General features: G+C 41.5%; 2 protein-coding genes across 12 annotated transcripts; both read right to left on the bottom strand.

Moving 5' to 3' along the window:
* Window positions 1–1,202: 1,202 nt before the first annotated feature.
* On the bottom strand, window positions 1,203–26,987 carry ntmt1 (N-terminal Xaa-Pro-Lys N-methyltransferase 1). 9 transcript variants are annotated; one of them, XR_011351955.1, is made up of 8 exons: window positions 26,843–26,986; window positions 22,541–22,753; window positions 20,986–21,238; window positions 20,182–20,241; window positions 17,535–17,787; window positions 12,479–12,558; window positions 10,745–10,975; window positions 1,203–5,251 (listed from the first exon to the last, which is right to left on the bottom strand). XR_011351955.1 is itself a non-coding variant. In XM_069919895.1 (6 exons), the coding sequence occupies exons 2-6, from the start codon at window positions 22,700–22,702 to the stop codon at window positions 16,066–16,068; spliced, it is 813 nt and encodes a 270-aa protein (XP_069775996.1). In that variant the 5' UTR covers window positions 22,703–22,753; window positions 26,843–26,987; the 3' UTR covers window positions 16,046–16,065. The 9 variants fall into 9 exon arrangements, 6 of the variants coding, with proteins under 6 accessions (XP_069775996.1, XP_069776005.1, XP_069776014.1 ...); XR_011351956.1 differs by having other exon boundaries at window positions 1,693–3,745; XR_011351957.1 differs by lacking the exons at window positions 1,203–5,251; window positions 10,745–10,975 and adding an exon at window positions 15,902–16,039 and having other exon boundaries at window positions 12,494–12,558.
* A 4,742-nt stretch (window positions 26,988–31,729) lies between these two features.
* Window positions 31,730–53,050, bottom strand: asb6 (ankyrin repeat and SOCS box containing 6). Of its 3 annotated transcripts, none has more exons than XM_069919627.1 (7): window positions 52,547–53,050; window positions 41,388–41,589; window positions 40,480–40,655; window positions 38,694–38,800; window positions 37,416–37,524; window positions 37,249–37,335; window positions 31,730–35,034 (listed from the first exon to the last, which is right to left on the bottom strand). In XM_069919627.1, exons 2-7 carry the CDS (start codon window positions 41,507–41,509, stop codon window positions 34,349–34,351), a joined length of 1,287 nt encoding a protein of 428 aa, XP_069775728.1. In that variant the 5' UTR covers window positions 41,510–41,589; window positions 52,547–53,050; the 3' UTR covers window positions 31,730–34,348. The 3 variants fall into 3 exon arrangements, with proteins under 3 accessions (XP_069775728.1, XP_069775738.1, XP_069775747.1); XM_069919637.1 differs by lacking the exon at window positions 52,547–53,050 and adding an exon at window positions 52,307–52,493; XM_069919646.1 differs by lacking the exon at window positions 52,547–53,050 and adding an exon at window positions 52,350–52,493.
* Window positions 53,051–72,089: the final 19,039 nt, after the last annotated feature.

Below are 72,089 nucleotides of genomic sequence, written 5' to 3'. Positions count from 1 at the left end.
CACTCTATTCCTGCTGTTGTTTCTGTTATATATTCGCTGACATCCCTCCAACTGTTGCTCTGCTCAGAATTTAAAAGAAACCTTCAAAGAAGTGCCCAGTACTGTTCTTAACACAAAAAAAAATCTATAGAGGCAATAATGAAGGCATCAAAAGGGTTCACAAGGAAACCAGAACTCTCAGAACAGATTAAAAAGTCCGAGGCTCCATTCTGTTAAAAAAAAAATCCTTGAATGGTGATCCAAAAAAAATTTAAAAAAAGCACTTAATAACAACTAGGAGTGGTTTCCATTTTGGAGGGTTCTAGAACCATACAGCAGAAGCACAATTATGCTGCAGGTCGCGCTGCTGTCTCACAACTCCAGTGAGTTCCAATGATGTCTGCAGAGTTTGCATGTTCTCCCTGTGACTCTGGGTGCTGTGGCTTCCTCCCACAAACCAAAGAAACACTAGGTTAATTTAAAAAAAAACTACAAATAATCTCATGGCAGACTTGGGGTGGGGGGTGAGGTGGGAGTGTGAGAGGTCACTGGAAAATTAGTGGGAGAATGGGATTGCTTTGAGACTTGACATCGACTCAATGGACTAAATAGCTTCCTTGAACAATATCAATAATAAATCCTGCAGCCAATCACGAGACACTTCCTTAATATAAGGCGTGGCAAGAATGTGCAACCTGCTACCTCATAGATGGTTGAGGCAAATGGTGTGGATGGGTCTGAGAGAAAAGAATGAAAGGATACCCAGGTGAAAGGGGATGGGAGGAGAGGTATAGGGACCAAAAGTCCAGTTGTACTGAGTATGAAAGTTTATTATTATGTTCATAAGTACTATGACAGATGCACTGAAATTCTTACTTGCTGCCACCACACAGGTTTGTGAGATACATTACAATAGTATAAATGACCACAAATCACCAGATAATAATATAACAGGTGGAAAAATATGTGATGTTTCAACAGCACAGACAGACTTTGGTCCCAGATTAGTTTTTGTTTAGAGTAGTTTGAGGAGGTTGTTAAAAAAAAAATTGCTTTTGAAATTCACAATTGGTGTAGCGGTTGGTGCAACGCCTTTACAGCGTCAGCGATCGGGACTGGACTGGGGTTTGAATCCCGCGCTGATTGTAAGGAGTTTGTATGTTCTCCCTGTGTCTGCATGGGGCTCCAGTTTCCTCCCACCCTTCAAAAACGTACAGGGGTGTAGGTTAATTGAGTGTAAAATGGGCGGAAAGGACTCATAGGGCCAAATTGGCTGGTTACAGTGCTGTATGTCTAATTTAAATGTAAACATTTAAATCAAGGTGCTGCATTTCAGGCTTCTGTACCTTCTGCTTGAAGGTAACGGAAAGTTGAGATTGTGAATACGGTGGTGGAGATCCTTTATGATGTTGGCTGTTTTCTTCAGGAGGTCAGTGCCCTTGATGGACTTGGCTAGGTTGGCCACTTTCTGTGACCTTCCACATCCTGGGCACTCGAGATTCCAAACCAGGCTGTGATGCAACCAGGCAGTATACTTTCCACAGATCACATGGAGAATTTGAATGGGATATTGTAGAACATGACAAATCTCATCAGATTGCTTCGAAAGAAGAGATGTTTATGCCTTGTTCACAATGGTCTGTAGACTGCAAGAAACTTGAAGGATCTACCACCACCCCACCAATGAAGACACAGGTGCGTGGTCTCTTGTTATTGTAAACATTTTATAATTCCACACAAAATATAGCTTTGTTCTCCTAACTGATTCTTCTGTGTAGTAAAACTGAATGAGCTCCTAAAGGAACCTTTCTTTTCTATCCCTTAATTTTGATTTAAAACATTCAAAACTCATTTGACTAAAATTAATTCAGAACAATTATGAAAATCTTAACAGCTTTGTCCTTTATAGTTCTTGGCTTTAACTGGCAATTGGTCCCATTGAATAGGAATTGGATTAGTGTTCACATTTGCACCTTTTAACCACGTTAACAAACTATGCAAGAATCAGTTCATATTAATACATTCCCTTTTGTAGTTGGCATTTGAGAATCTTTATTTAATTCTCACCACTAACATATTCACAACTCATAAGCTCCAAGGCAGATTACACCAACCCACATTCCCTCTGCTGGGATCAATGAACTCAGCAGAGATTGAGGGTTGTAGCCTTAGATCCACCTGTCACACTCTGTGCTGTGGGACTATACTCTGATAAGTAAAATGATAATTTGCTGTACTTATAAAGGATCCCCTGGAATACATCAGTAATTATAGGCAGACTTCTTAATAGTAAAAAGTAGAAAAACACTGGTATAGGAACCACTATAAAGCCAGCTACAGCTTACTGACATCAAAAGTTAGGATTTAAGATCAACTCCTTAACCTATGTGACTTTTCCCATGCTGTATCATGGGAATGCTGTAGTGTTTGGAGGTAAGCACTCTAGTCCTTAAATAAGTAGATCTAAAAAGCTATGCAAAGGAATATCTTTATGCTGAGTATAGTGAGAATGTGGCTCTTGCTATTACATGGCATGATTGAAGAGAATAGCAGATGTATCTCAGGTCAAACTAGAAAGGATGAGAGGGAGGGGTAGGCTTGCATTTAACATTAAACTGTGTGGATCAGTTGGGCAGAATTGTCTGTCTCTATGTGCTTTCCCTCTGATAATCAGGCTGGAACATGATCCCTTACAAGGGGTCTGCTGACACTGCTTTGGTTTGTCCATCTGGAAGGGTAGCAGAGGGTTGTCTGGCATCCTTTGATTCTCTCATGTTTCAGGCAGAGCTCTGGGTCAGAGAGGCAATCAGTGCAAGAATAAAATCAACAATCAGCGGGAAAATCCCAAGGGAACCCTTTGGTGGCTGAATTTATGCAGGATTGAGGACCCCAGAGGAAATTTGATTTACTAAGCGTGCAGGGAGATTGGTGCAGGAACTGGAAAAGTACACTTAATTCATACAGATGTGTGAAGCACACTGTGTGAAAGAGCAGTATAAGCAAATGCAATAACAATTTTCAAAGGATATGCACTTGAAGGGGGAAAGGTGCACTCTGGGGGAAGAGCATGGAAGTAGGATTATTAAATACCACTTCAATGGACCCATGAAAAGTGCAGAAAAATGGCTCAGGTCTGGTCATTTCCTTATTTTTTTCCCCAAATATAAACGTTATTCAGAATAAAAAAATATACACAAAGGAAAAGAGTGTATAGACTTTTCACGTTCCTGGTGTTATATTCCTATATACATTTCATTACTGTACACTGTAGTGTTAACCATTAATTTTACTACATAGCAGCATTGCCACTAATCTGGCCCTCTGGGGTTATTCCCCCTTCAGTTGTTTTGAGAGGCTTCCTCCTCGGTCTCAGCCCCTCAATGACGGTTAACGGAAATACTCGAGACTGTGGTCCCTTTCCACAAAGCCTTTGTGTTGGCTGCCCATGTTTGAGTCCCTCAGCATGTATTCCTGCAGCCTGGAATGTGCAAGTTAGTAGCATTCCCTCCCTGACACCTCCCTACACTTGAAGAGTAACAATTTCAGGCAGACCAAAGAGAGTCTTTCACTAAGTTGATGATATTCATTGAATGTCCATCTCTGCATGCATCCCTGGGAACATCCTATAAATCAACGAGTTCTCTGTTACATTACCGCTGGGGCTGAACCATGAAAGGGACTCGTGTCCTTCCCCACACCCTCTTATCAAATCCACAGTCTGCAAAGAGGTGGGCACCTGTCTCTTCTCCATCACATTCATCATATCCTGAAACACATTAACCAGAACTAAAGTCAATGATTGAGAGAGATCTTAGCTCTTCCCCTGCTGCACCTTTGAGCCAAGCTCTTCACCCAGAGCCTCAATCCAAGCTTTGAGACTTTAAATGCACAGAACTGTAACTCAGTTGTAAAACTTTTTATTCAGTCCACCATGTACTCCTTGATCAATGTCAATGAAGATACTCTCAGATTGCTCCCAGGAATGGGGAAAATGAATAAAGTGTTGGTTTACATTGTGGCTATGAAGGGGTTAAGTACAAAAAGCCCAGATGCCTTCACCCCATCCCCCAAGCCCTTCCCATCAAGTTTTATTAGTACCGACAGTCAAACCATATCTAGTACCTGCAAAACATTAAGACCTCGAGCACAGAGTCTAGGAAACAGTCCAAATGCCCTGAGGTGCGGATATTGATAGTCTGATGCAGTCACCAGGTCCTGCCACATGAAAGACCTCCAGCCTTGAGAGAAATGGATTAACTGAGGCAGCTATTAAACCCAACTAAATCCCCAAATCATTGCTTGTTGAGAGGAGACCCAGGGATTTAGCGACAGACAGACTCTACCTTCCCCTAATCTTTCCACAATTTACTCTCAGGGATGGGAGAAATGTTAATGTGAGTATTATCGCATAAATTGATGCACTAAAATTCATACTAGCTGCAACCAAATAGGCACAAAAGATACACCAACCACAATAGCATAAATTAAATTACTACAATGTGCCAAGACAGAGAAATTAGATAATAAATATTCACAGTGGCAATGAATGCAAGACCAAAAAAAAGTGACATTTCTGCAGTGCAAAGTTCTCTTGGTGATCCCAGAGTAGTTTATGGTTATGGTCAGGGTAATATAAAGAAGTTCATGAACCTCATAATTGTTGGATAAAAACTGTTCTTGAATCTGGAGGTGTGGGCTTCAAGCTCTGTACCCTCTGCCTGAAGGGAGCAGCGAGATTGCTGGTGATGGGATCTTTTATGATGTTGGCTGCCCCCTTGAGGCAGCATCACATAGAGATGTTTCAATGGATGGGAGGTCAATTCCCCTGATAGATCCTTGGTTGATCCTTTTGGTAGCCTTCTATGTTTCTGGGCTCTTGAGATTCCAAACCAGGCTTGATGCAACCAGTCAGTATACTTTCCATAGTACACTTGAAGAACTTTGATAGCATATTTGACAACATGCCAAATATCCTCAAACTTCTTTGACAGCAGAGCCATTGGTGTGCCTTCTTCATGTTTGCCTTGATAGGTTGTCTCCAGGAGAGGTCCTCTCACATATGAACTCACTGGAAGGCATTTATCCTCTCCATCCCAGTCCTAGCAATGAAAACAGTTATGTGGTTCCTCAGCATCCCCTTCCTGAAGTCCACAATAATCTCCTTGGTTTTGTTAATGTTGAGAACAAGATTGCTGCTCTGGCACCACGCATCTCCAACTGATATTCTGATTCATCAGTTTCTGTTATTTGGCCAGCGATGGTGGTGTTGTCACTGCATGTATAAACCACATTAGAAGTGAATTTGGCTACGCAATCAATGGGCTGCAGGGTTAACACAGCAGTTAGTGCAATGCTGTTACAGCACCAGTAAACAGGACCGGGCTTCGAATCCCATGCTGTAAGGAGTCTGCGTAGGTTTTCCCTGGGGGCTCCAGTTTCCTCCCACCCTTCAAAATCGTACGAGGGGTTGTAGGTTAATTAGGTGTAATTGGGCTGAAAGGGTCTGTTACCATGCTGTATGTCTAAATTAAAAGTAGAGTGATTAGAGCAGGGGACTAAATAGAAGTCAAGGAAAGGTCTATACTCCTTCTGACCTGATAGGATCCAAATCCTCATGCAGATCCAAATTTCACCAATTAGAATGTCACAGATTTAATATAGTCCATTTCCTTCTTCCCTCTCTCCTGCCACTCTGCTCTCAACAAAATGCAGTGACAAAGAGGTGCCAATGAAGATCCTCTGTTGTCAATATAATTTTTTTTTGGGGGGGGGGGGAAAAGGATAGAAACTGCATGAGGAATTAAAGGGTCAGTCATCATCTGAGGAGTTGGTGATATCTTGGATGAAGACCCAGATTCAGGATTAAGAGTGTAGAGGGAAGATAGCCAGTATAAAATATATTCCAGGATACATTTGTTTTAGATGTGATAGATCAGGGGGTAAAAAAGGAGGAGGAGTTGCTCTGCTTGTTAAGGAGGACATTACTGCCGTGAGGTGGCAGGATGGTATGGAGGGATCGACCAGTGAGGCTGCTTGGGTGGAATTGAGGGGTGGAGGAGGCAAGAGGGTGCTAATAGGGGTGTATTACAGACCACCAAATGGGCCAAGAAAATTGGAGGAACAAATTTGTAGGGTGATAACGTATATGTGTGAAAAACATAAGGTAGTGATCATGGGAGATTTTAACTTCCCACACATTGATTGGGATACCCATACGGTTAGAGGGCTGGATGGGCTGGAGTTTGTTAAATGTGTTCAGGATAGTTTTCTAAATCAGTTAGTAGAAGAACCGACTCGGGATGGTGTAATACTGGATCTCCTGTTAGGGAACGAGCTAGGTCAGGTAGCGGACATTAATGTTGGAGAACCAATTGGGTCTAGTGATCATAATTCTGTTAGTTTTAGGGTAGTTTTAGGGAAGAGCAAGGAGAGGCCTAAAGTTGAGGTTCTGGATTGGAAAAGAGCAAATTTCGAAGGAATAAGAAGGGATTTTGGGAGTATTGAGTGGGACAGGATATTTTCAGGTTGGATGTTAATGAAAAATGGAGGATATTCAAAAAAGAAATTTTGAGGGTACAGAATAGTTATGTCCCAGTGTGGATCAAAGGAAAGGCTGGAAGTCATAGGGAGGCTTAGTTTTCGAGGAATATTGGAAATTTGGTTAGGAGAAAAAAGGAGGTGTACAAGAGGTATAAAGAGCAGGGAGCTGAGAAGTTGAAGGAGGACTACAAGGAGTGTAGAAGGAATCTTAAGAAAGAAATTAGAAAGGCCAAAAAAAGGCATGAAGAGGCTTTGGCTGACAGAGTAGAAATAAATCCAAAGGGTTTCTATAAGTACATTAAAAGTAAAAGATTAGTGAGAGATAAAATTGGACCCCTTGTAGATAGCGAGGGTAGGCTGAGTGAGAAGTCTGAGGAAATGGGGGAAATTTTGAATGATTTCTTTGCCTCGGTATTCACTAGGGAAAAAAAATGTTGAACCACTTGAAGTAAAGAAAAATAGTGGAGAGGTCATGAAGCATATAAGGATAACCGAGGAGGTAGTGATGGCTGTGTTAAAAAAGATAAAGGTGGATAAATCTCCCAGACCGGACAAAATATTCCCTAGGACATTCAGGGAGGCTAGTGGACAGTTAGTGGGGCCATTAACAGAGATATTTAGGATGTTACTGGCCACGGGGGTGGTACCAAAGGATTGGAGGGTGGCGCATGTGGTTCCTCTGTTTAAGAAAGGGTCCAAATGCAAACCTGGGAATTATAGGCCTGTAAGTCTGACATCTGTGGTGGGCAAGTTGATGGAAAGTGTTCTGAGGGATGCTATTTACAAATTTTTGGAGGTACAGGGATTGATAGGGAGTAATCAGCATGGTTTTGACAGGGGTAGATCATGCTTGACAAACCTGATTGAGTTCTTCAAGGGGGTTACAAAAAAGGTTGATGAAGGGAAAGCTGTGGATGTTGTCTATTTGGACTTTAGTAAAGCTTTTGACAAAGTTCCCCACAGGAGGTTAGGAAAAATGGTGGAGGCATTAGGTATAAATAAGGAGGTAGTGAAATGGATTCAGCAGTGGTTGGATGGGAGGTGTCAGAGAGTAGTGGTAGAAAATTGTTTGTCCAATTGGAGGCCGGTGACTAGTGGAGTTCCTCAGGGTTCGGTCCTGGGTCCACTATTATTTGTTATATATATTAAAGATCTGGATGTAGGGGTGGAGAATTGGATAAGCAAGTTTGCGGATGACACAAAGATTGGTGGTGTTGTGGACAGCGAGGTAGATTACCGTAGATTAAAAGGTGATTTAGGAAGGCTGGAGGTGTGGGCTGAGAAATGGCTGATGGAATTTAATACAGATAAATGTGAGGTGCTACATTTTGGAAAGGCAAATTTAAATAGGTCATATACATTGAATGGTAGACAATTGAGGAGTGCAGAGCAACAAAGGGATTTAGGAGTTATGGTAAATAGTACCCTCAAGGCTGATACTCAGGTAGATGGTGTGGTGAAGAAGGCATTTGGAATGTTGGCCTTCATAAATCGGAGTATTGAATTCAAGAGTAGGGAGGTTATGATGAAATTGTACAAGGCATTGGTGAGGCCAAATTTGGAGTACTGTGTACAGTTTTGGTCACCAAATTATAGGAAAGATATAAACAAAATAGAGAGAGTGCAGAGAAGGTTCACGAGAATGTTGACAGGATTTCAGGGTCTGAGTTACAGGGAAAGGTTGTGCAGACTGGGGCTTTTTTCTCTGGAGCGTAGAAGATTGAGAGGGGACTTGATAGAGGAGTTTAAGATTTTAAAAGGGACAGACAGAGTAAATGTGGATAGGCTTTTTCAATTAAGAAAGGGGGAGATTCAAACTAGAGGACATGGTTTAAGATTGAAGGGGGAAAATTATAAGGGGAACATGAGGGGAAATTTCTTTACGCAGAGGGTGGTGGGGATGTGAAATGAGCTTTCGGCAGACGTGGTCAGGGCGGGATCATTGGTTACATGTAAGGAAAGACTGGATGGTTACATGGATAGGAGGGGACTAGAGGGGTATGGACCGGGTGCTGGTCAGTGGGACTAGAAGGGTGGGGATTTGCTACGGCATGGACTAGTAGGGCCGAACTGGTCTGTTCTGTGCTGTAAGTGGTTATATGGTTATAAAATGGTAAGAGAGATTTAAGAGGGGCTGATAGGTGATATGTAGAACCAAGTGAGAGAGGGGATGATAGGCAGATGGGGGAACAGGAGGTTTTAAGACAGGGGTTGGTGGGTGATGGTGGAAATGTCCGGTCCTTGTCTCAAGCCTCCTATTCTTTTACTATTGTCCTCTGCACTGATGGAGGTGAGCCATCTCCTTGAACCATTTGTGTGATAAAGGGACTCATGATGATGAATATTGTGTTTACATCATGGCTTTGTCTCCCTGTTCTGGGAAATATGAGCATACCCTTCAGATCTATGCATTGTTGATAAATGAAGGGTTATTGATACCACCCACCTTATCACTGCTTTATTTTTTTCCTTTATCAAAAAGCCTTTGTTGCTGCACATACTGTACAAACAACCAGTAGTACAACCAGAGCATTCCTCCACTTTAAATTAGATGGGGATAAATATGCATCCTTCTCTAGAAGCCAGTAATCTAAGCTGATGTTCGAAATGTAGTGTGACATTTGTAGAAATGTGTTAAAACTCAGGGTTGAATAATTTCTTGTATATTTCACAGAAAGCAAGAGAAATTGCCATGTGTAGTTATCTATCTCAGCATCATTACAAGTGTAAAGCAAATTGTTTAGTCTGAGGGATACTGCTAGAAGAGGAACAGATGCAACTTTCCTATATTCCAACTGTGACTCCAACAGTGCAAAATTAATACTTTCAGAAGTCCTGAAGTAATGAATGATGCTTTGTAAATGAAAGGCTCTTTCTCATATACGCTATTGATATTCAACAACCACTCTTACAATTTTGAAACACTTAATTTTTAACCTTATTTTTGCAAGCCATCCCTGACAGAAATCCTTCTAGCTGTGAGTTTCTGTTAGCTGTCCACACCCAATTTGTGGGTTCGTCATTCTGAAACTATTAAATTCTTTCCTGTCTCTCAACTAAATGTCCCCTCCTCACTGAGCTTTCTGATGGAGTGTTCAGTCGCACTTGTTCCTACTCTCTCCATTCATACTCTAATGAAGGGAGTAGAATAACTCACAGTGGTCTTCATGCATTTCAGAACAAGAAAGATATACCAATCTTGCCTGAAAACTCCTCGACTTCAAGTGAAAAGGATTGATTTTATACAAGATTTGTAACATATTAGCATTGTGCTAGGGAAAAAAAAGCACTCATCTTTATTGAAAGATATTCCTTTCATTTCTCTCATGAGCTTTGTTTGACGTAATTTATTGGTTTACTCCTACGGCAATATAGACTCTGTAGATTGCTTGTCCTTGTGCCCTGTTTAAAAAGATGTTGTTTGCCATAATTCTGGTCCTTCTTCCAATTCATTATCTGACCCCAAGGAGTCAACAGACTCTCTATTCCCCTGCATGTAACCAGGTAAAAGTAAAAGCTAATATTTACACTTCTAAGCATCTTTAGCAAATCTTCAAAATGTATCACAGGCATTTAGTATTTTTGAAAGGTAATCACTGTTACAATGTAGGAAATGTCGCATTCGATTGCAACAGTAATAAACTTATATGAACAGTAGAGTTAAAGATAGAGCACAGAAATAGGCTTTTTAGCCCACTGACTACATTGCTGAATATCAGATACCTATTTTATATCTATCCTACCCTAACCTATTTTATTCTATCTACTGCTCCTCATTTTACCTTTTGCACACATCACAGGGGTAATTTATAGCTGCCAATTAAGTTATGAATCCAGATGTCTTTGGGACTAGGTGAACAAAAGAAGACCAAAATGTAATCCATAGAGTCACAGTGAGAACACCCTAACTCCACATGGACACCATGGAGGTCAGGGTTGAATATGGGTCACCAGAGCATTGAGGCCATGACTATCAGGTGTGCCACCCTGCTGCCCAGTAGTTGGATACATTTATTACAGAGCTGGAGCTGTAAAGGTCGGCAGCTGCTGGAATCCAGAGCAAAATACAAATACAGTAAAACCCCTGGAATCTGGAATTCAAGCAACTGGCAAAAAAAGTTAATAAGGAAAATAAATTTTAAAAATTGAAATAAACAAGAATAAAATAATAGGTGAAAATATGCAAATTTAAAATAGTAAATGTTCTTGGAAGTAACACACATACCTTTGGAGAAGATGGGAGCAAATATTCAGCCAGTGGAGGGCCTTGGTCGTGCTTTGCTCATAGCAGCTGTTTGAATAAAGTTGTGTGAAACAGCAATGGCGTCACCCAGGATGAAGAGCTGGTTGATGCCACTCGCTGTTGCCACTCTCTGGAGGCCCCCTCCATGATGCCACTCTCTTAAATGTCTCCTTATCCCTTACTAAGAAGAGTAGCCCTGATCAGAGGTTTCATCTGTAAATTTAGGGAAGAGGGTTAATTATCTGTTATGTTATTGCATGTCTTTCAGGCACCTCCATAGTGGGGGAGGAACCTGCAAATGCAGCGACAGTTAAATGTTTTCAAAGAATGTGACTGAAAATAAAGCAAAATGCTTTAAGGTTCATATATTCATGCAAATGAAGCTTGTTCAGTCTTGTATTTTTGTCCTTTAAACTGTTTATTCTTAATGCAGGTGTATTAGTTAGACATTCTAAGAGTAAGTCTCAAGCAACCAGAAAATATACTTATCTGGCATCTACCAATCCCCATGAGTGCCAGAGACCAGGATTTTTACTGTACTGGACTCACTTTTCATCATCCTTCCTTGTTCCACCTATCACCAATTGACTCCAATATTACCCTTCTTCTCTCTCCAGCCATGAAGCAGGGTTTGGATTGAAAACACCAACTATCCATATCCCTCCATGGATGCTGCCTGACCCAATGAGCTCCTCCTACACTTGGTGATTTTTTAAAATTACAATTGCGTTGATTAGGAATTCCATTGCCCTAGTTAAATACCAAAGAACTCTTTATACCCACCCGAGAAAATAAGTGATGTCTCAGTCTAACATCTTATCTAAAAAAAAGAAACAGAACTAATTTACAGAGCAGCATTCTTTCAGTACTGTTTTGCTTCCTCAGCAGTGAACTGGATAGCATCAGGCTGGATTAAACAACTCAGGTTCCTGGTGTACGATTGTCCTGTAACCTTCTGACTGAGGTAAGAATACAGCTTTCTAAATCAGGACCAACCCTGCTGCATTTGTGAAGTCAGTGGTTAAATCTGGAAGGTCTCAAACACTGAGTTTACAGTTTTTTTTCTGTTATGGATTCTTGACGTATCCTAAAAGAATGAGTTGAAATCAAATAGCTTAAGGGTTCTAATAGTTTCAGTATGTGGCACATGTGAAGCCAGAGACTGGAGACTGGAGACACAGTCTGGGTGGGTTAAAGCCAATCATAAAATAAGCCCGTAAATTGTTTTAAATGTTCAGATTTACTTCCAATTCAAGAGGGATTTTGATAAACTCTTTCCACTAGTAGATAGATCAATAAAAGTGATTTACAGATAAAACATCAGTCAGAACCTCAAGAAAAAGATGGCTTAATGTCTGAAAATTGAAGTGGTACAATCTGGGAAGGAAGAAATGAAAAGCTCTTCCCCCTCCCCCATACAGAGTCATGTTCTAGAATAAGTTGCTGGAATGGGTGCTGAATGCTTTTCCTGTCACTATTGGATGAGCAATGTCAAGAACAGGGAAAAGGACATTCATTGTTTTTGTTCCAAAGGAAGGGCACAGATATGATAAGCTGAGTGGCCTCCTTTTCTGCTGCAAGTCTTCATCTCCTACTTAGTACACAACAGAAATAAATTACCTAGTCATTGATTGATCAAGTAATGTAACCAAATCCTTAACCTGTGAACTTGGAAAACCAAAAACTCTTGATTTACAGATTCATTTTTAAAAGTACCTTGAGAAGAACTTTCATTGCATGGATAGTCATTTGAAGCAGCCAAGTACATTCAGCATTCAAATAAAACTGTAATTGTCCTAAAGGGTTGTAACAAAAGCAGAAACACAGTTATACACAATCAAGTCTGCACACACATATTCTTGCTCCCTTTGTCACACTCAATATTATTCTTGAGACTGAAGCAAAGAATCTAAGATGACACACTCAGTGCAGGACTGAAGGAGTGTCCCATTATCAGTGCTTGAGATTGTGTTGCATGATTGGTGAACTAACCACTAGGGCGCACCAATTTTAAACTTTCGTTTTTTTTAAACCTATTTATTTTCAGTGATTTTTTTTGCAGTTGCTTGAATTCTGGCTAACGGGGATTTTACTGTGGTCACACTAGAACTGAAAAAAGACATTTGGTGAGAGCACATCCAAAGTATGGTGTAGTTTGATCTTATTTATGAAAGTATAACATGCATGGGAGACTGTTTGGAGAAGGTTCACAGGGTTGATTCCTGGGGTGAAGGGATTAGGATGAAAATTTCAAGGTTCCTTTTATTAACATGTAAATAATGAATTAAAATGTAACATACATAACATACATAATCCGCTTTGAGGCAGACAAAGAGTCGCCATTAGTATTGCACAATGCCAGTTTGAGCATTTAAAGTAATTTAGATGTTTTGAAAACATTTAAGACTGAGGAAGCTTGGTAAATGCCCCTTCATCAGCAAACCCAGAACAAGGGCAAATTTCTAAATAAGCTTTTTGCCTATTTAAAATGAAAATGAGAAGATTCTACTTTTAGCAGTTCATGAATTCTCTAAAGAATGGTAATGGTGGAGATTGAATCATTGAATTCAAGGCCAAGTTGGACAGATATCTTGGACTAAAGGAGATCAAGGGCATAAGAATATGCAGGGAAGTGCAGCTGAGACCAGTATGATGTTAATCAATCAATGGTTGAGTAGGTTTGAGGGGCCTCAGGGCCTATTCCTGATGTTACTATGTTGAGCAAAGGACTGCCAGAGACTGTCATACTGGTGAGCAATACTGTCCTCCTGTGGTAACATTAGTGGATTGCTGGAATTCTGCGCTATCTGAATTGAGGAATAAAGCAACAGGCTGAAGCACAGGTCTGAACGGCATTGGTGGAATTTACTCTTAGTCCCCTTATGGTGAGCTGCCTTAACTACTGTCCATGCAGTGAACGTGACCCCACTGTCAGATGCAGGAGGTAGGAGTTTCCATAATTTTAACCAAGCCACAATAAAGGAATGACAGGAATAAATCCTATTCAGGATGATTTGACTTGAAAAGGAGCCTGGAAATGATGATGGTTGAGACTCCTACCAATTCTAGAATCACCTCAGTAGGGCATTTACCCGGGTACGTCTGGTTGGAATAAAGACTCAATGAGTTATGCTAAGGTTGGATTTCACAATGCCAAACTGAATTGGCAAAAGACCAGAATTCTTTTGCAGATGTTACACATCTGTTTCCAATTAGTATCGCGTCCACCCCTATTCCCCACCAACTTAATCTATCCGAGAACTCTCCCTTGACACAAACTCTGTCCATTATCTTTTTCAAGTCATTGGCATGAACAGCTGGATTAAGTCACTTTAATTGTGCACATAAAATTACTTTCAACCATTTTCTTAATAGTTTGAATAGCACAAGGTAAAAATCAGATGAAAGTGCAGAGATGAATCACTTAAAATGCAGAAATGATTCACTTAAAATGAAAAACATTGCAATCTAAACAAAAATAGTTGTCCATCTCAACTCTGGGACAGAGAAGCATAATCTTCATCCTCAAAAACCACTCAATGGTGCTCTGGACCAGTCTCAGGTTTTAAAAATAGTCTATTGTTCAATCAACTAAAAATTCAGCCAGGAAATGAGAAACAGAACCAGTGAAATAGACCGCATTTTTTTCAAAGATTTCAAGCTTTTAAAAAAAAGTTGAGCCTGCCTATATATTTTAAAGGAGTTAACAATTATGGGTAGTGAGCATCTCAAAATAAATTGTATTTCCATAAGGCCTCTAAACATGATAAAAATTGTTTCAAGATTCTTCATGTGAGCATGATCACATTATGTAGATAAGACAGATAATTAGCACAGATACCAAAAATTTGGTCAATGCAATGGGCTTCAAGCAGGTCATAAATATGAATAGGGGTGTGGAATAGAATTCCAGAGCTGGCAGCAGGAGGGTCACCAATAGTAGAGATGATAATAAGAAAGGTACAAGAATCCAGTATTGGAGAACCATAAGGATGAGATAATAGAAGCATTTGAACATAAAGGTGTGACTAATAAAATAAAGATACTGCAAGAGTATTGGCCAATTTAAACCAGGAAATGCATTAGAAATTTTGGATAATTTAATTTTTGTTTATTACTGACTTTTATTGTTATTTCTATCACCAAAATAACACTGTGGCCCAACTAGTGCACCAACATTATAGAACCTTCATTAATCAATTGTTACAAAAGGACCTAGTTTGGACATACATCAATGCCTCTTCAACACTGGGCCAATACCATGGATTTTTCAGACCAATACACAGGCTGGTGGTACCAGAATTGGTTTGGAAAGATTCCATTAGTCAAGAAAGACCTACCAATACCTTCTCAAGAGATGTGGGCAATAAATGCAGCAAACTTCAAGCAACAAGAATGAGTAAATCACATAGAAGACATAGTAGGGCATTCAGCTACACAAGTCTCTTCTGTCAATTTATTAGCTCATAGTTTAATCTGTCCTTCAACTTTAATTGCTCCGTATTTCCTGGTAGTTTAACCCCCACCTCCCCCCAAAAATCTATCAATCTCAGGCATAAATGCCAGGATCCATTAATTTATGGAAGACTTGGATCAGTGCAGACTAGAAGGGCCAAAGTGGCCTGTTTCTGTGCTGTAATTGTTATATGGTTATAGAGATTTTCACTCCTGTCCCTCAAGATCAATTTGAGTTCAGTAGGTCCTGAGTGGCTGCCAAGTCCCACATCAGATCTTTGTCACACATAGTGCAGATGATACATGGGGAAGTGGCTTTTGTTATTGCACATCTCTATCAATGCCTTCTACTTGCTTTGGTGTCCCAAAATGCTCAATGCCTTCCTAAGTGCTTTCCTTCTAGTTTCATTAGACTTCAGACAGCAACTTGATGCATTTTTCCAGGAAATTTTGAGAAAGTCCTTGAAATGTTCTGTTTTTCTGGAGATCACTTGCCATGGCAGCACCATTAAGTACTGAATGCACACCAGATTCCTAACATCGGGCATACATAAAATATAGCTCAGCTAAATGGAATTGATCAATTTTTATCTATATCTCAATCCATGCCTGAAGAATGCATGACATTGGTTCACTTGTTTCCCAAAATATCAAGAATTTTCTGAAACACATTAAGGTATTTACCTTGTCCTCACCTCTGGGGTGGGTGGGAGCAGAGAACATCATTGCTCTTTGGTAATTTATGATCTTCATGTTGGCTTTACGGTCTTGGTCTTCATCCTCAGGCGCTGAGGACTGTGTTAGTGGTTCATCATGTTCTGCCTTCAATTAAAAATTAAGAAAATACGCTACTTTTTCCAAATTCTCATCACGGATCTTGATGGTTGGTGACATTTACTGCAATTTGGACAAAGTGCTTCATCTCTAAACAGCCTGTAATTTTAAGTGAAATACCATGTAGTGAAGGTACTTCCACAATATTGTTAGTTAAGCTCCAAGATCTCATACATTGTACAGATTTATTTTTTAGAATTTTCAACCCTCTTCAAGCACAATATAGTGTTCTACAATGAGAATCAGATTTCCCCTAGATCCACTTAACTGAACCACTCAATTTGAAGAATTAATTATCCAGGATACCACAGGAAACTCCTAAGAAATAAAAATAATGCTATAGGATTTTTGTGCAAGTTAGAATGCATTGATTTATAATTAATCTATTCATTTGTTTTGGCCCTGGAACAAACTTGAGAAAGGGAACCTTGACTCCATAAGATGCAGTATATGGGATAAACCTTTGACCAAAGTATCTGAGCATTATAATAGAGTCAATAGTGACCAAGGAATCTTCTAACAGTGTCTAAATGACAAAACAAATAAGTTCTTGGACTATATAATGCGTGTCTAAGAAAGCAGCACCCCTTCAGGACTGCTTTGGCACTGTGAAGTAAGGCTTAATGTCTCTGGTTAAAGTTGAGACAAGCTTGTTTAATACTTATGGAATTGGTGATGAGACGAAATACCAACAAGCTATACAGAAGAGAAAAATACCTAACTACAGGCAAGTACTGAAAAGAGAATTCTTGACATGCTGTCACCAATAGTGTTGTGCCAAAAAGGCAATTCTTCTCAACAACAAAATGCAAAGACTTCACACAAAAATAATTTATTCAATAAATTATGATATCTGATGATCTGCATTGTCTGAAAATGAAAAGACATTTCTTGCATCTCACTATGGGTCAATAGACCTTTCCTAATATGAAATACCACATGGTCAAGGCAGATGAAGGTGAAGGAGGGCTGTTTTGGGTGAGGTAAGGGAAGGAGCAAGTGAAAGTGAGAGAGAAAATATTAATTACTTTGAAGTTCAGTCATTATTACACAGTCAAATGTAGAAGCCGGATTTCAGGCTCTCATCCTGAAATAGATTGCTGCTCTCAAAACACAAGCAAAGCTTTCTTTCTCATTCCCACTCATTGTAGGTGCCAAATGGAATCCAATATTCTTTCTCTTCTTCTTTGGAAACTGTTTCGAAGAAACAATGTGTTATTTCTTGCAGCTATTCAGACTCCAGCTATGGTCAATATTCTTCTGAAGCTCTCAGCATCTTAGTTTATTGATCATCAGATTCATTCTCTTGGGTGATGCCTTTCAGAAATAAAGTCAAATTCAATCTGCAGTCTCCTTGCTGTGCTTTATTTCAATTAAACCTAAAGTCCCAGAGACGTGTGCCATTTTTACTTTTCCCCTCCCCATAACATGCTGTACCCCTTTACCAACCCATTCCCCTACCCATGGATAAGGTTAGCTTCACCTCAAAGCCAGACTGTACACCTGATAAATCTCATCAGGGAAGTCATCCTGCTTCTCCTCTGCTAACACCTGGAGTCCTGCCAGCTGCACAATGGTGTGCAGAGTGCCCAGGTCCCGGCAGACGCTACTGTCTACTTCATCCTCAATCACACCCTCCTGGCTCACGTTGTCCTTCACACAGATGATTCCATTTGGACGAAGACCTTTCTGGCATCTCTTGAGGAACTGGATAAGGTGGTCGTCAGTCAGGTGCCCTGCAACAAGCCCAAGAGATACTAGAAGTTACAGAGAAAGTTGCAAAGAGTGCATTGTAATGATTTATACCCTGGCCTATATTCACACAGTTATAATCATACTATATTCTTGCATGAATGAACATATTGCACTATGTTCTTGCTGCACCGTATCCTGCACCTTTTGTCCTGTTGCAAAACTACTCTATACACTTTTGTTCAATTACTTGTTTTTAGTGCACTATTTGCTGGATGAGTTGACTCACTTGGACAGCAGGCAAAACAAAGCTTTTTACTGTATCTTGGTACAAGAAAGAATAAACAATTCAATTTTGGCACAAAAAGTGGCCATTTGTCCCACCTCCTCATGCTCATTACCACAGGCCTGCAACTCTTGTATCATATCATTGATTAAATTCCATTTTGAAAGTTATTAAATTCTGTATTCCAAAATCATGGCAGTGTTCTTTTGGAAATTAAGCTGAATTTGTGCCTCTGATTAAAGGTATTTCTGCAACTACAATCTTCTTTTAAACTTTCTCCTTATCCTTTCCTACAGCAAGAACCACCTGTGCATCTCCATTTTTGCTACACAAATTAAAACTTTTCATCCTGGTACCATTCCAGCAAATCACTTTAGCACTTTCATCAGGATGTTGACATCCTTAAGGTGTGATGCATATAGTCAGACAATGTACACAAGTATCTTGCTTAGCTCCAACCTGCAGAGCAGTGAATTATTGCAGTATCCAGCATATATTTTTTTTTTTAAAAACATCCACACATGCTTCTCTGTGGGAGGAACCGACTGCGAACTCCCACCCTTCCCAATGTTGCACACTGCTTTGCCAGGCATCTGGCTTCCAGGAACATAGCACAAACTTCTCTCCCTCGGCTATTCATTTCTGTGCTAGGAACACGGTACGTAATCTCATCTGGTGCTCTTTAAGCAATGAAGTGCCCACAGCTTGATGTGAAGAGGCTGTGAGGGATGGTGCTGAGTGACCCAAGGCAAACAGCATGGTCACTCACCGAAATGAAGGGCTCAGGTCGTCATCTTGGCCAGAATGGATATAGTCAGCACCTGCTCCATGCGTTCACAAATCAGCTACATTCTACTCATCACCTCCTGCTGAATGTAAAAGAACTTGCTATCTCCACCTCTCCTCATTTAGCTGCAAATTTCTTGAACAAACTCCACACTGGCCAAGGGATCAGAAAAAAATAAGGTATTGTCTCTTAGTGAAGCTATTTTGATTGTCCTTAATTGCACTACAATTGCAAGTTAGTAAGTAAAAACAGCAGATCCTGGGAATACAAAATAAAAGCAAACTCCTGCAAATACAGCAGTTGCTATATGAAATAAACCACAAGCTTCAGATTGTTTGCAGAAATATCCAATGGCATTTGATGTTTGGAGGTTGTAAGCAACCTATCGTTTTAAATATGAATGTTTTAAATGCCAAGAACTGAACAGTTGCGGCTCAGATAAAAAAAACATCTAGTGTGATGAGACACAAATGCCTAGGTATACAGTGAAAGCTGCCGCTTTGTGGTCAGAGAAGTGCCAGGTTTTCTATATAGTATATTAAAAAGTCTATTTATAATACGCCTTTCACAATCTCAGGATATTACAAAGTTAACATCAAGGTTAACTGATACACAGACAGTTCCCAAAAATAGCACCAACATTAGCCAGGAAACCTGTATCTTAGCATAGATCAAGATACAATATTGGTGAGAAAAACAGTGATATAGCATCTTTAAATAGATTGGATTCTGGTTTATTATTTTATTTGCAAGACAGCATTTCTGATAATGGAATATTCCCATTTATGAATTGTCACAGTAAAATAAGTTGGTCTCTGGAGTGGGATACTGTCAAACTTCTGGTTCAGAAGCAATAGTGCTAACAATTGAATACGATCCCCATATTCATTAAAGAAATATTAGCATCTTAATCAGTATTGCAGAGAAATTCTCCCTTTACAGCCAATTATTTCTCTACTTTTCCAACTGCCCTACATGGTTACATTTCAATGGTGTTTTCATTAGTGAAGATACTGCAGTGCCACCACTGACATAAAACCACACAGGTGGTCCCCTACTTATGATCTATGTGACTTATGACCATCCATACATATGACCAAAAAAAAGTGTAAATTTTTTAAAAATAAAGAAAAATATATATAAATATAAAAATTTCCTGTGTCAGGTCCAGGGGCTGTTTATTTTGATGGACCAACATGGCGGTGCCACAAATGTGTTCTATTTCTGGGACACGAAGGAGGTGGCAGACCTGGTGTTTGAGGTGGAGGGGGAGGGGATAGGTGAGCGCAGGTTATCCCTCATATCTGTGCAGGACTAGGCAATTTTATTAACTCGCAGCCTTTGCTATCCATCCTTTAAATTTACCTGGACTTTTTCTGACACCTCCCTCCTTTCCTTGAGCTCTGTCTCCATCTGAGGGACAAACTATTCAGACATCTATTACAAACTTATCAACTCTCATAGCTACTTGAATTATATCTTTTGCCACCCTGTCTCTTGTAAGGATGCCACCCAATTCCTCCACTACATCTGTTCCCAGGTTGAGGGCTTCCACTCCAGGACATTCAAGTCTTTTTTTTGATGAATATGGATTCCCCTTTACTGCCACTGATAAAGCCAGTAGTCCTCTTATTTCTTGTATTTCTGCCCTTGTCCACCTCCTTCCAAGCAGAACAAGGACAAAGAGCCTTTAGTCTTTGCATCTGATACATTATTCTCCAATACTTCTTCCAATTTCAGCTTGATCCCCTGCCAGGGGCATCTTATTCCTCCCCACCACTATCCTTTTTTTGGTAGAAACAACTCTTGGCAAGTTTCTCTAGTCCACTCATCCCTCCCCACCCACCTTTCCACCCCCTTAGACAATTCCCACTGTAATTGTAGAAAGTGCAAAACCTGAACCTACATTACCCCCACCTCCCCAGGGCCACAAATAAACCTGCCAGGCAACAAATTGGTGACTGCTTCGTCGAAGGACTATCCTCTGTTTGTGGATCTGCACTTGAGCTTCCTGTAGCATGTCATTTCAATCCGCCCAACCATTCCTACACAGATGTGCTTGCCCTCTGCTTCAACCATTATCAGGGGGGAGGCCAACTGTAAACTTAAAATGGGATACCAACTCTGGGTTCAATTTTCCTCCTATAACACCATCCCTAAATAACATACCAATCACCCACTGGATCCAGATGACGTCGTATCGTTGGGGTTGTGGGATGAAGTCTTGTAGACCACAGCAGAAGTAGTTGTCTACACGCTTTCCCTCCTCCCCCAGGTGAGTCTTGGCCTTGGCTAGGAAATCCTCGGTCACGTCCACCATGTCAACAACTTTAAACAAGGGCAGCAGCAGTCGCTTGGTGATCCTGCCGATTCCAGCACCACAGTCCAGCGCACAGCTTGTTCCTGCCTTCCCAGATCCTTCCTTTTGAGAAGGAAAAACAGCTTGAACTAGCAGCAGAACTGCAGGACATTTTACATTCCAGAAGCATGGTATCCATGGCTCTCTACTGATTTTGGGGTTGCAGCAAGCAATGTTCACAGCATTGAACAAAAAAATGTTGGAAGCACACAGCAGAAGCATAGTCAATGCTGAAATTTTGGAAACCAGGTTACATTTTTGCATATAAATTTACTAAGTAGGCAATCTTTCTTTTTAAATAAAATGGTTAAATGATTGGTTCTGTCACATCAAAGTTCACAATGGGTTCTCCTCGACATCATTTCCCATAATCACGTTTATGTTCCTTTCTCACTTTGTATTTTTAAAATGTTTTGCTAATGGTCAATATTCATGCTCCCTATAAACTGTAAACTCTTTGCTCTGCCCCAGTAAAGGAAGGTACTGACTTAAAACATTGACTGGTTTCTCCCTCTACAGACACTGCTTGGTTGATCTAGTTCTTCCAGCTTTTATCTTCCTTGCAATATTTTGGTGATAAATATACTGATTCATAGAAGATATTAAATTGTAATTTGTGCATCTGAAACTTCAAAAGAAGTTTCAAGTCTATAAACATTGACCACAATTATTTTGATGATGTCCAAAGTAAAAACTCTATTCAGTTGTGATGAGATTTTATTATCATATTCAGTAGTATAGATGCACTGAAATTCTTACTTGGTGCAGCACATAAGTACGAAAGATACACCAGCGATAATATAAATTACCAAAATATGCCAAGACAGAAAAAAAGATAATAAATCTCAAAGGATATATAAATAAATAGCTGCAGTTGTAGTTGAAGATAGAAAAAAGTGATATTTCAATAGTGCACACAGATCTTTTGGTGGTCCCAGAGTAATTTATGGTTAGAGTTAGGATCGTATGTGGATGCTCAAGATCCTGATAGCTGTTGGGGGAAAAAAAACTGTTCTTAAACCAAGAGGTCCTAGACTTCAGGGTTCTCCATCTTCTTCCTGAAGGCAGCAACAAGAGATTGTGACCTGGGTGATAAGGATCCATTATGATGTTGGCTGTGTTTGAGACAAATGATTATATCATTTCCATTACTATGAGGACTGATATTTTCCCAGGGGCAATTTAAATCTACCATGTTGTCAAAATGATTTGTCAAAATTAGACATATTGAGGCTGGTCTGTAATCATGAAAGTCAAAAGTTAATTTAATTTTTGTTTGTGTGGGAAGATTGTTGTGGAATAGGTTAAAAAGTGGGAAATGGTGATTGACAGGTATAAATTTTTGAAAAAAGTATGGAGACTCACCTCAATAAACTGCAGTAGAAATTTCTTGGAGGAATTGATGTCAATGCTGGAGATATGCCCATAACCTCCCAACATGCCATCCACTGTTGGTGGGATATTCTTCCAGTATTTCTTAGCTCTAGAGTAGAATCCATCATCATCACCAATGACTTCGGCTGTCATAATGCAGAGTTCCAACTCAAATCAGGTGGAAATTGAAGTAAAACTAGATGCCTGTTAGTGGGGAAGGGAAATGACAAATAAATCTCTCATGTATAAACTGTAGCAAAGTAAAGTGTGGTATTATTTTGGACAGAAACCTCAACAAACTACCCAAAGTTCAATATACTTTAAAGTAGAAAAGGTGGGATAACCTTGCACCATAGGATATTGCTAGTAAAACAATAAGCCATTTTATGAAATAAATCAAGGGACATAGGAATAGGATTCAAAGGTTAAACTGATGTAGAAGATTTGCCACAATCTTATTCAATGACAGCACAGACTTAAGAGGCCATAGATGACGAAAGAGAAAAACAAGACTAAAATAAATGGCAGATAAAATTGCAAATGGTTGCACAGATTTTGACAACTCAGAGACATATAAAGAACAGCAAAAACAGATTGCAGGAGCTACAACAGAATATAAAAACAAATTGCACAAGTCACCAAAAACAATGTTTTAACATTAGATTAAAAAAAAGATGGTCAGGAGTAATGTGTGTCTAGTGAAAACTGAGACTTTTAATGAAAAGGAGATAGAGGACACAATGAATAATTATTGTCAGTATTTGCAGTAGAGAGTAGCATGCATAACATCCTGCAACAGGAATGCAAATTCATCAAAACTACTGGAACCAAAACCACAGAAATTACAAAATTTTATTCACTATAGATCATCTCCACTACCAGACAGCTTCCTTCCCAGAAATATTTGGAGATGAAAAATGAAGAAAAGAGCAAAGTTCTTTCAATTCAGGAATCACTCTTAAATTTGAAAATTGCACAGATCATTATTTAAAAGTGGTAGATAATAGAACATAAGGCATTAGCCTAACAGGTCAGCTAATGAGAGACAGCCAAAATACATTTATAAAGAGTAGAATATACCTGATGAAACTGATTTTTTTTTGATGTGATTAAAACAGTGGACAGGCATAAGTCTAAGTGTATTATTTATGAATTCCAAAAGGCATTAGGATCTGGAGGCTTTCCACTGGACCATAATCTCAGCCAGCTGACCTTTCCAGTTCTCTTCGACTCATCCAATATCCTCTTAAACCATCAGCCTTAGAGATCTTGATCAATGGCAGTACTTCTAGTTATCCTTATCAATGACCAGCATCATCTTTATCTCATTTAAAGGTTGACTTGCATTGAAATCCAGTGGATTACAACCTAAAGTCCAGTTCATTACACAGAATAATCTGTTGCTGGATAATAGATAACTATTCAAGTTTTTTGAACTACCACCCTACAGGAATCTGAAATAAAATCAAGAATTTATAGAAATACTCAACAGATGAACAAACAAAACTGAAAATGTTGCAGGTAGACCTTGTATTAGAACACAAAATAGAAAACATTGATTATTTTAAATTATTTATTCAATATCAAGTCCCAAAGGCTGCCATTTGCCTCAATGAAGGATAGGATGCTGATACTCAAGCTTATGATGCCCTTTATTACAATAGTGTAGAGACCAAAGACAGATCAAAATGAGAATGAAATGAATAATGAAGGCCATATGCAGTGAGAAACTCAGGATCGTTATTGCAGAATAAAAGAGATGCTCTGCAAATGGTCACCTAATGTAATACACTATATCGGCAGTGAATTTCTTTTTTAACTGCGTGGACAGTTGGGGTCCCTGGATGATGGGAAAGCAATGAAGCAGAGGAGCAGGTATTGCATGGGAAAGTGATTGCATCATGACCTGGTTCTGAAGCGCAAATGCCCAGGGATGCAAAAGGCTGCAGTAAGTGGCAGACATAATCAAGTTCATCAAGGGCATCAATCTCTATAACCGCTAAACATATCTACATGAAGCACTGCCTTAAGGTGGCAACCAACATCATAAAAAACCTGGCCTTGCTTGCTGCTAACTTCAGGCAGAAGGTACAGAAGCTTCTAGATTCAAGAACAGTGTTTCCCCCAAAAGCTAACAGGCTCTTGACTTTCCCGTACGACCCAGCCATAACATTAAGATTACCAAAGAGGGATCCACACTGACAGTACATTGTTTCGTACAATTGGCCAACTACGAATCTATATTTATTTATTCCTTTTTTTGTGCTAGTTATACAGCTATTTAAATTGTTCTTAGTGTGTTCTATGTATCTGGGAAGCTGATGCAAGTTAGATATTTTATTTGTACAGCACTTATGTATATGGCAATAGACTTTTCGTTCATTCAAGTGGCATGAAAAGGGGAATAGAAATGAATCTGGTGGTGGAAGCATCAAATGTGGTGGAAATTCCTATTGAATGATGTGGAGGCTGAGATCAGATGAGATGAAAAAAGTGGAAAAATGAAATAGAAGCCTTAAAAGACTGGGTGGATGGAAATTAGTCAAGGGGGTTGGGGAAGTCTGTGGTTTTATAACAGATGTTGGGATTTTTTTAATTTTTGAGAACACCTTCATTCAGTCCACAAGGGTGGTGCTTGCCACTTTTGTTCTCAATCATCTCAGCCTTGCACCATTCCAATAAAGCCTAATGTAATCTTAAGGAATAGAACCTCATTATCCTGCTGGGCACACTGCAAACCTTTTGAATCAATATTGAATTCAACAATATCAGATTATCTGTCTTTGTTATGTGCAAGTACTCCCCAATCTTGATGCAAGCTCATCCACCAGTAACATTAACTCAGTTTTGCTCTCTCCACACATGCCTTTCTGAATCATATTGCATAGTTTCAACATATTTTTGTCTCTATTACTGTCACTCATCACCAGCAATTACTTTCCTCCAAAAGACAGCTATGATTATTCTTTTTCCTTTCTTAGCACTGATGGAATGAGGTCACCTGCACAGCCTTGGTCTATATCCTAGCACAGACCTTCCCTTTGTTTGCTTCATCTCTCTGCAATTTAAAGATATTAAAGATAGCTTTCATTTGGAGCTCTGATCAACCTGAAACATCAACTATTTCTTTCTCGAAGATGTTACCCAACTTGCTAGTATCCCAAGCATTTTGTTTCCTATTACCACCATACTAGAACAGATATTATGTTCCAGATAGCATGCACAAGTGCAGCTGACAGCCTGATTGTGAAGGTGACATTCGAACAGTTGATGAGCTGGTTTATTGTCGATTCATCAGACTTTGGGAAAATGTTTTCACCTAGAGGAAGCAGAGGTAGAAGGGTGTGAGATGGGCAGAACAGACCTGAGAGGGGAGTAGAGTCTACAAATGGCGAGGATAGGTAAAAGTAATGGATTAATGTTTAAATATACAAGGATTTTTCCACAAAAAAAAAATGGAAGAAATGACAGTCTTAATCAGTACATAATCAGTATTTTTGATGGGTCATAAGAGATGAAATTTTCTGACAGATTATGTTAAATAGTTAAAACATTTCACAGATGTTTACAAAAGTATTTTTCCACCAAATGGTTATTTTAAATGATCTGCCGTAAATTATTAATAAAGAAATGTTAACTATTTTAAAAATAAACTGTGAAGTTGCTACAGGGAGAGAACAAGTCAGTTATTGATTGCATTTCATGGAACACAGATTATAGAATTAAAAGAACACCAAGTCTGAGCATTGCACGGTTGCAGTGGAGCGTTAAATCTCAAGGAAAACACATTGCTTTTGTACGGCGAGCAAGGATTCACTGGATGACGGGATCTGCAGCCACCAGTGTCCTGGGACACGTCCATTGCCAGAATATTCTGGGTGCCTCAGCAACTGTGGGTGACAAATGGCGCGCAGCCTGCTGTCGACACTGGAGCCCAGGACATTGCAGGCTACGCTGGGCAAGTTCTCAACTCGGAGATGAATCACCCGGGGTCCCCGAAAGAGAGTAGATAGTGTATGTGCCAAAAAAGGGAGGAAGTAAGGAATGGCAGCATGAGGGTGAACGGAGCGGCTGGTGGCGAGGGCAGTCTGTTGGGGAAGGTGGGAAGGGGGGACGCAGGGGACCGGGGGAAACCAAGGAGGCCTCCGAGGAGAGGGAGCCGGAGGAGAGGGAGGCCTCGGAGGGGACAGTCTCGCCGCTCTTACCGCCGGGGATCTACCTCCTAGCTCGCAGACCCCCGACACCCTCCCCCACATGCCACACCGGGAGGGACTCCTGCGCTGCCGCACACACCTGGTGCTGGGGCGCCGGAGTGCTCCACGAGGCCGCAGGCTCCGCGACTCCTTCCCTTTGAGCCAACGGCCGCTCCACGCGGGGCACCACGGTTCCCGTCCCAATAGCGAGGCCGTCTCCTCGTGACGTCACCGCGCTCCCGCCCCGGTTGCTAATGGCGACGCGTCCTTGTGACATCATACTTTGCCTGGATGTCGCAATGGTCAAGCGACTTTAACCATGGTATCTAGATTTCCTCCTGACTATTACAACAATTTGTATTTGGTTGCGCAGATGCCACGACGTTTTCCTGGAAGGGGGTGGTTAACGTGAAACACAGACTAAGACCTCGCAATGGTCCCAAAAGCCATAATAGCCAATGATGCGTCCCCTCCATTGACATATTGTGAATATAAGAAACGTCAACGCTAATTTATTGACACTAGGATCCCATCAACATTCAATAGGTAGAAGCAAAACACTTGGCGTGTCGAGCAGCATCAGTGGCTAGAACCTTCAAGGCTGAGAGTGCAGACAAAGTTAGGCAATATATTGAGGACGGTGTGGTAGACTGGGTGACATCACTCCTCCCTGGTTCACCAACCCCCTCCTATTCCCTGTCCAACCCACCCAGCTATGCCTGCCTGTTTGTGGGCTTTGTGCAGTAATCCATACTGCAAGCTAACACAGGCAAGTGATGACTACATTGGGGGTGCCTCACGTACCCATGATGAGCTTGTCAACTTCATTCATTTCGCGGCCAACTTTAGCCACAATCTCAAACTCACCTGATCCATCTCCTACAACACTCTCCCCTTTCTAAATCATTCTTCATCTCTGGAGAAAAGCTTTCCAGCCACAAGCTCCCACACTATCTTGACTACATTTCCTCACACCCTGTCCCCTGCAAGGATTCTATTCCCTTCTCTCAATTTCTCAATGTCTGCTGCATCTTTTCCCAAGATGAAGTCTTCCAGTCCAGATCTTCCAAATGTCTGCCTTATTCTACGAACGTGGCTTCCCCTCCACCACCTAAACTCAGCCCTGACCCACATTGCCTCAATTTCCCACTCATCAGCCCAGGTCCCCTCTGCCCCCAAAGGCAACAAACATAGAATTCCTATTGACCTTGCCTACCACCCCACCAGCCTCCACATCGAACACATTATGCTCTACAATTTCCAGCTTACAACAGGATCCCACCACCAGACACATCTTCCCCTCCGTAGGAACCACTCTCTCCATGACTCCCTCATGCACTCATCCCTCCACACTGAACCCACACTTCCTTCCTCATCACAGTCTGGGGCCTTAAACAGGCCTTTGAAGTGAAGCAACACTTCACTTGTGTATCCACAGGACTCATTTACTGGATCCAGTGCTCCCTTTGTGTCCTTCTCTACATCAGAGAGACTGAGAGATCACTTCGCTGAGCACCTTCCCTCTGTCTGCATCAGTGACAGAGACCTTCCAGTAGCCAACCATTTCAGTTCAGTGTCACACTCCCATACTCACATGTCTGTCCATGGCCTTGTGTACTGTCCCACCAAGACCACTCATAAATTGGAGGATCAACACCTGATTTTCTCTCAGCTAGATGGCATTATCATGATTTTTCTGGTTACTGCTGACTCTCCTCCCAACCACCCCTCTTACATCTCTCCTACCCCCAACCATCCCTCCTCCCCTTGCTTGCTGTTGTGTTCTCCCTCCCTTCTCCACCTATCACCTATTACCAGTGTCCTTTAGGACACTGACCTGCTGAGTTTCTCCAGCATTGTGCTTTTTCTTCAACCATGGTGTCTGCAGACTTTCGTGTTCTACTTTCCCTTTCCTTCCTCTCATATCCTCATTATGCTCTCTTCCCTCTGTAGTCTTGGTCTTTCCCCAAAACACAGATCATTTTTTTCCTCAGTGTTGCTGCTCGACCTTCTGAGTTCCTCCAGCACACTGCATTCTTTCGCTCCTGATGCAGTCTTTTGTATCTCCAACTAAATGGATAGGTATGGGCCAAGATTCTGGAGACAACTCCCCTGCACAACTTCAATAATAGTGACCTAGAAAATTATTTGAAACTTTAAATAAAAATCAAGCTCCTGAGAGATGAAATAGTTTGAACATATTCTCACCTTGGAATGTATGTCATATAGGCAGGATGGGCATTTTCCAAATATAACCTTGGATCTTCAGAGACTTCAATTTTGAAGCCCAGCTGTAGACTCTTCCTGTTTGTCTCAGGACCACACTGTGATAGTACAGATCTATCACCAATGTACATAGTGTATATAGTTACTGTATCTAGACTGTGCTTACAGCGATTGGCTGAGAGCTAAGCCACACCTATTGTCTGGGCCTTAAAGGGTTGTGTCCCTAGCCAGGTCGGATCATTCCGGACTGGTCGGCCACCTGTGAAGAGCTCCTGTCTTTTGCTAATAAAAGCCTTGGTTTGGATCAACAAGTCTTTGATTCTTTCAACGAGCTCTACACACACCCATTGAAACAATCAGATCCTTAGAGTTGACATGTCCTAGTTCACATGACTACAGATTCTCCCTTTGTTTTAGCAATCCCTTCACTTCCACTATGTTTTCTGCCTATGAGTTTTTTTTTCCTTTAACCAAATTTACTTACATTGGTTTCACTATCATCTGTTAATGTGTGTGCAGACCCAACATATAGACATTTTAGGTTTGACTTAGTTCCATGCACAAGTGTGGCACAGCTAATAAAGCTGCCATGCCACAGCTTTAGTGACCCAAGTTTAATCCTGGCCCCCAAATGACTGCCTGGGTTTACCCGGGTGCTCCAGTTTCTGCCCAAACCCCAAAGACTAACAAACTGACAGGTTAATTGGGTACTCAAGATTGCTGCCAGTGTGGGTGAGTTGAGGGCATGCAAGGAGAATAAAATTGAATTAATGTAGGATTATTTTAAATGGTTGGCAAAGACTTGGAGGGTTTATCATGTTGTACAACTCTGACGTTCCTCTCCAGGCAGATACTAAAAATGGTTGTGACTATACTTCCTCCAAAAAAATCTGTATCATCTTTCGGGATGCCCTGAAGTATAATCACCAAAAACGTTATGCATCATATAATGCCAAAAGCAAAAATAAATCAGTGACCAGAGACAAATAGATTATTCAAATTTAGTGGCTAACACACCAATAGCAGTTACTGTGATTGCCTGGTTACTCAATAGATATCAAGAAGAAATCTTGCAAGATTTTTTTTTTCTTTTTCTTTGACCGACCAAGAATACTGATGGAAATGTTTATGTAGCTGAGAATAGCTAAATGTCCACATTCCAAACATCAAATCTGACACAAATCCAGTGACAGGATGGGACTCAGACTCATAACCATCTGAGATCAATTTAGATTTCCAATTTATGGCTACCCACTTCTTTTTCCCCACCACCGGCAACCACATCTCAGTTGTCTTAGATTCCTTTAGTTGTCCAAGATGCTAATCTCAGAAATTTCCTTCCTACATCTCTCTGTCTCTCTCACTTAAGGGGTTCCCTAAAACCTCTTTTTTTGAAAAATCTCCTTAGTTACTTTATATACTGGTCTTAATTTTCCATTCAGTGGTTCACAATCATGTAATTTTTGCATGAAAGAGCATTGGGATGAATGCTTTACTTGGTAATAATCCTACATAATGGATGTTGTTGCTCAAACTCAAAATCTAAGTGTTTGGATAGACTGGAGAAAGCAGCTTGTTTCACTGGTACTTGCATCAGCTGAAGCTCACCTCCCTTTCGTTTTGCTTCTTTCCTAAAAAAAAAATTACTGGCTTCGCAATCCAAGTGTTTTCTGATTAATCTTCAGTGCTGTTCCTCCTTGACAGGTTGTTTATGGGTCTTTGATTGAGATCTATCAGTGGAATCATCTCTCTCTCTCTCTCTCTCTAGAATTCCTTGACTAGAGAAACAATTAGTGATAAGGGCAGGTTGAACCCAGGGAACACTAGAATAACATCCTCCCCAGTCAACAGCATGTTTGCTATGGATTAGCCTCAGTAACATCTTCAGTATCAACTTTTTCGTGATGTTTCTGCAAAGATTCACTGGGATTAATTTATTGGAACAGAAGGATATTACAGCTGGATTTTGACCTAATGTTCTCTTTATACTTTCCAACATTACTCCAAAGAATTGTTAATTTATCCATTTTTCTTTGCTTATGACAATGAACATACCGATGTTCCAGGCTTAAGAACCCATTTATCATATTTTAAGTAATGATTGAGATATTGAATTAAATTACAGCCTGTTTCGCAGTGTTAGAAAACTTTACAACAAATACAATCATTCACCTCATCAGTTCTGATCCTTCCATGGCCAATTATATATATATCAAACAGATGGAACTAATTGGGTACAGTAGCTTAGTGGTCAAGTTACATGTAGTCAAAAGACAAAAATAGATAACACTCCACATAATAGGATATATTGGATGACCAGTTAGGTATTCAGACCTTTTTAAAATAGAGGCAGAGATGATTGGGGAGAGAAAGATTCAAACGAATGACCAGTGATTGTAGTGCAATGCAATATGGCATGCACAAAATCCCAGAAATATGGGTACACAGTGAATTGCTTGTCTTGTAGAAGGTTACAAGTTAGCAGGAAATAGCTGTAATGTAAATGTTAAAAACAGTTGTGGAACAGTTGGTAAGCTCGGAGAACACTGGTCAAAGGAATCCAAAAAGGAGAAAAATGCCCAATTCAGGCCCTTCTTTCTATCAAGGAAGGCTGTGAGAAACCAATGGTAGCATCCACACAATCACCAGGCTGCCCTCATTTGATGCTATGTGGTGCTGGTTCTTGGTTAAGATCCTATGGGCAATGAGAATGCCGAACCACCAAAGAAACAGCTCACATTAACCATCTGAGACTCTCATAGTCATTAAACAAAATTTAATTATTTATTTGTATAGATCAAATACTTGTCCCGCATATATATTGTCGGTCTGTATGTGCGTTATACCTGATTGTATGTCTGCTTTTATTTTGCACCAAGGACCAGAGAATGCCAGTTCATCGGGTGGAAATTGTACAATCAGATGACAATAAACTTGACTTGACTTCATTTAGGCTAGAAGAGCAATTGCATGGACGAGTAGTATTCCTATGACATATGTAAATGTTAAAAACAGCGGATGAGCTGATATTCAAGATATCTGGAAGTTGGTAAGCTCAAAGAACAACTGGATAAAGGAATCCAAATGTACAGTAGTTCCACAGTGTCGGCAACGCAACTTCATCTGGATTCAATGGGTGATAAGACAGTCTCTGAAGGCGACCAGAGGCAAATCAACAGACACTCTTACTCTAAGGGGCGACTGGCAGCACTAATGGTGACTCTTTGCCTTATGCCAGGCAGAAGGCAAATTCATGTAATATTATTTCTTCTGCATTATTAGATGACAATAATGGGATCTTGAAAGAATTAATCTAGTAGGTTCAATCTGTGAGCACATTTCTTGGTCTCAGCATGAAAATGCAGCAAGTTATAAACAAATAGAGTCATGACAATGAAAAGTGTGTGTTTAAATGGGGTCTCTTGTCTTCACCCAAGAGACCAGAGGGTCAGATTTCACATTCCATACAAACAATACCTCTTCAGACCTTCACTGGGAAAGTCAGCCAAGAATCTGTTATCCTTACCTCAGTTCTTCAGAAATCATCATGAATTACCTTAGCTGTATGGGTATACTTCCAATAGTTGTACACTATCTGGACCACCCATCGTCCAGATAACCCTAAAGCCTCAATTGTATTCAGCAAAGGGCCAAGACGACCACCAGAGCTAAAGACACACCTGTCCAATGTTCACACCTTCCTCTACATCTGCAATCCTCAACACACAAGATCGATGGCATTGGATAGTTTACTTCCCTTTCCCAAACATTGAAGCAAATGATTGCTCGCCACAGGCTTGAAAACCACATTTTGTTCCCACTGATCACCCACTCATTCTCCACCTAAACACCAACATAAGGACTTAACCAATTCTTGTCTTCATAAAAGAAATGTATCATTGACATCGAGCTTGCAAATGTTCACTATCCTAAACAGATAAGCAAATCCACTTAGCAGTGTTTACACTTATAAAGCATACTTATTGCAAACAGGTGACCCTGTAATTATGACAGCATACATCAACCATCTCATTTCAGAATCCAGGCTGACAGAGGCAAGTACTATCCTTTGCCTGTCTAAGCTCGCCATCACCCACAGGATGGGCAAGATAGACCCATCAGAGTCTAGATGACTTCACTCCTATCACAGCTATAGGTACAAATCATTCCTGATAGAACTATAGAACAATGTCTTGCCAGGATCTTAAAAATGAAATAATGGGGAAGTTCAAGTCCTTCTGCAGTCATACAACAATCACTGAGACCTACAAGGACAATTCCATTCAAGTCTTTGCCACAGCAGATTGTTTGAGGGAAAAGAAGAGTGCCATATAAAAGCCAAGCACCACATATAGTTATGTGGTTTGCAGTTAAGAAGCCTATAATTGTGTCGCAATAAACCGTCTTGATTTGTGTACAGAAGGATATCATTAACACCAAAAATTCTGACTGCCCCTTTAAGGTGATTTTTTTTCTCTCCTCTCTCTGTGAGAGTGAAGTTTGATTTGAATGAGCTCTTCTCTAACCAGGTGGCAACACTGAGGAGCAGTAGGGAAAGCAGGGGCAACATTTGAGGGTGTCGGGTCGAAGCAACTCCTCCTTGAATGCTGCCTGGTTCTAGGGTCTTTCTTTGTTCCAGGCATTAAAGTTGGGGGAATAAAATAAAAAAGTCTTTGCATGATCTTGGCGGCCCTCATCGTTTGCAATAAAAGCCCTCCGGAAGAAAAAAAAATAAAAGAACACCAAAAATTCTGACTTCTTTTTGTGATTGGTTGAAGATTAGCCAGAATGGAAATAAATACAGACCAGGCTCTAAATGGAGGAGGAACAATAAAAGGGCTGGTGTGTCTCAACTACAAAACAGGACCTCCAATAATTCTCATTGGCCCCATGTCCTGGTACTGAGTGACAGTCTGTTCCAACAGTAGGATTACAAATTTATCCTTCTTTGTACTGGACACTTAACCTGGCCACACATACCCTATTTACATTAATTTGGACTGGAAGACAATGGAATGGCATCCTCCTGGGAATTCTTCAACATAAGAATTTTTTGATTAAGTTTAGAATTTCCAGTGAAATCGTAAGCATCCAAGTTAAGATTTCATTAAAAAAATTAAAGTCTAACACATCAGCCAGTACAAGCTATGGTACAGTACGGAATATCCACATCTGGACATCACTAATTGGTTTATAGACGCAATGTGTGTCAAAGTTAGCAGGGGACATCTTTTCTCCATTGTGGTCCCATATCTCAATATTGTTCAAGTAGTAAAATGGCACTGGGTTCTGAAAATTGCTCATTTCTGACCCAAAGAAGAAATCTAAAACCCTCCTTCAGATACTGACTGGCCTTCTAACACTACCAAGTTGCCCTCTGTTATGATTGTTGCACATCTTCTTCCTCATTCTTACCATTTTGCAACAACAAAAACCACTTCAACCGGTCTGGCAGAGGCAAGGCTTTCACTTTAGGATCCAAAGGCACAGGTCTCAGAAGTCGTCGGATGTCCACCCTGCACAGATGCTTCAGTGAGGCTGGAGAAAGCTCCAGTAGCTTCAGGGGCCGAGACAATGCCAGTACTTGGTCCATGTAGATGGAGTAGGCTGTAGGTTTGATTTCCCAGCCTAGAGGCAGCCAGGGACGTGTTGTATTGCCCAACATTAACTCCAAGGCCACTCCTGCTCGTTGCAAGGCTTCTCGATGTGTAATTCCAGTTTCTGGTCCATTTAGTAGCATGCGCAGTCTCTCAAACAGAAGTGTGAATCCAGACCAACAGGAAGGGCCATGGTTAGGGCAATGGCTGGAAGCTCCAGAGTCCAGGAGAACTTGTATGATGGGAAGATGGACTTCATACTGATTAATACAAGTGTAGATGAGTGAATCCTCAGGTTGACAAGCATCAGGTTTAGCAGAATGGGCAAGCAGCAACTGGGTGATATGCAAGCAAAAGCGCCTGAGGGTTTCAGCCTCTTCCTGTTCTCTACCTTCTGTCTCACCCAGAAGAAAGACAATGAATGTGAAGACATTGTCACCATCCATCATGATTGCTTTCACATCTGCACCTGAGAGGCAAACATTGGATTTTAACGTGTGAATCTTCAGAATAAAAAAATACAAACTCAAATTGGAATCTTCAGCAGCTCAGAACATCTACACTACTTTACACCAATAAAAGTAGTGACATTTGTAATGAAGTAATGCAAGGTTTGCTCAAATTTTTGCACAGCAAATCCCCACAAGCGTCAGTGTGAGCAGTTAACATTTTGGTGATCTTGGTTGAGGGATGAGTTTAAGTCCAACAAGACAAATAGTTCCGTTCTTCTTTGAGCACAAATTTACAACCATCTGAAATAGAAGGTGGGCCCTTGCTTCAACATCTCATTTCAAAGGTTCTGAAATAAATGTGTGAGCCCTGCACTATTGATGGTGTCACCTGTTCACGTCAGTGTCAGTCTATGTGCTTAAGTCTCTGGGACAAACCTCATACTATCCATAAAGCCACCGCAGATACATGATCAATAGAGTGCAGGAATTAGGCACAAGCTTGCTGAATGTACATAAACAGTGAAATATACCAAAGCTTAAAATATGTCAAAGGTAATTTGACCGTTTAAGTTGTACTTAACAAATAATATTTGGAAGGTCTCAAATTCCAGTACTGCTTTTTGCTGAGTTTGATAGAATAGAAATCAGTCTGAATAGAATTTTTGTTTTGAATTCTTTAATCAGTCCCAACAGTATTAAGATCTCTCCCACGTGACTGGGAAATAATGTCCTACATCCTCAAAATGACTCAATAGCAGGCATGTGAGTGAGGTCAAAAAAGAGGAAAAGAGCCAAATGTTTGCACGAGGTGTACAGCAGGATCAAGGGGGCGTAGCACCCCTTGCAGGGGGATTAGGGGGCATCACACCCTATTTGGAAAATATTTGAAAATGTTCATACTAAATTATCAGTTTCAAGCCATTAAAATTAGTAATTTTAAGCAAAATCAGTTTTTTTTTTTACAATGAGCATAGTTTATCAGACTGACACTACCATGTGTACCCAGACTCCAAGCCCCTTCCAGATCACCAGGCAGTACCTGCTTGATCTATGCTCAGAGTACCCGATTCTCCTGACCCCAAGTGGTATTTGCCAATAACTATCACCTAGCATGCCAAGCAGTGCCCTTGCCCAACTTGCATCCAATCTCCAAGTAGTAACTACTACCCTGCACCCAATCCCCAGGTAATGCCCCTGCCCAGCCTGTCCTCAATCGCCATGCAGAGCCCTGCCCAATCCGTAACCATTTCTTTGCACTGATGTTCATCTATTGCTCGGGGTTTTTCTTCAACTAACCTGAAAAGCAATTACTCCTTCCCAATTGTTTCTTCACACGTGGTTTTCAAGATATGGGTAAAAACACAAGGGAGCATCAATGGCATAAACGGCATGGCATTGCCACACATCAGAAACGCTTTGCAACTGAGGGGGAATAGATGGGGATGCGCTGCCACTGCTATACTGCAGCCAAAGATCAGCAGAGCAAGATCCTATCATTGCACGGAATGAGCAGAGGGTATCAGAGCGGGGAGGGAGGGCACTGATAAAGTGTGGAGGTGGGTTTTAAAAACACGGAGGTGGATTTTAAAAATGGGGACTAGATTTTAAAAACATGGAAATCTGCAGAAATGCAGAAAATTCACGTCTGCAATATGCAGAAATTCTTATTCCCGCAACATCTCACACAAATGAGTAAGGGGCAGCTCTAACCATTCAAAGATCCCCTTGCTAACTGCCAGTCTAATCCTCATCTTGCTGGGAATTCCCATTCCCTGTCTTTTTTGGGGGGTCACTGCATGCTCATTTGTGGCTGCACTTTCAACAGCAGTTACAACACTTCAAATTCAATAAATAACCCTGTGATCCCACAACCACTGGATCATATCAAAGCTTTGCAGCCATAAATGGTAAGGGGCATTTAAGAAGGAACTCCAGTATCAGACCTACATCCCATCATATTTAAGGTTTTGCAGGTTTTCTAAAATACAATGTTAGGGTTTGTGAGCCCAAGCAGAAAACAAATCTCCAAAACACTTCTCCAAGTAGTTCAGAGCAACTCAATTTCTAGTTCCAATGCCAGAGAAAATTTAGTGGGCGTCTTTTATAATCTTGATGACCTCAAATAATATCAAGCATGGCAATAGTATTCATGTTTTATCAGTATCCTGGTCTTATCTGCAGCCCAAAGGAGGGGAAAGGAGTAAATGTCAGAGAATACCATGTTAACCTACCTCTCTCAAGGAGTAGTTTGATATTGTCTATATTGTGCACCTGTACTCCATCACTGCTGGCTAGAGCATGCAGCAAGGCCGATTTTCCTGACACAGGAAGACAGACACGTAACTATTGGATGTTAGTTTAAAAAACATCATTTAAAAAAAAAGGAAAGATGACTGACCAGTCCTGTCAACTCCATTTATATTGGCACCAAGGTCAAGAAGTCGCTGCAGACAGGGCAAACGATCCACTTCCTCACTTGCCAGGTCTAGTGGGCTGCTGCTATGAACCTGCACCCAGAAATGGGCATTGTTAGAATCCATTATTATATTGTGCCTTCCCATCCTTGAGAGGTCTCAAAACACTTTGCTGTAAAGTGTATTCATTGTTATCACACTGGGAAATGTGTCAACCATTTGCAAGTGGCAAGCTTCCAAATAGAGAAATCTGACAAAAAAGTGACCATTGCAAGTTTATACTTTTCATCAAATGGTAACATGCCATTAACCTGAGAATGCCGAGAGATTTCACAGAAATGTACACATTAAAGAGCCTGAAAAAAAGTGAGGATATTTCCCTCTGGTAAGGTGTCCAGGATGATAGGAGACAGTCTCAAGATACAGGGTAAAACAATTTGGAGTGAAGTGACAATGAACTTTTGTCACTCGAAGGGTGGCTAACCTGTGGAATTGGAGCTAGCAGTGGACATGTTGCTGAATGTATTTAATAAGGGGTAGATGGATTTTGGGACAAAAGGGTAAGGCATAGAGAAGAGCAGGATTACTTGATTAGCCATAATTGTTCTGAATGATAGAGCAAGCAAGAGCCAAGTGATCGATTCCTGCTCCTAACTTTCTACATGACACATGGTGGGCAATAGTACACTGAAGCATGGACCAAAGGAAATGGGTGGTTCTGAATCTGATAGGAGGGTGCTGGAGTTTATTAAATACTCTGATTCAATTCATTATTAAACTGCATTCTTCATCAAAGTAATAACTTGCATTTATTTAGTCCCATCAATGTGATAAAATGTCCAATTGTAGATCATGGCCAGTGATTTGAATGTATTTGATACCAAGCCACACGGGTAGCTAGTACTGGGAAAAAAAATTGTAGACAAAGTTAGGTTTTAAGGGAGCATCTGAGAGAGAGAAACAACTGAGTTTAGGGATAGAATTCCTTCCTATGCAACTGACAGCATAATTGGCAATGGACAGGAGGAAATCAGGTAATCCTAAAAGATCAGTAATTAAGTAGCGAAAAAATATTGGGCAGATATAGGAAGATTGAAAGACCATGGAGGGAATTAAAGAGGTTGATGAGAATTTTAAACTGGAGAACCTTATAGAGGAAATAAAACAGAAGTCCATGTAGCTCAGGGAAAGTGAGGGGTGATACAATTAGCAATTAGATATTTCAAATTTTTATTCATAACAATTCTTAGTGTCTCCCTTACCCGGTCCCTTTTGTTGATGTCTGCTCCATGTCGGATAAGCAGTTCCACCATGTCAGGCTGGTTGCGCAGGACTGCTACATGCAAGGCTGTGTAATATGTGACAGGGTCTATTGAAAATACAAGAGACCGTTCCAACATTGAAGAAAGATCTACCTCGTAGAATCAGTTGTCAGAGTACCCAAAATCTTGATAGAGTGGATACCTGGCTAAATTCCTCACATTTTACTGGGAAGGTTGGTTGGAGGGAGAGAAAAGGCTACAAAGAAATGGCACAGCCCAGGGGAAGCTGAGGAACAATAAATCAAGTAAATACACAAAATTTCCAGAGAAACTCAGAAGGTCCCGTAGTAGGCAAAGACACATAACCAATGTTTCAGGCCTGAGCCCTTTCTCAAGTTATCTTGAAAAAAAAACCTTGTCAAAAGAGTTGGTTATACATCTTTGCCTCCTACAGATGCTATAGGACCTGCTGAGTTTCTCCAACAATTCTATGTATTTATGACAATCACAGCATCGGTAGAATATCTCATTTCACAAACAATAAATGTACTATTTGCTTTAGATTACACTTTATGTGGATCACAATAAAAGCTCTCCTTAATGGTCTGAGTTGGATTAAGGAGCTCGATGGCCACAGTAATAGGCTAAACATAATGAGAGAAAAAAAACATTTACAGATCACTCTCCATTGATCAAAATGTAAGGAACTGTTGCTGAACAGCCAAGTGCTCTCATACCTGAAAAGTAGATGCAGAGAGGTAACCAGTCTAGACAGCTTAAAATTATCAAATTATCCGTGGTTAGCATGCAGTGGAATCAGAAAAAAAGGTATGTTTGAAGACGCAAGAGAATGCAGATGCTAGTATCCAGAACAAAAAACAAAATGCTGGAGGATCAGTGGGTCAGGCAACATCCATGGAGGGAAATGGCCAGTCAATGTTCAGGTTGAAAACCTGCTTCAGGACTGAGGAGGAGGGGAAACAGGAAGTATTAAAGGGAGAGGGAGGGGTCAGTGGATGAAGGGATAATGAAGGATGGAGCCAGGTGGGGGTAGTGTTGGGAAGCAATGATAGATGAAAACAGGCGAAGGGCAAAAAAGGAGGGGAGCAGATTGAGTGGTGGGTGAAGGAGGAGAAAGCAGCTGAAGGAATGAGAGGTAGAATCATGTGAAGGAAGGATGGTGGTCTGATGGAAAGCGGAGGTGGGGGGGAATACAACAGGGAAAAGATAGGTACTGGATAACACGGGGTAGGAAGGGGGAACTGGAAAGAATGGTGTGTGAGAGAAGTTGTGTGAATGAGTAGGAGAAAGGGACCGAGGGGAAAGCCAGATGGTACAGAAACTTGACTGAGCAAAACCACCCCCCCTCCCCCATTCTGTCTGCCCTTCCCCCTTTGTTGGCTTCTACCGATCATCGTCTCCCTGCTCCACCCAACCTGACTCCTGGCATCCTTCATCCCTCCTACACCATTGACCCATCCCCCTCTTTAATACTGCCTGTCTCTCCAGTGTTTTCTCAGTCCTGAAGCAGGGATTCTCCTTAAAATGTCAAGTGTCCATTTTCTTCCATAGATACTGTCTGACCCTCCTGAATTCCTTCAGCATTTTGTTTTAAAACAGATTGTTTATTTGGTTGGCAGAAATAAATTATTTCCAAACAGGAAGATACACATAAAATTGTCACTAATAAATTCAGTACTAATTCAAGAGAAAATTTACCTATGGGAGTTGAGCCAAATAGCAAAAATATATTTGAATATATCCTTCGCTCAGGATCTAGACTAACCTTCAAAGTTGAGGTCAGCGCCATGTGTCAGCAGTTTCTCAGCTGCAATGACCAAGCCAGCTTCAGCTACTTTGAACAGTGCATAGCTAATAGCTTCCTCATAGAAGGGTGACTGTGCCTCTCTCTGCAGAAGTCCTTGCAGTGCCTCTGAGTCTGTCCCAGTCACAGGAATATCACTGCAATCCAACCATAGAAACATTAACCAAACTGGAAGTCAGAAAAAAAATCTTGCATAGAGGGGGAAAATAAAAATTACTCTCCACCATGAAGTGCTATGCACCTGTGTCCACTCTAGTTAAATACCAACACTTAATTTAACATCCATTTCACTAATTTGGGCACAGGAGATACCATTCAACCTAATGTATCTTCAGCATATTATGTATATATATATATATATATATATATATACACACAGTATACATTATATATAAATCTGATCTGTTGGTGAATCCATTTACTTGCCTTAGTTCTGTAACTCTTTGTGCACTTACTGTTACTATAGCAATCACAATTCAAACATTTTTAATGACCTTGAAGAACTTAATATTTGCCAGATAGTTATGTAATTTTGAAGAGTTGAAATGTGGCTACCACTTTACCTATCAAGGTCTCACAATCAGTAATAAAAGGTAAACATAGGTAAACTTTTTAGTGATAGTGGGAATTCAGTGGGAATTCAAATTAGTCCCAGAGATCATTTTAATCCACCTGCGATGGCAAATATGGCTCATTTTGAGAGCATGGAGCTTTATTAGGGCAATAGTGAGAATTTAAGAAAAAATATTGACAGAATTTTAATATACTTCTGCCATAAGGCAATGGAATTATTGATTCTGTCCAGAAATTCCCTCTCCACCTCACAACAGAAACCGCACAAAGTTACTGCGGGAGGTCGGTTAACTCACCTGATATGATTTTCCTCACTTGCCTCTGCATTTGGTTCTTGTAACCCTACAGCCCTAAGAATTTGGTCCACTAATGGCTGATACTCAAAGATAATTCGTCGAAATCCGTGCAAATAGGGCATGGTTTCCAATTCTATACTTCAGCAGAACCTGATGTACAGGTCATTGTCTGGGTTGCAATGACAGGAAACAAGGTTAAAACCTAAAAGAGAAAGGAAACAGTTAAAGGAGCAATATTCAAACATACACGAGGTGCAATCCCGATTGGTCCATCCAACTTGTTCCAAATTCAGACACAGTGACTTGTTCATCAAAATATACAAATTTCTTGGAAGGCACAATTCAAAAAGACCCAAGGAAAAAATCCCACCTTAAGTCTTCTTCCCATTCTGAATCTTTTTATTTCCAAATGCCAGCCAAGATAATCATCTCAACTTCACCACTTCACTTATCTATTCCAATCTTACCCCCTTAGAATGCATTACCCTCCATTTTCTCTGCAGTGCATCTGCTCCCAGTTGAGGCTTTCCATTGCAGGATAACTGAGATGTGGCTTCCCCATCACTGCTATTAACCCACCCCTGACTGAAATCTCCTCTATTTCCCACACATCTACCCTGGCCCCCTTCCCCTCCAGATGTAACAAGTACAGGGTTCCCCTCATCATCACCTACCACCCGGTCACTCTCTGCATCCAACATATTAATCTCTGCAATTTTCGCACCACGAGACACCTTTGCATCTCCTCTCTGCTTTCCAAATGGATCGGTTCCTCTACAACTCCCTCGTCCATTCATCCCTTCCCACAAATTGCTCCCCTGGTACTTATCCCCTTGACTGCAAGAAATACTACACTTACTCCTCCTCTCTCACCACCATTTAGGGTCCCAAACAGTCATTCCAAGTGAAGCAATACTTCATCTGTTCATCTGCAGGGGTCATTTACTGCATCCAGTGCTCCCAACGTAGCCTCTACATCAGGGAGACGGGATGCAGATTGGTAGATCACTTCGTTGGACACCTTCACTGTCTGTTGTAACAGAAAGGATCTCCCAGCAGCTAGCTCTTTGAATACCACACCCCATTGCCACCTTGTCCATAGCTTTGTGTACTGCAAAGTCGAGACTACCTATACAGTGCCCTCTATAATCTTTGGGACAGACACATTTCTTCCCCTTTATTTGCCCCTGTGCTCCAGTTTTAAATTTATAATTGAACAATTCGCATGTGATTAAGTGCACATTCCAGATTTTATTCAAGTTTATTTGTAGACATTTTGATTTAACCATGTCAAATTTACAAGACTTTTTATACATAGTTCCCCCATTTCAGGACACCATAATGTTCGGGACATTTGGCTTCACAAATGTTTATGATTACTTAGTTATATTTAATGGCTTCACTGGTGCAGTTATAAGAGAGCTAGGCTTGCTTCAAAGTTTTTAATCATCTTTGGAGTCTGAAGTTACTATTTTTCAACATGAGGACCAGAGTTGTGCCAATGAAAGTTAAAGAAGCCATTATGAGGCTGAAAAATAATAAAACAGTAAGACAATTGCCCAAACCTTAGGATTACCAAAATCAACTGGAACATCAATAAGAAGAAAGAGAGTACTGGTGAGCTTCCAAGGAAGATCTCCACCTCTGATGAAGAAGAATTCCTATCATAATGAAGAAAAATCCCCAAACGCCAGTCTGATAAATCAGAAACGCCCTTCAGGAGGCAGGTGTGGATGTGTCAAGGACAACTGTCTGCAGAAGACTTCATGAACAGAAATACAGAGGCTACATTACAAGATGTAAACACTAGTTAACCTCAGAAACAGAATGGCCAGATTACAGTTTGTCAAGAAGTATTTAAAAGAGCCTGCAGAAATTTTGGAAAAAGGTCTTGTAGACAGATGAGACCAAGATTAACCTGTATCAGAATGATGGCAAGAGCAAAGTGTGGAGGCATAAATGAATTGCCCAAGAGCCAAAGCATACCTCCTCACCTGTAAAATATGGTGATGGGGGTGTTACCACCTTGGCATGTTTGGCTGCTACAGGTACTGGAGCAATCATCTTGATAAAGTAACTGCTGGGGGGGAGTCACGTGATGGAGTAGTGGCCGGTCAGGGAATTCCAGCCCTCTCCCGAAAAGTTTAAAAAAAACACACAAAGCACAAAGGTACAAGATTAAAATTTATAATTAAGTAAAAATAAAGGTGAGAAGAAAATGGCAGCGAAGAGAGAAAAGTCGAAAACAACGGGAAGAAAAGAGGAAGAAAGAATGTCGGAAGAAGAAGGTGAAGGCCTTACCTGTCCGAAGAGGCCTGCCGCGGAGAGAGAAGCCCGCTCCCTCAGGTCAGTGGAAGTCCCGGGCTCGGGACTACAAAAATGGCTCGCAGAGCCGTGTAAAAGCGCGCAACCGTGCATGTGCGAGGAGTCGCGCATGCGCGATGCGCATGAAAAAAAACACACTGACGGGAGGGGGGAACAGCTGCGGAGTCGATCTCCACAGCTGAGAGAGACACCTGCAGCACAGCAGCAGGTGCAGAACACAGACAATAACGACAACAAGAAAGAAGAGGGTAAAAAGAAAACAAGGAAACAACAGATGGTCAACCCAGAGGAAGAAGAAGAAGAAGAGAAAGAAATGGAAGAAGAAGAGAAAGGCAAGACAATGGATGTATCTTTTTTTAAAGAATATATGGAATCAGTGAAAGAATGGAAATTACAAGAATTTAATGAGATAAAAAGAAGAATTAAGAATGCAGAAGAAAAAATTAATAAAATAGAAATGGCCATGTCAGAGATAGGAAAAAGAGTGGAAAATATGGAAGAACGAGAAACAATTATAGAAATGGAAGTAGAGGAATTAAAAGAGAAATTAGAAGAATCTAATAAAAAAGTTAAAGAGGCACATGAGCCGTTAGCTCAGAAGATAGATATAATAGAAAACTATAATAGAAGAAATAATATAAAGATAGTGGGCCTTAAGGAAGATGAAGAAGGCAAGAATATGAGAGAATTTATAAAAGATTGGATCCCCAGGGTCCTAGGAAGACCAGAATTACAGGAAGAAATGGAAATAGAAAGGGCACATAGAACATTAGCCCCTAAACCACAGCCACAACAAAAACCAAGATCCATTTTAGTAAAATTCCTAAGATATACAACGAGAGAAAATATATTGGAGAAAGCAATGAAGAAAATAAGAGAAGACAAAAAGCCACTGGAATATAAAGGTCAAAAATTTTTTTTCTATCCAGACATAAGTTTTGAACTCCTGAAGAAGAGGAAGGAGTTCAATACAGCAAAAACGATCTTATGGAAAAAAGGATATAAATTTATGTTAAAGTACCCAGTGGTACTTAAAATAGTTATTCCAGGGCAACAAAACAGACTATTCTCAGATCCAGAGGAAGCAAGGAAATTTGCAGAACAATTACAAAACAAGCAGAGAGATGAAGACATGTAATGAGAGTAAAAATGACCACGAACTATAAATGTGTGTGTAAAGGGGTATATGTGTGTATATATATATATATATATATAGTGTGTATACATGAATGTATCCATATTTAGAGGAAAATATATAGAGTATAGACAAGAATTAATAAGGGAGGGAAAGGGAATAGAGGGAATAAGGAGGGATTTAAAAGAGTGACCTTTGTTACATATGAAAATTGAAATCTTTTCTGGGGGGGCTGGGTGGGGAAGAGTTACGGTCACTACAAAATCAGTTGACGCTTGCGAGTGAATTCGCAAATCCAAATGGAGAGGGGAGATGTGGTTGCCCGACAAGGGATAAAGGGTAACTCAGGAGGGGAGGGGAGAATGGGGTTAAAGAAGCTTTAAATAGGAGAATAAGGAAAATGTTTGATGTTTTAGAAATGTTGTCTTATAAAGTGTTCAAAACAGGAAAGCAGAAATGGATAAGGAGGAAAGGTGATGATGGAGAAACGGAAAGGGAAGATAAACAATGTATGAAATGGCTACGTTGAACTTAATGACTTTAAATATTAACGGAATACATAACCAAATTAAAAGGAAGAAACTGCTAAATTTACTGAAAAAAGAAAAAATTGATATTGCATTTGTGCAAGAAACACATTTAACTGAATTGGAGCACAAGAAATTAAAGAGAGATTGGGTAGGACATGTAACAGCAGCGTCGTATAATTCAAAAGCAAGAGGAGTAGCTATATTAATTAGTAAAAATGTGCCAATTAAAATAGAAGAGGAAATAATAGATCCAGCAGGGAAATATGTAATGATAAAATGTCAGATATATTCGGAGTTTTGGAATCTACTCAATGTATATTCACCTAACGAAGAAGATCAAAAGTTTATGCAAGATATTTTTTTGAAGATAGCAGATACGCAAGGGAACATATTAATAGGAGGGGATTTCAACCTGAATTTGGATTCAAATATGGACAAAACTGGAAAAAAAATTAACAGAAAGAACAAAGTAACCAAATTTATAATTAAATCGATGGAAGAAATGCAACTTTTGGATATATGGAGGAAACAACACCCAAATGAAAAGGAATATTCATATTACTCGGGTAGACATAAAACATACTCAAGAATAGACCTATTTTTGTTATCAGCTCGTATACAAGATAGAGTAAGAAAAACAGAATATAAAGCTAGAATATTATCGGACCATTCACCCTTGATATTGACAATAGAGTTAGAGGACATCCCTCCAAGAATGTATAGATGGAGATTAAACTCCATGCTACTTAAAAGGCAGGATTTTAGAGAATTCGTTGAAAGACAAATTAAAATGTATTTTGAAATAAATACGGAATCAGTGGAAGATAAGTTTATACTATGGGATGCAATGAAAGCGTTCATTAGAGGGCAAATAATAAGTTATGTAAGCAAGATGAAGAAGGACTATAATCAGGAAACAGAGCAGTTGGAAAGGGAAATAGTAAATATAGAAAAAGAATTAGCAATGAAGGAAGATGCAACTAAAAGAAGAGAATTGGCAGATAAAAAAATAAAATATGAAACACTACAAACATATAAGGTGGAGAAGAACATAATGAAGACAAAACAGAAATATTATGAACTAGGGGAAAAAACGCAAAAAATTCTAGCATGGCAGCTTAAGAGAGAACAAGCTAAGAAATGGTATTGGCATCAAGGAAAAAAGACAAACAAAAAACATATAATCCAACGGAGATCAAGGAAAACTTTAGAGAATTCTATGAACAATTATACCAAACTGAAAACGAAGGGAAAGAAGGGAAAATAGATGAATTTTTAACTAAAATTGAGCTACCAAAATTACAAATAGAGGAACAAAATAAATTAACAGAACCATTTGAAATAGTAGAAATACAAGAGATAATAAAAAAACTACCAAATAATAAAACACCAGGAGAGGATGGATTCCCAATAGAATTCTATAAAACATTTAAAGATTTATTAATTCCTCCCCTCCTGAAAGTAATCAACCAGATTGATAAAACACAAAGCTTACCAGATTCATGTAAAACAGCAATAATTACAGTAATACTAAAGCAAGGGAAAGATCCACTCGCACCAGCGTCATATAGACCAATATCATTACTTAACACAGATTATAAGATAATAGCTAAACTATTAGCAAACAGATTAGCAGAGTATGTACCTAAAATGGTAAATCTAGACCAAACTGGATTTATTAAAAAAAGACGCACAACAGACAATATTTGTAAATTTATTAACTTAATTCATGCAGTAGAAGGGAGTAAAGCGCCAACAGCAGCAGTTGCTTTAGACGCAGAGAAGGCCTTTGACAGAGTAGAATGGAATTATTTATTCAAAGTTTTGCAAAAATTCAGTTTACCAGAGAAGTATATTAATTGGATTAAAGCATTATATAAGGGACCATTGGCGAAAGTGACAGTAAATGGATATATATCAAAGCAATTTAACTTAAGCAGGTCAACACGGCAGGGATGCCCACTATCACCCTTATTGTTCGCGTTAGCTATAGAACCACTAGCAGAATTGATAAGAACAGAAAATAATATAAAAGGGATAAAAATAAAAGACAAGGAATATAAAATCAGTTTATTTGCGGATGATGTTATAGTATACTTAACAGAACCAGAACTATCAATAAAAGAATTATATAAGAAATTGAAGGAATATGGAGAAGTGTCGGGTTACAAGATTAACGTAAATAAAAGTGAAGCAATGCCAATGAATAATGCGGATTTCTCAAAATTTAAGAAGGAATCACCATTCAGATGGCAAATGCAAGCAATAAGATACGTAGGTATACAAATAAATAAAAATCTCGGCCATCTATATAAACTGAATTATTATCCACTAATGAAAAAATTACAGGACGATTTAGAGCATTGGAAAATTTACCATTAGCACTAATAGGAAGGTTAAACTGTATTAAAATGAACATTTTCCCAAGGATTTTATACCTATTTCAGGCATTGCCAATACACTTGACAGAGAAATTCTTCAAGGAGTTAAAGAAAATAATAAGGAAATTTTTATGGAAAGGGGGGAAACCGAGGATAGCACTAGATAAATTAACAGAATGGTATAAACAAGGAGGCTTACAACTGCCAAACTAAAAATTATTATAGAGCCGCACAATTAAGATACCTATCAGATTTTTATCAAACAAGGGAAAAGCCAGATTGGACTAGATTAGAATTAGATAAAATAGGGGAAAAGATACCTGAACACATATTATATAAATGGGATGAAAAATTGGTACAACGTAGGAGTTCTCCAGTATTACATCATCTACTCAATATTTGGAAAAAGATTCATGCAGAAAGGAATAAAACAAATTATCAATTACCAAAATTAATATTGACGCAAAATAAGTTACTCCCTTTTACAATAGATAACCTTTCCTTTAGAGAATGGGAGAAAAAAGGGATCAAAAGAATAGAAAATTGTTTTTCAGGAAATAGATTATTATCCTTTGAACAAATGAAAGATAAATACAATATAACTCAAGATACAGTGCTGGCATATTACCAATGAAGATCCTACTTGAAGGACAAATTAGGAAGCAGTCTGAGGTTACCAGAGGGAAGTAACTTTGAATATGTGATTACAGATACAATGATAATCAAAAGATTTATAACAAATATGTATATTAAACTGCAAGAAAAGGAGAATGAAGAAACAAATGGTAAAACTAAACAAAAATGGGAACAAGATTTAAATATAAAGATAAAAAAGGAAACATGGGAGAAGTTATGTTCTGGAACGATGAGAAATACAATAAATACGAGGTTACATATGATACAATATAACTGGATACACAGGCTATATATTACACCTCAAAAGTTAAATAAATGGGACCCAACAGTATCTGACAGATGTTTTCGATGTAAAAAAGAAATGCGAACAACAATTCATGCAATCTGGACATGTGAGAAAGTAAAAAAATTTTGGGAAGATCTAAACCAAAATAAAATTACAGAAAACAATTTACCAAAAAATCCAGAGATCTTCCTCCTAAGTAACATAAAAAACAAAGAATTTGGAATTGATTTGGATGGTGCACAAAAAAGATTTGTTGGGATGGCTCTAGCCGTAGCAAAAAAATGTGTTGTGTCGGCCTGGAAATTGGAAGATAATTTGAAAATACAACAATGGTATATAGAAATGAATAAATGTATTCCATTAGAAAAAATAACATATAGTTTAAGAAATAATATTGAAATATTTGAACAAATATGGGAGCCATACATGAAACACAATAGAGAAAACCTACCGGGGACATTCACTACCTAAATTAACGAAAGGAGAAGGAAATGAAAAGAATTGACTCAGTGGAATTTCTTGTTTATTTTTATTGAATGACAACATTGTTTGACTGGTTTAATGTATCTTAGATTTTGTACTTTAAATGGATAGGGGGGAGGTAGGGAGGGTGGGATCGGAGGAGGGGGGGGAGAAAATGGCACTGTATATATTTGAAAAGGAAAATGTATGTATCATGGTCAATGTGGTTTATGGTGTGAAAAATAAAAATAAAAAAAAAATAAAGTAACTGCTGATGGCAGTAGCAAAATGAATTCTGAGGTGTATAGAAACCTCTTACCTGCTCATGTTTGAGCAAATTACTCCAAACTCATTGGATGGCACTTCATCTTACAGCAAGATAATGATCCCAAACATACTGCTAAAGCAACAATGGAGTTTTTCAGCTAAAATCTGGAAAATTCTGAAATGGCGGTCAGTCATCCAATCTAAATCCAATTGAACATGCCGTCCGTACGCCGGAGAAAACTTAAGGGGACACACCTAAGCAGGTTTTAGATATCAGATTTTTTTTTCCTGCAGTCATAAACAATTAGAATGGCAGCCAAGGAAGGGAATGATCCTCTTGCAGAATGTGGGTCGTAGAGAAGCCAGCAGTATCTCTAACAACTTCATATGAAAGAAGTGCATCCAGCTGCAGCTCCTGACAAGCCATTAAGGAATTGGAGCTGGAGTTGGATGAACTCCAGATCATTTGAGAGATAGAGGCAGTGATAGATAGGAGTTACAGAGACACTCTTACACCTAGGAGGGAGGAGGAGGAGGGTATATAGGTGACAGTCGGGAGAGGGAAGGGCAACAGGCAGGCAGTGCAGGGCACCCCTGTGGCCATTCCCCTCAATAACAAGTATACCATTTTGGGTACTGTTGGGGCGAGGGAAAACTACCAGGGACAAGCCATGGCAATCAGGTCTCTGGTATGGAGTTTGGTCCTGCGGCTAAGAAAGTAAGGGAGAAGAGGCAAGCTGTAGTGACAGGGGATTCCATAGTTGGGGGACAGATAAGAGGTTCTGTGGAAGAGATAGAGTATCGCAGGTGGTATGTTGCCTCCCTGGAGCCAGGTCTGAGGTATTTCAGACTGAATTCATGGCATTCTCAGGAGGGAGGGTGAGCAGCCAGATGTTGTGGTTCATATAGGGACAAATTACATGGGTAGGAAGGGTGAGGAGGTCCTGCAAGGAGAGTTCAGGGAGCTAGGTGCTAGGTTGAAGGATAGAACTTCCAGGGTTGTAATCTCAGGATTGCTACCTGTGACACATGCTAGTGAAGTTAGAAATAGGAGGATAATGTAGCTTAACATGTGGCTTAAGACAGGGTGCAGGAGGGAGGGCTTCAGGATTCTGGATAATTGGGTTCTCTTCCAGGAACAATGGGACATGTTCTGACAGGACGGTTTGCATCTGAACTGGAGGAGGACTAATATCCTTGTGGGAAGATTTGCTAGTGCTGCTCCAGTGGGTTTAAGCTAGATTTGCTGTGGTGGGGGGGGGGGGGGGGGCTTGTGGGTGATGAGATCCAGAGTACCAGAGCAAATAGAGGAGTGGAGGAGGGAAAAGATTATGTGAAAATTGCATGCACCGTTAGAAGTCAACAGGTTATACATGGTGGAAATGTTCTCAGGTGCATCTATTTTAATGCAAGGAGTATTGTAGGAAAGGCAGGAGGGGCAGGACTGGCAGCTCAATGTTCCAGGCTTCCATTGCTTTAGATGCAATATCACAGGAGGGATGAAAGTGGGAGGAGTGGCATTGCTCATCAGGGAAAATATCACAGCTGTGCTCAGGCAGGATAGACCAGAGGGCTTGTCTACTGAGGCTATCTGGGTGGAGCTGATGGAAAGGTATGACCACACTCATGGGGTAGTATTATAGACCACCCAATAGTCAACGAGAATTGGAGGACCTAATCTGATGAGAGATAGCAGACAGCTGCAGGAACAAGGTCGTGGTAGTAGGAGATTTTAATTTTCCACATATTGACTGGTACTCCCATACTGTAAAAGGGCTGGATGGCTTGGAGTTTGTCATATATGTTCAGGAAAATTTTCTAAATCAATAATAGAGGTATCAACTCGAGAGAGTGCCATACTGGATCTCTTATTAGGGCACGAGACAGGACAGGTGACAGAAGTAAGTGTAGGGGAACCTTTTGTGTCCAGTGAACATATTGCCATTCGTTTCGTTAATTATGAAGAAGGGTAGGTCTGGGCCTCAGGTTGAGATCCTAAATTGGAGAAAGGCCCAATTCTGAGGAAATGAGAAAAGGTCTAGATTGCGTGGATTGGGATGTTGTTTTCGGGCAAGGATGTGCAAGGTAAGTGGAGGACCTTCAAAGGTGAAATTTTGAGAGTTGAGTTTGTCAGGATTAAAGGCACAGTTAGCAGGCACAGGGAACCAGAGGACATGGGTAAAGAGTGAAATCGGAACATGAGGGGGAATTTCTTCACACCCAGAGAGTGGTGGGAGTGTGGAACGATCTGCCAGCTGAAGTGGTGAATGGAGGCTCAATTTTAACCTTTAAGCATTTGGACAGGTAGATGGATGGGAGGGGTATGGAGGGACTATGCAACAAAAAAAAGGTTCAGCACAGACCAGAAGGGCCAAAGGGGCCTGTTTCTGTGCAGTAATTGCTCACACACCCAATTTTTAAAAGTATTTATCTTTGTTTAAACTACAGGATGATTTTGTAACTTAAACCGTGCCTCCTCAATAGGCTTTTTATATGAAGAAGCAGAAGCGGCCCTTTAAACTGCCGTTCAGGTGGCAGCGTTTAAAGCGCAACGCTGGCCACCTGCAGGACGCAGCTGCACAGGAGGCGGCTCTTGAGCGCAATGCGGCTCCTGCCCAGTGTCAGCTGTGTCCCGACCCTTTAACGTCCGCTTTCAGCCAGCTGCGTTCAGGTGGCCGGGGCAGCCACTGAGCTGAGCATCCCTCTCGGAGGAGGGTGACCTAGCTCGCCTCAAGAGCACCTGCTGCACATTCAGGTGGCCTCAAAACAGCCGCCTATTGCCTAAACCTGCGGCTTTACATGCGGGGCAATTGGCCACCTAATGTCATCGGGAGTTACTTGCAACCAGGGAAAATTGGGGTCGTGTGCCCGTACAAGCATATAGCGAGGTGATTTACCTGCAATAGTTAGTAAATTTAATAAAAATAGAATCCCACCCACTATTGTGTGGGGGAGGATGATTGGATTCGAGGCGATTTCTCGAAATATTCTTTGTCATTGACGATTCACTTCCTCCGTGTCCGAAACTCAGCGTCACCCTTCGAGATCCAGGCACGTCTCCGACCATTTCTTCCCACCCAATGGCCTGACCGCCACCCGCCGCCGGCACCCCCCCTTCCACGGCCCACCTCACTCACCTCCTCCACTGGACACGCACCATCCAATCCGACCGGCCCAACACACTTCCGCCACCTCAGCACAAAGGTTCCGGGGGACTTCGTTCCGCCTCGTGCTCGTTGTCCCCGGTTGGACGTCTTGGTGCCTGGAAGCAGGGCGAACCCTTTTCTCCCCCACTCAGGCTGCTCGCCCAGCTGAGTTCCTCCAGCAACTTGGCCCTGATTCTCTGCAGTCATCTCGCCCAAAAAAGTGACACAATGAACAAAAACAAAAGCAATTTAAGACCATTAGCCAAAGCCATTCAAACAATGGGTCTGCGCCAACAAAATGCTGCAAGGCATCAAGAAGCATCAACGGGAAGGGGAAGAATTGAATCAGTGATGCAAGCTGATGACCATTCATCCAAAACTGGCCAGATCGTTTACAGACTGAAATAGTTCATTCAGGATCCAGTTTATTGTCATGAACAGGCGTCACAAAATTCGTGGTTTTGTGGATGCATTACAGGTACAAAAATTGCTGTCAATAACATAAATTTTAAAAATAGTGTAAGAGAAAAAGTGAGGTAGCTTCTGTGGTTGAATTGAAAAAAAACACACACAAATGCCGGAGAAACTCAGCAGGTCCAAGAGTGCCTTTATGTCGCAAAGGTGAAGATGCATCATCGACGTTTTGGGCCTGAGCCCTTCATCAAGTTGTGGGAGAACCTGTGGTTCATTGTCCATTCTGAAGTCTGATGGCAGAAGGTGTTCTTCCCAACAGTGAGACTGTTGCAAACCCTCCTTGACCCTCCATGACTCAACTATTAATATGATTTATTAATTTTAATATTTGTATGTAGGTACTGTGCATTTGTATCATATGTGTTATGTCCGTTGGTATGTTTGCACTGAAGACCGGAGAATGCTGTTTTGCCACATTGTACTTGTATCTTCTTTGGCTTGGCTTCGCGGACGAAGATTTATGGAGGGGGTAAAAAGTCCACGTCAGCTGCAGGCTCGTTTGTGGCTGACCAGTCCGATGCGGGACAGGCAGACACGATTGCAGCGGTTGCAAGGGAAAATTGGTTGGTTGGGGTTGGGTGTTGGGTTTTTCCTCCTTTGCCTTTTGTCAGTGAGGTGGGCTCTGCGGTCTTCTTCAAAGGAGGCTGCTGCCCGCCAAACTGTGAGGCGCCAAGATGCACGGTTTGAGGCGTTATCAGCCCACTGGCGGTGGTCAATGGGGCAGGCACCAAGAGATTTCTTTAGGCAGTCCTTGTACCTTTTCTTTGGTGCACCTCTGTCACGGTGGCCAGTGGAGAGCTCGCCATATAATACGATCTTGGGAAGGCGATGGTCCTCCATTCTGGAGACGTGACCCATCCAGCGCAGCTGGATCTTCAGCAGCGTGGACTCGATGCTGTCGACCTCTGCCATCTCGAGTACCTCGACGTTAGGGGTGTGAGCGCTCCAATGGATGTTGAGGATGGAGCGGAGACAACGCTGGTGGAAGCGTTCTAGGAGCCGTAGGTGGTGCCGGTAGAGGACCCATGATTCGGAGCCGAACAGGAGTGTGGGTATGACAACGGCTCTGTATACGCTTATCTTTGTGAGGTTTTTCAGTTGGTTGTTTTTCCAGACTCTTTTGTGTAGTCTTCCAAAGGCGCTATTTGCCTTGGCGAGTCTGTTGTCTATCTCGTTGTCGATCCTTGCATCTGATGAAATGGTGCAGCCGAGATAGGTAAACTGGTTGACCGTTTTGAGTTTTGTGTGCCCGATGGAGATGTGGGGGGGCTGGTAGTCATGGTGGGGAGCTGGCTGATGGAGGACCTCAGTTTTCTTCAGGCTGACTTCCAGGCCAAACATTTTGGCAGTTTCCGCAAAGCAGGACGTCAAGCGCTGAAGAGCTGGCTCTGAATGGGCAACTATAATATATCAGATGATATATAATCAGATTGTATAATCAGATGATAAATGAACTTGAACTTATATTGGTGGCAAGGGGTGAGGGAGAGAAAGGTTACCATCAGAATGCACAATGGAGGCTCACAAGACCCATGAATGCAACCTAGGCATCCCTAGTAGCATCAAACTTTTCTTCTTCAACCCTCTCTAAGTCATTGTCCTCTTCTGGCCTCTTGAGGATGGAGGGTCTTCTGTGGCATGTGTGTTCCATGCTGTGCATGGCCATGCAGTGGAATGTGTAGCAGATCATCTTCATTCTTGTTAACCAGACTATTAGATAGCGGAGGATGTGCCAGAAATATGAAATACACTTACAGTGTTTCAGTGGGTTGGTTGATAACAAGTCAGGTGGCACAGTTAGCGTAGCGGTTAGTCCAATGCTGTTACACCACTAGCGACCCGGATTAAAATCCAGCACTGTCTTTAACGAGTTAGTTAGTTCTCCCCATGTCTGTGTGGGTTTCCTCCGGGTGCTCTTGTTTCCTCCCACCCTCCAATAAAAATGTAGGTTTGTAGGTTTATTGGTGTATTTGGGTGGCACAGGCTGGTGGGGTAATATGGATGTATTTTACTGTAGAATTACTGTGCCTCATTGCCTGGACTTATCACTAGCGTCATCAGCTATGTTTGTAGTAGGTCTCCTTTGACTTCATCAACCAACACCTAGTCTTCATGGAGGTATCTGGAATGCATTAACTGAATGACTGATGGAGACAGGTACCGGTACACTCACAGCATAGAACTATTTGGGTAAGCATTTGAATTTCCAAGGATAGAAGCCTACCAAGACTATCAAGTACTAGTAAATTAGTATACATGGGTACTTGGTAGTCGGCAAGGCTGAAGGTTCTGTTTCTGAGCTGTAATACACTGTTCCATTCCTTAGGGAGAGTGCCACCCTGCAGCTGAGCCTTGCCATCTTGCACACACCTGGAGAAGAACTTTACCATGTTGGCAAACTAATTGAATGTTAGTGAACTGGAAAAGTTTCTCCAGACTACTTTTAAACCCTGTGACTCTCCAGCGTGATCAGAACTGCAAAGCTGAGGGCTTTTCATTCTGTCTGACCTCATCAGCAACAAACTTGGTGAATGTGCCAGCCAGATGCCCCGGTGAGCTGTGAAATAATCCTGCAGTGTAGAGATAGTAACAAAGGGTGTTCACCAGGTACATTCGAGGTTGGTGATCTGCTATCATCACTGACTGCAGCTTGAAACCCTGAGCTTCTGACTGCCAGGTATGACTAGGAATTTGCCTCTGTTCATCCCACTGTACATACATGTAACCTCCTGCGTTCTGTCACAGGGTTGGGAGCAGCCTGTTGTCCATTTAGTCTTCCGTTGTCGTGGTCTTGCTGACTAAGCAGGGCCCATCCCAAGGTTCACTCAGAGACCCATTGACTGGAAGTTAGCAAGAAGGCAGATCTAAGAGTGGTGAAACCCAACACCAAAGTTGACAACTTTGGCAGTAATCTCCTCAAAACTTTCCCTGGAGTTTGCCAAGAAGCAGCAAGGCTCAAGTGAAGAAAACCTTTCATCAAGTGTCTCAGGGGAGCAGGTGCAAAGCTGCAGTCTTTAGCACCAGCTAAGACAGCAGCTCCTGACCCTCTCCTGCCACGCTTCAGTGGAGCTCAGAGTTCAACTCAAGAATTGTTGCTACACCTCTCTCATATTAGCTTTTAGTTTAATTTTGAATTTTACTCATTTGGACTGATATATATTCTGCATCTCCTGGTCACTGCCCAACATTATGTTTGGTTACATTTGGCAGCTGATGGATTTGTAGTGAGTTGCCAAACATATCCACTGCCAGATATTAAAATTCATCCTTTCACACTCCACTGATGATTCCCATTTCTATATACTTTCACATTCTGAGTTTTGCAACTAGTTAGAGGTGATAGATGGAGAAGACAGACAGGGAACAGCAGTGAGCAAGGGGAGGAGGGATGGCTTGGTGCAGTGAGGGGGAAGGGAGGGGGAAGAGCAGAGCAGGCTAGCAGAAACCAGAAAAGTCAATGTTGATGCCATCTGGCTGGAGAGTGCCCAGATGGAAAATCAGGTGTTGTTCCTCCAATTTGCAGGTGGTTAGGATGGGATAGTACATAAGGCCATGGACAGACATGTGAGTATGGGAGATCTCTGTTACTGGTGCGGAAGGAGCGAAAATGCACAGTGAAGCAATTTCCCAGTCTGCACCCAGTCTCTTTGATGCAGAGAAGTTCACAAAGGGAGCACAGGATGCATCCCTCCTCCCCCTAATCACTGCTGTTCCCTCCCTCCCTTCTCGACCCTTGCGACCACACCTCCCCTACTCTTTAGTTCAGACGCCTGCTGACATTTTGTCCAAATCTTGATGAAGGGCTCAAGCCTGAAACTCGGTTATGTATTTTTTACCTTTGCTCTATAAAGGTTCTGCTGTGTTTCTCCAGCATTTCGTGCTTTTGCTCGTTTCTTGCCTTTGTTTCTCCAGCCAAGGCTGTTTTTGACCTCCTGAATGTTCTAGAAGGTTCCGTTTCCATACCAGGGATTTCCGTGGGGCTCCGGGGCACTTGATGTTCTCTGTCTGTCCTTGCTCGGTGTGCCCTGGCTTTCACACCTGGGCGAGCTGACGGCAGCTCACGCGAGACATCACCTCTGACAGTGCCGCATCCCCCCCGCCCCGCCAGCGTTGCGCTGCGAGTCTGCACCCGGGGCACATAGGCTCAATTCCAACTCCGGAGAGTTCGTCACGCTGCTCCCACCTGGCGTCTCCCACCTGGCGGCTGCGCTGAAGGAGGAGGGGTTCTGGCTAATCGCGGCTCCAGCAGGAGATGTCGCTGTTGATCCACTGAAGGGCTCTCGTTCCTGAAAACTTTTCCCCTTGTAAACTTGCCCCGCGGTTCGTGAAGCGACACTGAACGAAGCAGATTGACATCGTGTCCCGTTATTTCACTCCACCTGGCCAGGTTGCACTCTGGACGAGTGGAGGGAACGTTTACTTGGGCCGATCGGAGGAAGACGCTTAACTTATTTAAAACGAGAGAAGCAATGCTCAAATCAGTAACATTGTATCGTCCTCGAACATGTCTTCATAACGCAAATCAACCACGAGTCGAGGCAACCATCTCTCCTCACTCGAGTCTCAGTCCATGCCATATCAACCTTTTTTGTCTCTTACCTCGTCCCCCTTTAATTTTCAACCCTTTTCTCTGTAAACAATTTTTTTCCCCTGAGTCCTGGTTGGAGTAAAAACTGCGAAAAAGAAATCCTCCCTCGACCCCATTTCTCTAATTCTCAGTCCGATCTTTCATTTGACTTTGCACGTCTCTTTCTGGCTGCCCATATTTCTCTTCCTTTTCTCTCATCTCTTTGTCCCCATCTCTTCATTTTCTAGATTTAATTCTCTCGTTTCTTTTCTAGGCTCTTCCTTTTTCTCTCCCCACCCCCTCCCTCGCTATTATTTTAAGACGGAAGGAAGGTTCAGTGTTAAAGAGGGACAATAAAACAGCGAGGCAGGCTGGACGGGAACGTGGTAAAGGCAAACACAGAGTGGCTGTGTGCCTGCATTCGAGTGTTTGCGACCCCGCCGAGTACAAACACACCGCTGCCCTTTAAAACTTGCTGAGGGTGGATGACATTGGGAAGTACTGGGAGGGAGGTTGCTGTTGCGTTACCACTTCCTCCTTCCTCCTGGGATAGGTTTGATCGCCTCAAGGGTTGTGGGAGGAAATTGTATTCGTTTATTTTGATCCATCTGCAGTTGGTCGGGCATTTCTGTGCATCTCTGGATGCCTCATGCCCCCACATTACATTGCTCTTCAAAAGTACCTCCTTGGCTCTTTCGGATAACCCATGGTTGTGAACGTGTGAACGGAGCTTTATAAGTCTTCATCTTCCAGAGGCCAGAGGGATTGTGAACGGATCTATGGTTCTGATGAAAGTTCTCACTCAAATCACAGATCAACTCAGTCTGGAAGTTGTGGAAATGGGTGGAATCCTCCAGAGTAATGGAATGACTTTTGGTGTAGACTCCATTCCCCCAGTTCGCCTGGCCTCTTGATGCCAGGCTGTACATACTCTTGTGCTTCATGGACACCACCCCCCCTCCCGTCACTGAGTCATGACGATCACTCCAGCAGTGCCTTTAAAGTGCAGAACAATGTCTCAGAATTTCCACTTGCTTGGAGACCACTGCACAGTAGCACAGCTGAATCATTGGTCCAACAACACGGGGTCAAGCTTGACTTCACCTGCTGCCTCTGTGGAGTTTGCACACTCTCCCTGAGACTGCAAGGAGTTTGCACAATCTCTCTGCCCCATTGTGCTCATTTGCTCCATGATGCTTGTTCTGGCACTTGGTGGAAATGATTCAACTCGTCCCAATTCGTTGCCCAAACTTAGCCTTAGCCATTTTTCTGATTTCAATTTCCTTTTGAAAGGAGAAATCAAATCTCCTTCCATTATTTTTTCAGGCAAGCACATTCCAGATCACAACAACCCACTGAGGAATCAGGGCTTCTACTCTGCTGATCATCTTGATTTGAGTTTTGACTATGGATCCCTTGCTCGTGCCGGACAAGCAACAAAGTGAAAAGTGTATTTGAGCCGTAGCTTCCAGACATGGAAGCAGAACGATGACATTGCTTGCCTTGCTACAATGTTCTTCATGCCTTAACAGCATCTATAGACTATGACCAGTGAACTCACTCCAGAAATGATGCACAAACCTGCGCACGAAAAGCTCCCATAAATCGTAATGTGACAATCTATATTTTAGTGACGGTGCTTGAGGCTTTAACACTTCACCCAAGAACCAGCTCCTCTGAAAATGGTTCTTGATTCATTTTGAGGACCCAATTCTCTGAAAGTAATGTTCAGCAGGCTTGATTTTTTTTAAAAAATGGTCTTCTTGTGCATTTTTACTCAGTGAGGGGAACACAAGAGAACTCCATGAAGACACTTGGTGGATACAGAATCCTGCTCGGATCAAACGTCCTGCTCTTCTCTTCTCCAGCAGGTTGATCTGTTATGCCCTTACTCTCTGCTTGTTCCTCCTCCCTCCAGCTGATTAATTTCTGGAGAGGTGCTAGAGATGTGAAATGGTAGGCCAAGAGCTGACTTTATCTTGACTTTTGGAATAAAATACATCAGCAGCTATTCATTTTCATGCAACATTACAGGAAGAACAAGCAGAGATTAAGCAGAACAGGGCAGCCTGCTGGAAGAGGGAAGAGGAATTTTGATCTCAGCATAATTCCATATCCATCAAATGTCTTCAAGGAGTTCTCTTGTGTGCACCTCAATGAGTAAAAAATGCACAAGTAGACTCATTTTTAAATTTGAAATAAATTAATTTATGGATAAAATGTGCTTGTACATAATTTAATACATTTGTATGGCCCCATTCTCAGTACAAAGTATGCCATTTTGTTTATATAACATCAGCAGATCAGGAGTTTTTCTTTACAAACATCGCTTGAATGAAAAGGCTGAGGGATTTCTTTTCAAACATGGATTTCAGTCAATGACAGGAAGGCCGTATACTGTGTCCTTTCTCTGGAGAGACTACAACAGCTGCACCTAGTTTCAGCACAAGCTCAACATAGACTCCTGGATCATGGACTATTTGCAATTTTCTGATATGGACAGCTCCTTACACAGGAGGTTCAGCCAGTCTGAGAAAACTAAAGGCATTATTGAGCAGAGAAAGAATTGCTGAAGGAACTCAGCAGGTCAGACAGCATCCATGGGTAGAAATGGTTACTCAATATTCCGAGTTGAAACCCTTTATCAAGATGCAAAAAGTTGACTGACCATTTCTATCCATGGATGCTGCCTGACCTTCCAGGAATTCTTAGTCTACTCAAGATTCCAGCATCTGCAGTTTTTGTGTTTCTTGGAGGGCATTATTAACTGGAACTGAGAATCTGATAATTGATGGTTGCCATAGTATGGGTCCCTGGAAACAGCCCATAGACTGCACAGTCCTGTGATTTGAAATTGTTCAGGGTAAATACCAGTAAAGACCTTCTTGGCAAACACATGCCCTGTGAGCATTTGGATGTTGGTCTCAAACCCAGGTCAGCCACCCAAGACAGCAAAATGCAATTATGAGATTTTGGCCATGGAAGCAGGGTGTGATCAGAAGCACCCTTCCGTGTGGAGTCTTAAATTCTGTAAGGACAGCCTCACTGAGATATGCTACATGGTCAGCCAGGCACTGTATAGGTTGATCACAACCCATATTAATTGTTGCTGAGGTCACAGAGGGAGGAGGATTTGCCATCAACTTCTATTTATTGGGTTCAATCCAAACTGGAGCTGGTGATATTTACAACATAGTGCAGTTTGCTGGGTACTGACGGAATTCTTAGTCTGTTCCCAAAGGGCTAAAGACATCATTCTCCCTTACCAGTGACCACCAGGTGGAGTAAGCATACGGATTCACAGGGAACATGGTTTTCACTATGATGCAAGATGCCATTGACTTATTTCAGGGCATATTGCGGGCACCCTGTACCCACTTGCAGGTGCATATCAACAGGAAAGATTTCCACTTTCTCAATCCCACCACACATCGCACTTTAGGTCAATGTCAGGTATCCTGAAAATAGTTTCCACTCTGGTGTTCAAGCCACACCTGCAAAAGCAACATATGTACAGTGTGATTGGACAGATCAGTCTTTCCATCAGATGGTATGTTGACTTTAAGGGTCTGCTTAATTAATAATTCTGCTGTCCGGTCCACTCTGTAGGAGCTCAGCAACATTTAGCAGTCACCTGTCCATCCATTTCACAAGCTTTCACATATTGTATCTCCTAGAACTCTATTACTCTCCTCAACATAGTTCACTGCACCTCCAAGTTTTGTGTCATCTGCAGATTTGGAAAATGTCCCTTTACACCCTAGACTAAATCATTTCTATATATTAAGAAAAAAACAATTGTCCCACTACTGACTCTGGGAAACTCTACGTATCTCTCCATCCTAAAGACATTTAGATGAGTACATGATCAGGAAAAATTTAGAGGGATGTGGATCAATGCAGGCAAATGGACTAGCTTGGGCAGACAACTCAAAGGGTAACCATGGGTACCCACATGGGTCCCAGCTATGCCTGCCTGTTTTTAGGCTTTGTGGTGCAATCAATGCTGCAAGCCTACATAGGCAAGGCCTCCCAACTCTTCCTCCAGTATATCAATGACCTCAACATAATGCCTTATGCACCTGCGATGAGCTTGTCAGCTTCATCCACTTCGCGTTCAACTTCCACCCCGATCTCAAACTCACCAGGTCCATCTCTGATCACATTCTCCCCTTCCTGGATCTCTGTCTTCATCTCCATTGACATATACTACAAACCCTCCAACTCTCACAACTACTTGGACTACACTCCCTCACATCCTGCCCCCTGTAAGGACTCTACCACCCCTCTCTCAATTTCTCTGTCTCTGCCACATCTGTTCCCAAGATGAGGTCTTCCAGTCCAGAGCTTCTGAAATGTCTACCTTCTTCCACAAACATGGCCTCCCCTCCACCACCATCAACTCAGCCCTCACCTGCCTCTCCTCCATTTCCTGCTCATCTGCCCTGGTCCCCTCCGCCCTCAGATGCAACAAACATAGAATCTTCCTCATCCTCAACTACCACCCTACCAGCCAACACATCATCTGCCAGAATTTCCAGCACTTACTACAGGATTTCATCACCAGATATATTTTTCCCTCTCAGTCTGCTCCCTCTATGGTTTCCTTGTATATTTATCCCTCCCCACCCATCATACCCCTAGCACCTTCCTCTGTGCCCGTGGGAGGTATAACACTTGCGCCCATAGCTCCTCCCTCACCACAGTCCAGGGCTCAAAACAGGTCTTTTACGTGAAGAAACACTTCACTTGTACATGCAGAGGACTTTTTTTACTGCGTCCGGTGAAACTTTTGTGCCATTCTCTACATCGGAGAGACCGGTTGCAGATTGGGAGATCACTTTGCTCAGCACCTCTGCTCCATTCACAACCACAGCCAACCGTTTCAATTCTGGGTCACACCCCCGTGCTCACATGTCTGTCCATGGCCTTATGTACTGTCCCACACTGACCATCCACAGATTGGAGGAACCACAGGTTATTTTCTGTCTGGCCACCCTCTAGCCACCTGTCATGAACATGGACTTTACTGCTTTCTACTAAACCTGCTTGCCTTTTTTCCCCCCTCCTCCTTTTCTGTCCTTCCAGTTCTACCATCCCCCCTTCCTTTAACCACGGTATCTACAAAATTTTATGATTTACTTGGGCAGACAATTTGGTTGGCATGGACAAGTTTGGCCACAAGGTCTGTTTCTGAACCTCGATATGTCAAGTAACCCTGTTTCCTGTAATGATGAAGTATATACTTATGCAGCTAGAGCCTCCTTTATTACATGGCCTTTAATCTTCATGACAAGCCTTATTATGTGGCACCATGTAAATTGCTTTTGGAAATCTCTAAATATTTACATCGACATTTCCCCCATTGATCCTCTCTGTTACTTCATCGAAAACCTTATCAAGTTGCCTTCAACAAAAACCATGATGGCTTTTACTGATCAATCCACAGAGGTCTAATTATATCCTCGAGCTCTCCCCACCACTGAGGTTAACAGGTTGGATTTATCCCTACACTCTTTATGAACAACACCGTAACATTTGTATTTTTCCATTTCTGAGACATGAATGTATTGATGTTTAGATGTTTGAAAAGTTATGGCCAAGACCTCTGCAATGTCCTCCCTTACCCTGCCTGCATCCACCTATCTAGACCTAGTAGAGTTTTCCACTTTACATGCATTGTCTTTTTAGAACCTTTCTTTTATCAATTTCTAGCCTACACTGAATTTCAGTTACATTTTCCTTTGCTGAGACATGAGAGGATCTTGTTTGCTGCTGGAGTGATGTACATTACTACTGTAGAGCCTCAGCCAACTCTCAACCTCATGAGCAAATTTCATTCTTTCTCTACTGAGATGGCAATAGAATAGTGGTGAGATCATAAGTGCTGTCCTCCAGAGAGAGGGTGTTGTTTGTGGAGGAAACGTGGCCTCTCTGCCTGTCTGGAATGTGTATATTGTGGGTGGGGTCACGTGTCCTCTCCATCTGGAACTTATTCAGAAGACACATCACCTGCCAATCAAGGTTGGACTCTGGCCACCCATTAGTGCACACCTTGCCGTTGGCTACTTTAAATCACAGGGTTATTATTGGCTAGAAGCACTGATTAACACGTATACAGTACCAGTATACAGCACATTCTTGCTCTCTGCCTCGTGGTCCAAGCTCCAGACACTGCACCATGCCGGGTCGTTACTGTGGACATCACTGGAAGGTTCGTGGGTAAGGTGCGTACTACCCTGAAGTTGAGCCAAAGTATCACAATAGAGCAATACTACTGCAATAGAGCCGCAACCCCATTGATCACGGAACCAGGAACGTCCCTGTTTATATTGTGTGAGCGAGGTTGAACATAGGTTTACCATTGTCACAGTCCAGCTGATGTCTGAAGTCAAAGTCTATATCATCGCTGAAGTGAAACAGTGTGTGTAGTGTGTGAACGGGGTGGAATATAGGTTTACCGTTGTCAGAGTCTAACTGATGTATGAGGTCTGTATCATCGCTTAGGTGAATTAGAAATGGTGTACCGTTAAATGTTCTCCCCCATTTGTTTTCTGAGTGTTAATAAACATTACGTGTGATTGTAACATTTGTGTCCAGACTCATCTCTCTGTGAAGCCACTGAACCTCATACTCTTCCCAACACAACAGAGGGCTTGTTCAAATAAGCTGTGATGGTAATGCCTCAGAAATCAAGTACAGTACCTCAGCAAATGGATTCCATTTAACTGGATCGCTCCCTTTAAACCTCCTTTGAACACTAGTATCCACTAGTATGCTGATGACAACAGGTTGAGGTGCCACGAGAGAAGACTCGGCTTCCACAGCAATATCCAGAGGTTGGATGACTGTCATTTGTGCTGACCTGTATGAAGCCAAAATATTGGTCATTGCATTATGATTGGGTCTATAGGGATGTAAATACAATATGAGGAGCATGCTTACACTGCAGCTAATTCAAAGAGGGTGAGTGAGATTTCTGCATGAGCATGCTGTTATTTACATTGATCTCAGCCCCATCGCTGACCATGGACCAGAACAATTGCTCGGGTGTCAGGCACACTTCTCCCAGTTGGAGAACCCCTCTCTCTAGTTGGGTTGTTGCTGCTGGTATGTGTTATTCATCACTTGCTCCTGCGAGAGGGGGAAATTGTATTACTGAATGTCCTGAGAGAGGGGGAATTGTATTATTGAGTGTCCTGAGAAAGGGGGAATTGTATTACTGTTGCGCAGTTATGACAGGTAAGTGTGAGCCTTGAATTTGTATCAAGTGTGTAAGGATGTGATGAACCAGATGAATGTCAGGTCTGAATTCTGATTAAGAGAGAGAATATTTGTATGTGAGGAATGGTAATGTGGTGCATTAAGTAATATCAGAAGCAAATGATGCCATTGGTGGAATATAGTATTTGCTATTTTCATTGACCTAGACCAAAGTCAGTGAATTGCTTGTGACACAGCATCCTGGTTATCAGTAAATGGCTTATAGTTCTCTCCTCCTATACCCTATTTAGGGTGTTTCTGAGGAATATCCTGGATGCTTAAAAATACAGCATATTAGGTGTTAGCAGAAGAAATGAAAACATATGGGAGGAAAATGGCCTCTCAAACCTGCAAGAAATTCAATAAATCATAACTGACCTTGCACTTTAAATCCACTTTCAGAATCAGAATCAGAATTTATTGGCATGAAATTCGTTATTTTGTGGCAGGATCATAGTGGAAACATTCATATAAACCACCTTACATCAATAAATAAATAAAAAAGTGCACGAAAAGTAAGGCAGTGTCTTTGGTTCATTGATTATTCAGGAATCTGATGGCAGTGGAGAAGAAGCTGCCCTTGCGCCGCTGAGTGCTCCTCTTCAAGCTCCTGTACCTTTTTCCCAATAGTAGCAGAGTGAAGAGGGCATGGCCTGGGTGATGGGGCCTTTGAGGATAGAGGCTGCTTTTTTAAGACACTGCCTCTTGTCCTCGATGAAGTGGCCTGTTGCCTGCGATGTCGCAACCCTTTGGCGTTTATTCTTGTCCTGAGAGTTGGTGTCTCCATATCAGTCAGAATGCCCTCCAGTAGAAGTTTTTGAGAGCCTTCGGTGACATACTGAACCGTCTCAAACACTTCACAAGGTGTATCTGCTGGCGGGCCTTCTTCATGATTACATCGATATGGAGGCTCCAGAACAGATCCTTGGAGATGTTGACACCAGGAATTTGAATTTCTTGACTTTTTCCACTACTGAGCCCTCGATAAGGACTGGGCCGTGTTCCCCTGACTCCCTCCCGAAGTCCACAATCATCTCCTTGGTTTTGTTAATGTTGAGTACAAGGTTGTTGCTGTGACATCATTCAATGAGCTGATCTATCTCCCTCCTGCACACTTTCTTATTACCGCTTATGATTCTGCCGACAACTGTGGTGACATCGACAAATTTGTAGATTGCATTGGAATTGTGCCTGGCTGCACAGTCATAGGTGTATAATGAGTAGAGCAGTGGGCTAAGCATGCATCCTTGAGGTGCACCTGTGTTGATAATCAGTAAGGAGGAGATGCTTCTAATTCATACTGGCTGTGGCCTTCCAATGAGGAAGTCAAGGATCCAGTTGGAGAGGGGGGTGCAGTGGCCCAGAGTTTGTAGCTTCTTGACCAGCACTGAGGGAATAATGGTATTGAAGGCCGAGCTGTAGTCAATGAAGAGCTGCCGTATGCCTGAATTGCTGTTTTCTAGGTGATCCAGAGCCGAGTGGAGAGTAAATGATATTGCATCTGCTCTGGAGCGATTGTGACGATAGGCAAATTCCTTCTGAATCTCCATATCCATTTAGACTTACAAGAGACTACAGATGCTAGAATCTGGAGCAAAATAAAATGCTACTGGAGGAACTCGCTCATTCCACTGAGCCTTTGTCCCCATCTGCCCACTATCCCTCCCTTATCTAGATCTAGTCATCACCTTCCTTTCCTATCAGATTCCATAATCTCCACCCCTTTGTTGTCTTTACTTGTCACCTCCCAGCCTCAAACTATCTCCACCCTTCCCTCCCCCACCTGACTACCCATAAATCCCTCCATACCAGAATTTCCCTTCCCTTCCTTCCTTCCCCCAATCCCACCCCTTCACTTTATCCTGTCTCCCATTTACACTGTCAATCCTGATACAGTCTATAAATGGAAACATCGACCATGCCTTTGCCTTCACACAAGTTGTCTGACTCACTGAGTTCCCCCAGCAGCTTCCTCATTGTTCCACCATTTCTTTGGAATTCAAATATCTCTTGATCTCAGCCAGAGTGTCTATAATTATCTGGGTAGAGAATTTCAAAACTGTCCAGGTAATAATATTCCTCATTTCTTTCCCAAATTTCCAGCTGAGACTATGTGCTCCCTTCAATTCCCCCATTCTCTACCTCACCTCCCACCTCCCAATCTCTAGTCAATCTCTCAGGCTAATCCTCTCATAATGTAGAATATTTAATGAAATCACTTCTCATTCTTCTGAACTTCAGTGAACACTGGCTAATCCTATTCATTTGCTCTTCATCCAATGAAGATCATCGGAAAAGATTGCAAAGGAGATGTGGCAGAGGAAGAGATCACACGGAGGGAAGTCTCCCTGTAATTACCACTAGCTGTGCTAGATAAATCCAGTGCAGTTAGAACAATCTTTCACCTGTCCTTTAATTATTGTGGTTTCATCTTTCAGACAGCACCTCCAAAGCTGTAGGTGGGGCCTAATTTTTAACACTGGTTCAACTTCCTTAAATCTCAATCTCTACCCATCCCCATTTCCTCCATTAAAGCCCTTGGGACAATGACCAGTTCATGCTGTGTAGGTCTTCCTTAAATGTGCAATTGCTGGCTTCCTTCCTCGTGACCGCTTCCTCTGAAACAGTGCCTTTGCAATCTTTCCCCACTATTTCTATTCCTTTCAATTGCCGAGTTAGCTCTCTGCCAAAGCATCTTGTCTCCTACAATCTTTTACTTTTGATCACACCCCCATCCTGTGATCCTACACTCACAATCTTAACTTGAAAAGACCTCTTCCCCTCAATCTCTTGTAGCACAGCTTCTGTAAAATGTCCTCCAGCAATTTCTTCCCATCATCTCTTTCCTGTCCCCACAACTTCTTTCTTTGGATTTCTCCCTGCAGACTCTCTGTCCAACTTCCTCTGCCTATCTAGCTCTCTCTTCTCTCGGCTTTCTCTCTCTCTCTCTCTCTTTCTCTCTCTCTCTGCAAGTTCTCCAGCTACAATTTTTTCCTATGTTCACTCCACTTCAACAACTTGGCATTTCATAATCTCTCACTGATTTCTCTCTGACTCACTCTCCTTCCCTTCCTGATCTCTTCGAGCACAGTCTCCACGTTGGCAGTGATTCAGTGGATTACATTCTTGTCCATATGTGGATTAGAGCTCAATGCCAGTAAATCCAGTAGATGACCCAAGGGAGTGATGCCCTGTGGGAGAAGACAACTTTTAGATTAGCTGACGAACTGAGGTCCTGCTTACTGTTTCTAATTGAAGTAAAAAATCTCATGGGCACAGATTTGAAGAAACATGTGGGAATTCTCCTTAATGGCATGAACATCCCCCAACGAATGTCATTAAAATCACCGACGGACAGCCATGGAAGCTTGCTGGGTTTTTTACATTACAACATGACCACAATTAAAGAGTTGCTCAATATATAAACAATTCAGGGCATCCTGAAGAGAATAAAAATGTTGCATAAATACAGATTTTTTTTTAATTGTTTCTTAGGTACGTCCTCCTTACCCCATTCCTGCTGGTGCCCTTTCTCTTGCTCTCCTCTGCCTTATTGCTCTTCTATACAATCCCTGATCTTCAAGATTCTTCTTGAATCTTGGGGATCACCAATCAGCTATGATCTTGTACACAGGCACTATTTTCCAGTCTCTTGCAACCCACATGTCACAAAATTTGTTGTTTTGTGGCAGAAGTATTGTGCATTACTGGTGAAAAATTGCTATAAATTACAATTTCTAAATACAAAATTTTAAAAAAATTAGGGCAAAAAAGAAAAAAATTAGGTAGTGTTCATAGGTTCATTGTCCATTCAGAAATCTGATGACGAAAGGGAAGAAAGTGTTTTTGTAATGTTGATTGTGTGTCTTCAGATTCCTGTACCTCCTTCCTGATGGTAGCAGTGATAAAAGGGAATGGCCTGGGTGGTGAGGGTCCTTGATGATAGAAGCTGCTATTAAAAATATCCTTAATAGAGTGAACACTAATGCCCAAGATGGCACTGGCCTTGATTACAACCTTCTGTAGCCTTTTCCTGTCCTGAGCCTTGTCACCTCCATACCAGAGTGATGCAACGAGTCAGAATGTTCTCCACGATACACCTATAGAAATTTGAAAGAGTCTTTGGTGACAAATCTCCTCAAATTCCTAACTTCTTCATGATTACATCGACATGACGGCCTCAGGAAAGGTCTTCAGAGATGTTAGCACCCAGGAATTTGAAGCACCTTACCTCTTGACACAGACTGGTTTGTGTTATCCTGGTTTCCCCTTTCTGATGTCCACAATCAGTTGCTTATTTTTGTTATCATTGAGTGACAACACTCAACTAACTGATCTATCTCACTCATGTACCCTTCCTCATTGGCACCTATGATTCTGCCAACAGCCATGGTGTTATCGTCAAACTTGTAGATGGCATTTGAATTGTGCCTAGCTACATAGTCATGGGGTGTAGAGTGAATCGAGCAGTGGGCAAAGCACACATCCTTGAGATGTGCCTGTGTTGATTGTCAGTGAGGAGGAGATGTTGTTACTTATGGTCTTCCAATGAGGAAGTCAAGGATTCACTTTTTCCTTAAATATCTATATTTTCCATTTTGGATGCTACTATTGAATCCATCATCCTATCAAGCTGCACCTTCCAAATCCTAATCTAAGTTATGCAAAATTATTTTTGCCATATTGCCTCTCCATCTTTTGCTAAATCACCTTAAATCCTTACTCTCTGGCTAAGGACCTTGCAGAATGTACATCCATTATCTGATTCTTTCATTATTTTAAAAACTCCATGAACTCCCCTCAACCATCTCTCCTCTAAGAAGAGCAACCTTAGCTACTCCAGTCTATGCACATAATTATAAGATTTCCTTCCTGGAACCACGCTCATCATCTTCCTTAAAATGTGTAATCTAGAAATAGAGATAAAATCCAGCTGGAGTTGATCTTGTGTTTTGAAATAAAATTCTGTGCTTTACTATCTTCAGATTTCAGATTTATTATCAAAGTACATACATGACATCTCATACAACCCTGAGATTCATTTTTCATGTGGGCACAGCAGAATTACCACTAATTGGTAGTGCAAAAATAAACTGTGCACAGCACAAACATGTATACAAATAAAATAACTGTAAAAAGATAACAAATGTAAACAAACTGACTGTCCAATACAGAGAGAGCAAAGAAAATCAATAAAGTGCACAAGTAAGAGTCCTTAAATTGACTGTCTTTGAGGAGTCTGATGGTGGAGGGGTAGCAGCTGTTCCTGAACCTGGTAGTGCAAATCTTGTGGCACCTGTACCTCTTTCTTGATGGCAGCAGTGAGAACAGACCCTGTGCTGGGTAGTGTGGATCTTTGATGATTGGAACTACTCTCTGATGGCAGCATTTCCTGTAGATGTACTCAATAGTGGGGAGGGTGTTGCCTGTAATGTCTTGGGCTGTGTCCACTGCTTTTTGGAGGGCTTTATGCTCAGTGGTATTGGTGTTCCCATACCAGACCATGATGTAGCCAGTCACCACACATATGTAGAAATTTGCCAGGGATTCCGCTGTCATACCAAACCTCCTCAAACTCCTGAGGAAGTAGAGGTGCTGGCATGCTTTCTTTAGTGTGTTGGGTCCAGGAAAGATCCTCCAAGATAGTGACTCCTAAGAACCTAAGTTTGCTCACCCTCTCCACCTCTGATCACTGGATTGCCTAACTCTGGACTTCTTTTCCTGAAGTCAACAATCAGCTCCTTAGTTTTGGTGACATTGAATGCAAGGTTGTTGTTGGTGCACTATTCAGCCAGGTTTTCAATCCCCATCCTGTGTGCTGACTCACCCCCTTCCTTTATACAACCCACTACCGTGGTATCTTCAGCAAATTTGCAGATGATGTTATTGTTGTACCGAGCTACACAGTCAGAGGTGTAAAGTGAGTAGAGCAGGGAGCTAAGAACACAGCCCTGTGGTGCTCCAGTACTGATGGACATTATGGAGGAGAAGTTCTTACCAATCCTCAGTGACTGTGGTCTGAAGGAGAGGGAATCCATGAACCAATTGCACAGTGGGGTGTTAACTCCCAGGTCTTGGAGTTTGCTGATCAGTTTTGAGGGGATGATAGTGTTAAATGCCGAACTGTAGTCGATAAAGAGTATCCTGATGTATGCATCTTTGCTGACCAGGTGTTCCAGGGTTTTGTGTAGAGCCAGTGAGATGAACATCTGTCATCTTGGGTGGCACAGTAGGCGTAGTGGTTAGTGCAACACTATTACAGTGACTGTGACCCAGATTTGAATCCCGCACCGTCTGTAAGGAGTTTGTGCATTCTCCCCATGTCTGCCTGGGTTTCCTCTGGGTGCTCCGGTTTCTTCCCACCCCTCCGAAATAGAATGTACAGGGTTTGTAGGTTAATTGGTATATTTGGCAGAGCTGGCTCGTGGGCCAGAAGGGCCTGTTAGCATGCTGTTCATTTAGTTTTAATTTAATCTCTGGCTTTAGTTATAAAATCCTGGTATATCTTTCATTAACCATTTTGTGAAACTTTACTACCACAGATTTGTGCACGAACCCCTAAATTTCTTTGTTATTGAAACCCCTTTAAAATTGTAGAGTGCAGTATGTACCGTCTTGCCTACCAAAACGCATCATCTCATGCTTTTGTGTCAAATTTCATCTCCTGTGTGTATATCATTCCACCAGCCTGTCTCTGTCTGTTTGAAGTCTATCACTATCTTTCTTACTGTTCCAAGTTTAAATTCATCTGCACATTTTACTGTGATGAAACCTCCAGGAATAAACCCAATCTGTGTTGGCCTCAATTCTCCAGGAGGAGCCAACCATGAGAGTAGATAGTTGAGTCCCGATCACCCTGGCAACCAGGCACACTAGTTATTAAGCAGCTTATAGATCTAAAAGTACAGGTGTCATGCAGGTATTATGTGGAAGAACAGTTGTCTCCACTCTCACCAAAACCCCAGGGGTTGGGATAAACATTAGAAGCTAGATCCTGTTGTTAATTATGACTTATTATGTAATGGAGATAAACTTATTGATTAATTCTTTCCCTCTTTTATCTAAGTGTATGCACATTCGACTCTGCTTCTGGGTTTTCTTTCCCTTTCATGTAACTTGCAAATAACAATAAAAGTTGTTCTTGCATGAGACTTTATTGTGAAAAGAAGAATCCAACAATAGAACCTAAAGTGAGAGGTTGGCTGTTCAGGGATGATGTCAGGAATAATG

The sequence above is a fragment of the Narcine bancroftii genome, chromosome 1 (assembly GCF_036971445.1).
Source record: "Narcine bancroftii isolate sNarBan1 chromosome 1, sNarBan1.hap1, whole genome shotgun sequence".
Classification (NCBI taxonomy): Eukaryota; Metazoa; Chordata; class Chondrichthyes; order Torpediniformes; family Narcinidae; genus Narcine; species Narcine bancroftii.
Note: the sequence above shows the minus strand (reverse complement) of the source record. Positions and strands in the feature narration are given on the sequence as shown.

What these genes read in the sequence shown, in the direction of transcription:
- ntmt1 (XM_069919895.1), bottom strand. Translation starts at nt 22,702, where the DNA reads ATGACAGCCGAAGTCATTGGTGATGATGATGGATTCTACTCTAGAGCT. An exon ending in CTGGATCCAGTGGGTGATTG is followed by an intron (nt 20,242 to 20,985) that starts GTATGTTATTTA and finishes ATGTCTGAATAG; the next exon opens with TTTGTCCCTCAGATGGAGAC. An exon ending in GTGTACAGTCTGGCTTTGAG is followed by an intron (nt 16,151 to 17,534) that starts GTGAAGCTAACC and finishes TTAAAATTACAG; the next exon opens with GCTGTTTAGAGATGAAGCAC.
- asb6 (XM_069919627.1), bottom strand. Translation starts at nt 41,509, where the DNA reads ATGCCCTATTTGCACGGATTTCGACGAATTATCTTTGAGTATCAGCCA. An exon ending in ACATCAACAAAAGGGACCGG is followed by an intron (nt 37,525 to 38,693) that starts GTAAGGGAGACA and finishes TTCTGGGTGCAG; the next exon opens with GTTCATAGCAGCAGCCCACT. An exon ending in CAAACTACTCCTTGAGAGAG is followed by an intron (nt 35,035 to 37,248) that starts GTAGGTTAACAT and finishes TTTGCCTCTCAG; the next exon opens with GTGCAGATGTGAAAGCAATC.